This window comes from Panthera uncia (assembly GCF_023721935.1).
Source record: "Panthera uncia isolate 11264 chromosome C1 unlocalized genomic scaffold, Puncia_PCG_1.0 HiC_scaffold_4, whole genome shotgun sequence".
In the NCBI taxonomy this organism is placed as follows: Eukaryota; Metazoa; Chordata; class Mammalia; order Carnivora; family Felidae; genus Panthera; species Panthera uncia.
Genome location: NW_026057585.1, coordinates 89,757,153 through 89,827,007, shown reverse-complemented (window position 1 = coordinate 89,827,007; position 69,855 = coordinate 89,757,153). Strand labels below are relative to the sequence as shown.

Below are 69,855 nucleotides of genomic sequence, written 5' to 3'. Positions count from 1 at the left end.
CCTGTCATGGAGCCCTAGTCCTACCCCTTACCAGCCCTGTGACCTTGGGCAAGTCATATAACTGAGCCTGGGTTATTCCAAGGATTAAATGAGATAATGAATGCAAAACCCCAGGGCTTTGGGGAACCTGATTGGAGTTCACAAACCGGAGTTTTATCTATTTAATCCTCAGAGGGCGCAGAGGCAGCCCTTTGGCCAGAATGAGCTTTTCATCTGCAATTCCCACAGACCCAGAACTGCTCTGGAACGTTCCCCCACCCTCAAAAAGTACCCTCCCTGCTTCAGGCCAGGCGAGGGGCTCAGTGACTGCTCTCCCAGCTCAGGCGCAGCGGCCTGGCCCACGACCTTGGAAGAACCTAGGAGAAAGCTTCACCAAGCGACAGTACTTTTCCACTGCACTGCTCGGCCACCTCAGCAGGCTTTCTGCTGTGCAGACAGGAGGCAAAGTGCGCCAGGCCAGCCCCATCAGGAACCCACCCAAAATCACTCTCCGAGATGGGGGTAGGGACAAGCAGTGGCTGAGAAGCAGCTGGAATCCTAGAGAGAGGAGGGGGGTCCCGAAAGTGCCAAGGGGAGCGTGGAGACCACGGGTGAGGTCAGAGAAATTTGCATTCGCAAAGCCCTCCGGTACATTTCAAAAGATCCCTACTTCTTAACCGCCCCTCCACCCTCACCCCTCCAATAATAATGATTAAACCCGTTCCACCGCGCCTGTGCCGGGTCCCGGGCGAAGAGCAGCGCTAGCCGGCGCGGGGGAGGAGAGAGAGGAGGGCGAGGGGAGGGGACAAGAGATCTAGCGGTCCCGCCCGGTGATGTAGACAGCCCGGGGAGGTGGAGCCGCGACGCCTGAAGGAGTCCCCACCGCAATCGCGCTTTCGGTCTACCCCTCCGAGCGTCCAGCCGCCAGCCCCAGCTCCGGCGACCTCCCTGCCGCCGCAGTTCGGGCGGCGGGGACTGCGGGATCCTCCCTGCTCGGGCCTGGGTGGGGGGGGCGCCTCCACCACGCCCAGCCCCCTCCCCTCCTGGCTTCCCGGACGGCTGGAGCTACTCCCGGGGGAAGCTGTTCCCGGACGCTCGGCCGCCGCCCGGGCATCTCGGCTGCCAGCCCGGCTGGGCACCGGGCATCTGCGAAGCCAGCCCTGCCTGGCACTGGGCATCTCCGGGCACCGACTGGCTCCGGCGCCGCCCAGCTGCTCGCGACCCCCGGGGCCGCGGGCTTCTCCGCGCTCCCTCCCCTCCCCCCGGCCGCCGGGCAGGACGCCCGTGAGCTCCCGGTGCCCCCAGCCCCTTTGGCCGCCGCGGCCGCGATGCTGCCCTGGAGACGCAACAAATTCGTGCTAGTGGAGGACGAGGCCAAGTGCAAGGCGAAGAGCCTGAGTCCGGGACTCGCCTACACGTCGCTGCTCTCCAGCTTCCTGCGCTCCTGCCCGGACCTGCTACCCGACTGGCCGCTGGAGCGCCTGGGCCGCGTGTTCCGCAGCCGGCGCCAGAAAGTGGAGCTCAACAAGGAGGACCCGACCTACACCGTGTGGTACCTGGGCAACGCCGTCACCCTGCACGCCAAGGGCGACGGCTGCACCGACGACGCCGTGGGCAAAATCTGGGCGCGCTGCGGGCCGGGCGGGGGCACCAAGATGAAGCTGACGCTGGGGCCGCACGGCATCCGCATGCAGCCGTGCGAGCGCAGCGCCGCGGGGGGCTCGGGGGGCTCCGGGGGCCGCCGGCCGGCGCACGCCTACCTGCTGCCGCGCATCACCTACTGCACCGCGGACGGGCGCCACCCGCGCGTCTTCGCCTGGGTCTACCGCCACCAGGCGCGCCACAAGGCCGTGGTGCTGCGCTGCCACGCCGTGCTGCTGGCGCGGGCGCACAAGGCGCGCGCCCTGGCCCGCCTGCTCCGCCAGACCGCGCTGGCGGCCTTCAGCGACTTCAAGCGGCTGCAGCGCCAGAGCGACGCGCGCCACGTGCGCCAGCAGCACCTCCGTGCAGGGGGCGCCGCCGCCTCGGTGCCCCGCGCCCCGCTGCGCCGGCTGCTCAACGCCAAGTGCGCCTACCGGCCGCCGCCCGGCGAGCGCGGCCGTGGGGCCCCGCGCCTCAGCAGCATCCAGGAAGAGGACGAGGAGGAGGAGGACGGAGACGCGGAGGAGCGCGAGCGGCCCGAGGTGCTCAGCCTGGCCCGGGAGCTGAGGACGTGCAGCCTGCGGGGCGCCCCGGCGCCGCCGCCGCCGGCGCAGCCCCGCCGCTGGAAGGCGGGCCCCAGGGAGCGGGCGGGCCAGGCGCGCTGAGAGCGCGGGGGGGGCAGGACTTGCGGCCCCAGCCCCCGCCGGCCTGACTTCCAGCCTCCAACCCCGGCCCTGCCCGCTTCGGCTCCCCTCCGGTCCCCCGGCCCTTGCCTCCCTCGTGGTCTCTGTTGTCTGCCCCGCGCCTCATCCTGGCTCAGGGTGACGCCTGATACGCCCTTGATTACTGGGGGACTAAAGGGACAGGGAGAGCAGCGGTAATCGATTGTTCACCTCTCCCCACGTCCGGAGTTTCCGAGAGCGCCCTCCATCGTGGAATTGCCCATAAGCTTTACAACAGGTCTTTGCCCATAGACCACCCCCTCCCTCCCAAAACAACCTCTCAAAAGAAGAGGGAAGAAGTTTCCAGAAATCCAGGAGGGTGGCCTTGGATCTTGGCCGGGTGGAAGCCGTGGTCCTGCCCTTGGCCAGTCAAGCCTTCCTCCCTGGGATGGGACCAACTCTGGGGAGGCATTCTTGCAGGGGAAGAATAGTGGCCCCGAGAACTGAGGCCGGGCCCAAGGCGGGAACTGGGTCGGCGGCTTTCATACACACAAGATTTCTCAGGCCCTATGCCTGGCCTCTCTACCCCTTGGAGGATTTCTGGACTTCACTGCTCTGCGTCCGGAGAAGACTGGGCTGGTCCTACCAACGCAAACAACAGGCTAGACCAGGTAACGGCCCCCTGCACCAGGCAGCTGCCCAAGACTGTGCCCGGGCACCTGGCACCCCCACAAGACTCCTCACCCACCCCATCTCTCTGCAGACAGATGTGTGTGGTTCCCCACTAGGTTCCCCCAACCGGGACCAAGATGGGGCCTCCAAAGGAGGTAAGGAGAACCTTTGGCAGGTGCTTGAGGACACTGACTACCCAGGAAGTGGACACAGGAGGGATGCCCCTCCAATTCGGGGCTCGTCACAGGGAAGGGTCCTGACAGCCTTGTGTTCTCATAGCAAGCTGAGGAAGGAGAGTGTGTTAACCCCACAGTGGGAGTGCGCCCCGCCCAGGTGTCTCTCAACAAGGCCACAGAAAGCCCAAAGATCTGTGTGTCACCAACTGATCATTGTAAATAAAGTGGACCTGCTTTTTCATCCTTGTCACCACTCCTGTGTTGTGTTTGATGCCAGGCCCGCTGGGGACAAAAAGACTATCATCAGAACCCCAAGGGACAGGAGAAGGCCCCAGGGAGTGGCCCTCTTAAGCAGCTAGAGCCAACCCCGCAGGATTGGGGAGGAGGGGCTACTTCCAGGAAGCTGTTCCCTTAATGTCAGGGAAGGAGACACTAGCAGGTGTGAGGTCGTACCTGCCAAGCCTTGGAGGAGCGTCAGCTGTCTGTCTGGGCCGCCCAGGACGTGTCTGCCTGGGCACTCACATGGGAGTGTCCCTGAGACATTTGGCAGGGAGGGGGCACTGGGCTGGGGACTTGCCATCGGCCACACGTCTCTGACAAGATTCCTATGTATGTCAAAGCATGTGGTATATATATACTGCATCTCCCCGGGGACGAAAGTGGGGCTAGGTCGTAAAGGAGAGGGGCGGGGAGCCCATTTTTCCTTCAGGGGAGCTCGAGACGTCTGTCCAGACGTCTATGACAGTGCGAGTCTTGAGCTTGGATATCTTCTTTATTCCTGTGCTGAGCCGGGCACTGATCCCAGACTTCTCCAGAGCCCAGACAAGTGGCCTCTGCAGCGGCCAGCAGTCAGGACGGTCCTGTTCCCAGGCCGGGTCGGGGGACTTTGAAGGGGAAGCTGGGGTTGACGCCACATGTTGGGGAAGAGGGTACCCTGCACGTTCATTGCCTCCCTCTCACGCACGGACAGGGGTTTTGTTGGTGTTTCTCCCCATTTGCAGGAAGAGCAGAGGAAGCGGGAAGAATGTCAGACCTGGGAGACCAGGATGGGCTGCAGGTGAGGCAGCCGCTGGTGTCTGAGGCAACCTCACCCAGAAACAAGGTCACACGCGTGCCCTCTTTGGTCAGACTCAAGCGGCAGATGCTTACTCGGCGCTTGTGCGGGGACAGGCACTGAGCTGGGCACTGGGGGTCCAGGAGTCCCTCCCCTGTGGCTCTTTACGGTCTCAGGTGAGATGCACGTGATTAAAGGAACCGTTGCTGTATAATAATTCACAGGTATGTTCTCAGCCTGAGCTCCTACTCCACTTTTCTCTGGCGGCCTCCCCAAACACACACCCACACACCCTTCCTTCCCTCCTCCACAATATACCTGGGTTGAGGAGACCAGGGTGAGGGGACTCTGCCTCCTTACCAGCTGTGTGGCGTTGGGCGACTCACTCAGCCTCTCTGAGCCTCACCTTTATCAACAGTAAAATAGGGACACTATCCACCTCCCAGGCTAATTGTAAGAAGGAAATAGGACCCCATCTGAAAACGCGTTGGTAAACAATAAGACACGTGTGGAGAACAACCATTTTACCCGGAGAGCCCTTCTCTTCAGATTAAGTCTTCAGTGTGTTTAGCCCCACGCCGCCCCTGGCAGCAGGGATCATAAGCCGTCTTCCGGGCCTCGTCTCCACTTTCGATGTGTGTGGTGGAGGAAGGACCCAGGGCAACTTCTGTCCATCAGCGGATTGTGTCTGAGCCACAGCACAGCACCGGCTGCCCCCAGGCCACAGAGAGGGATCTCCCTGGGGCTGCTCCAGCTACCAGACCCCAGGCAGCCTCACCACCAAGAGAGGGAGACCACTCCCACCTCCATCCCGCACTGACCTTGGCTTTCTCCCTGGTCTCAGGCACAAGATGGAGAAGAACCTTGAACCACTAGTCAAGCTGTCTGGTGCCCCCGCATTACCTCTCCTGCTGGTTTCAGATCCCCCACCCGTGAAATGCAAATTGAGCGGGTTGGGCCAGTGGTGTTCAAACCGTGTTCCCCTGATTCCCCGGGGGTGCCCAGGGAGCTGCTGTGGGGAGTGATGGGGAGACAGAATGGGGAGCCCCCCCCCCCCGCCCCACAACCTGCTTTAACTGAAGCAGCTTATCTGTTTTCTCTTTGGGGGTTTCTGGGATCCTATTTGAATAAGGGCGTCCTCCCGATTTGTCTTGCTTAAGTTTAAATCGCTGGGTGACACGCTCCATAAGCTCCCCTTCCAGGCCTGACGCTGCAAGTGTCTAAGGCCCCTGGGGCTGGTGAGGCCTGAGGAGTAATTCTGGCGCGTGTCAGTGCGACAGTGGGGAGGCTTTCCAAGAACACACAGCCGAGGGCTGTGTGGGAAGTGTATCTCAGCTAGACCCCTCTTCACTTCCCCGCCCCCTTCAGTACCTGGACCGTGGTGGGGCAGAGAGTGGTGCTCAATACTAATTTGTTGAATGAGTGCATGAGTGAGTGAGCCAGATGGAAGGCCCATCACGGGATAGGGAACCAAGTGGGTGGAGAAGCATTCCTTCTGCCAAGCTTCTGCCTGGAGATGCTGAAGGAGAACTATATCCTCAGATGCCCTGTTCAGATGGATGGCTATTCTTGGGGGGGAAATCAGCAGTCTGAGATGGGACCAGTGGAGGAAACTGAAGCCTCCATCCATGGGGTGTGCTCCAAGCTCCAAAGCCTCAGGACTAGATCTGCTCTGTGGACTAGACCAGCACTCAGCACAGGACTGGCACTCACCATACCAGCTCCTGGTGGTGACCAACCACCCTCCAGGCATGCCGGCTGGGCAGCAGGAAGACCATCCCGATAGCTGCAGACTCTGATTTAACACACAGGCAGTTAAACCTGGCCTTGGGCGTCAGACACACCCGAATACCAGTCCCAGGGCTGCCTTTTGATGTCCGTAAAACTTTGGGCAGGTTTCTGAAAGCTTCTGGAGCCTTGGTTTCCCATCTGTAAAAACAGGGATAGATGAGTCTGGGTCTTCTACGGTTGTTAGAATGACGTAAGGCACTGCGTTGGGGTAATTTACTTAGCACAGGGTGCCTGATGCACCCAGGAAGTGGTAGCTGATGCTATTCCGGTTATTATTAGCATTTTAGCTGACACTGCTAACCGACAGCGCTGGGCTGAGAGCAGGTGCCTGGTCTCTGAGACACTAAACATGTTGCTTATTCACACCCCAGGTTGGCTCTCCACCTAAAGTCCCGTCATTCAACTACAGCTTGTCTCATTTTTATCTCCAGTTATTCAACTAACATAAGCCTGATCACCTTCACACTACATTAATATCTTATGCTTTTTGTATATCCCTTTCTTTTTGCCTTAGCTCCCAGCACAATGCCAGGCACACAGCAAAGCACTATGAGGTGAGAGAAAGAAAGAAAGAAAGAAAGAAAGAAAGAAAGAAAGAAAGAAAGAAAGAAAGGGAGAAAAGAGAGAGAGAAAAAAGAGAAAGAAAAAAGAGAGAAAGGAAGGAAGAGAAAGGAATAAAGGAAGGAAGGAAGAAAAGAAAAGAGAGAGAGAGAAAGAAAAAAGAGGAAGGAAGGAAGAAAAGAGAGAGAAAGAAAAGAGAGAAAGAAAAGAGAGGAAGGGAGGAAAAAAGAAAGAAGGAAAGAAAGAGAAAAGAGAGAGAAAGAAAGAAAAGAGAGAAAGAAAAGAGAGAGGAAGGGAGGAAAAAAGAAAGAAGGAAAGAGAAAGAAAGAGAAAGAAAGAAAGAAAGAGGAAGAAAGAAAGAAAGAAAGAAAGGGAAAGGAAGGAGGGGAAAAGAAGAAAGGAAGGAAGGAAGGAAGGGAGAGAGGGAGGGAGGGAGGGAGGGAGGGAGGAAGAAAGAGAGAAAAAGTGAATGATTGGTTGTTGCGGACAGTGACGTTGACACATAGCCTTCCCAGCCAGTTGGGCAGGCAAGAAATTGAAGGGGAAGCTGGAGGTCAAGCCATCATGAAGGAGCCCTCGGCCGGAAAGAGTGGACCAGTACTGCTGTGTGCTGGAACACCCTGGCAAAGAGGCTCAAGGATTGTCCTGGAAAATTCGGGCAGATCTTGGTTTTACCTGCCCAGCATCCCGCCATTGCCCCGTTTTGGTGGAGTCGCCTTCCTCTTCCTCCTGGGCACACAACTAAACTCTCCCATTCTATCCCCGCCCCCACCCACCCCCTATGACCTACCCCTCCCACCCTCCACCTCCCCATCCCACCCCACCCCCAACTCAGAGGTGTGGCCACATGTATACTGGTTCTAGCCAGTATACAGTTGATGAATGTCACCTTGGGGCCTGGACCGCAAAACATCACCTTTGCCTTATTTTCCTGCCTTCTTGATGGATGCCAACACCCAGGGTGTCCTTGGAAGCTGTGGATTCAAGAGGACAGAGCCTCCACCAGCCTGGGTCCCTGAAAGACCACATGAAGTGGAGCCCCACCTCTGCCACCAACGGGAGCAAGAAATACAATTTTCTTCTTAGCCACAAACACATCAGGGTTGTTTCGGGCAGCACATAGTTGACGCTATTCTTGTGACCCACTGCCCTGACGCTCCCGCTGAAACCACGATCCACCGCTCTCAGAGCCTGCATACTGATGGAGCTGACTTCACACACATGGGTTCCAAGGAAGGACATGTGATCCAGGCCTGACCAATCCGGATATCCCGTCTCCTCAGCTCCAGAGATTGCTTCTGGGATGGGCATTGGCTAGATCAGAGCCAGTGAAACTTAGTTCTGGGGCTACAGTTGAAACTTGACAAAAAAAGACACTCACTGTCTGCCAGAGTTGCTGAGAGGTGGGGAATATATCTGGTGTTGCTGGCAGCCATATTGTCACCATGAGGAAAGAGGGCCTGAGAGCCCAGCAAGGTGAAAAGCAGAGCAGGACACAAAGAGAGCAAGACCAAGTCCCATGACATTGCTCGAGCCCCTGGATCCCACCGGACATGCCCAGCTCTGCTCTTGGTGTTTTCGGTTCCTTGAACCAATAAGTTGTACTTAAAAAAATTTTTTTTTAATGTTTATTTATTTTTGAGAGAGAGAGTCAGAGTGTGAGTGCGGGAGGGGCAGAGAGAGAGGGAGGCACAGAATCTGAAGCAGGCTCCAGGCTCTGAGCTGTCAGCACAGAGCCCAACGCGAGGCTCAAAATCACGAAACGAGATCATGACCTGAGCCGAAGTCGGATGCTTAACTGACTGAGCCACCCAGGCGCCCCATAAGTTGTACTTTTTGCTTAGGCCAGTGTGAGTTGGGCTTCCTGTCCCTCGAGTCAAAGAGAAAGCTGGTCCCGCCATCACTGTTTTCATCGGGTCCCCCGCTCTGGAAAAGGGGGATCATCGAAAGGCTTCAGGGTCTGTCACGGGTCAGGTGTGGTTATGGGACATCAGGACGGCTCACAGGATCCAAAAGCTCCCAGGCCCTTCCCCTCTGTGACTGAGGCCACCCGGTCTTCTGTCCTGGCTGCCCCTCACACACCTTCCCAGTCTCCAGTCTGTGGAGTGACTTCCTTCTCTGTTCACAGCACCCGTCCCTCCATGCCTTTGGCCGGCATGTGGCTCTGACCCCAACTCCACATGCCTCTTCAGTATCACCAAAGCCTCTGGCCTCGGTTCCAGTGCTAGAGAATGAAGCGGATCCGCGAGACCTCATCCCCCGGTGGTCACCCCGATCACGAGTCCACGCTGGTCCACTCAGCTGCAGTGGAGGAGTAGGCTTACCGGATGTAAATTTGGCCAAGAAGCCAGTCAGTCTCTTAGGGGACCTTCAACGGGGAGGGTCCCTTCTGACAATGGAGCCCAGGCTGAGCAGGCTGATCTGGAAGGCATAGGCCTGAAACCGCCTTTTATTCAACCCTGGATGCGGGCAAGTCACTTAACGGCTCCAAATCTCCCATTTCCTCTGTAATATGGAGGTAACACTCCCAGCCACTCCTGCCTCCCAGGGGTGTCTTCAGGGGCCATTCAAGTGGGACAGAATGCCAGAGGGCTCTGAAAAGCAGCAGGTACCACACACAAGAGCCTGGGGCAGGGAGTTTCCTCATTGGCTCCAGGACAAGAAAGCTGGAGTGAGGCAGCTCCACAACATCCAGGCCGAAGGGTTCCCATTTGGAGGAAGGAGCCCGCTGCAAAGGAAATGAGCCCAGAGCACATAGCAAGGGAGGTTTAAAATAGACATCTGCAGGGATTTCCTGAAGGGGAGAGCCACATGGCCAGGAAACAGCTTGGGGAGCTGCGGATAAGCCCACACCTTTGCGCGTGCACACATACCTCCCCCCAGGGCGGACTTGGGGGACGCATCGTGCACCCCTGTCTGCAGTCAGAGGGGCCCCCAAAGGCCCTGGAGCTAGCTCTGAAGCAGGAACAGGGAAGAACTTAATCACACCTGGGATCTCCCACCCACAGGCCCTGGACAGACAGCCCCCGGTGCATCGCCAGCCGCCAAAGCCTTCTCAGATCTCATCAGTCAGCAGCTTTTGACATCCGGGTGTGGATGCAGGGAGGGGAGAGGGACATTCCAATAAGATCAAAGTGGACACTTCCCACTCAGTCTCCAAAGGACAGGAGACTTACAGCAGGTCAACCCCTCCGCCAAATTCCATTAATGTGCAGGCGCAGGTGGCAGGATGGGCCCTGGGAAGTCTCCCGCTATCCTTAGGGGAAGCACACAGGGGGATGACTTCCGAGAGTTAAGCATCGCCCACGGAGCAGTGCGCACGGTCAGTGGCAGGAGATGTCCGCAAGGATGTGTCCCCCAGCGGCCCGACTCCTTAGAGGTGAATTAAATTCTTTGTCTAAGGTTATAAAAGTAACACGTTTTCATTTGCAACTAGTGGAACAGCAAAGATGTAAGAAAAAATTAATACCCTCTCCCAAGCCCTCTCCATTCTCTGATCCCCGGGCCCTCAGCACACACACTGCTAGACAACTTCTGGTACAGCCTGGGGGTTCCTCCCTCCCACCGTTCTCCTTACTTGTGAACACAAATAAACCCACATACACACATAGAGAGATTTTGCCATTTGCCTTCACGAAAAAATGGAGTCGTTCTCAAACACATTCTGCAACTAGCTTTAGTCTACTTCCATCAAGCACTTCCCGCCAGTCCCCTGGATTTGATTCTAGCTCGTTCTCTTTTAATCGCTGCATGCCCCAGTTGACCATCTTCTGTTAATGTATGTTCAGGTTGTCTTGTGTTTATTTTATTTTATTTTATTTTATTTTATTTTATTTTATTTTTTGAACACTTATTTATTTTGAGAGAGACAGACAGAGCATGTGAGCAGGGAAGGGACAGAGAGAGAGGAGAGAGAGACAGAAAAAAAATCCCAAGTAGGCTCCGCACTGTCAGCACAGAACCTGACTCGGGGCTCGAACTCACAAACTGTGAGGTCATGACCTGAGCTGAAACCAGGAGTCAGTTGCTTAATGGACCGAGTCACCCAGGAGCCCCTTTGTCTGGTGTTTTTAAAAGCACCAAATAAACACCGGCTGTGTGCAGCTCTCCAGACCACGCCTCTGGGAACTGGACCACAAGTTCCTATGGGCCCTTGCATCTGAGACACCCCAGCATTTTGGAGCTGGAGGGGCCCCTTCCCAGGGGTGAGGTCTAGGAAGAAGGAGGAGAGGTATGCTGAACATATCCACATGTGGGCTGAAAATAAATAGAATCAAGAAAAGCTGGCAAGAATTCCTGGTGCCAGTAAGCGACCACTTCTGCTCAGGTCATGATCTCGCGGTTCCTGAGTTCGAGCCCGGCGTCCGGCCCTGTGCTGACAGCTCAGAGCCTGGAGCCTGCTTCCGATTCTGTCTCCCTCTCTCTGCCCCTCCCCCACTCACACTCTGTCTCTCTCTCCTTCAAAAATAAATAAACATTAAAAACAATGAAAAAAAAAATTCCTGGTGCCGGGATGTCTCAGCCGGAAGGGCCCCTAAAACTTGTGGTCCAATCCCCTGATTTACAGAGGAGAAGAGGGATTTGTCCAAGGTCACTCCCCCTGCCCCCCCCCCCAGTTGGAATCCTGGCCTCCCTGTGGGTTTCCCAGCAGGTAGAGGAGATACTGACCATCTATCTAGGGCTTACTGTGCTCTAGGGATTGGGCTGCAGACCAGGGATCCATAGCCCGCATCCCTTCAACTTGCTTTTGATAAATGCTGCGTGCCTACTGCATGGTAAGCACTGTCCTAGGTGCTGAGGAGACAGTGGTGAACAAAATACACAAAGATCTTCGTGCCCATATCCTAGTGGGGGAGGGGCCAACAATAAGCAAGAATCAGTGAATGAATAAATTCTGTTAAAAGGTGACACATATATGGGGGAAAAAAGAAAAAGTAGAGTGGTGTAAGGAAAGTGGGTACCTCCTCCCTCCCCTGGTGCCTTGAACGGGAAGATTCCAAGGCTATCAAATTTCTGGGCTAGCAATGGCCATGCTGGCAGAAACTTGTTTAGAAAGTCACCCAACCCCTTCCTCCAGGACCGCAGCTGTGCTTGGCCCAGCCTCTCTTGCTGGCGGGTGTGGCCATGTGACCAAGTGTTAGCCAATAGAATGCGAGCTCTTTCAGGCCAGGCCCAGAAAACCTGCCCTGAACACAGTCTTGCTTTGCTCTCCTGTTTGGCTCGCCACACACCCGCCAGCTGTGTAGAGAGGACACCGAGGAACCAGCGGACAGCAGAGCCACCAGATGGAAGGGGTCTGGCTCCCCGAAAACTGGGGGAAGGGGGAGTCCCTGAAGAGACTCCGCCACCAGATTAGACTTTGCATGAGAAATAAGGGGGATCACCACGGAGCTTGAAGACCAGGGAGGTAGTTTGCAAACCATTTCAGGCAGAGAAGAGAAGCCAGGGGCTTTTAGACATTTTTTGAAAGACTTCTCGAAGCCACGCTTCCCTTCTTTTCTCACTGTCTGCAACCTGCCCTACTCCTCAGCCCCCATTCAGCCATCTATGTGCTTATTCACTCAACCAATGTTTATCGAGCACCTACTCTATTCCAGGCACCGTTCAAGGCACTGGAGATACAACAGTGAACAAAGCAGATGAAAATACCAGCCCCCAAGGGGTTTCCATTCTCTCCAATCTACAAAAAAAAAAAAAAAATACTAAGAAAAGAGAACACTATTACTAGACCCATTTTACAGATGAGCAGCCTGAGGAGCAGAGGGTAAGTGACTTAAGTGGATATAAGTGTGGCTGGCTGTAATCAAAGTGAACCTGGGAGCCTGGGAAAGACAAATGACATATCATCTCACGAGGTGGGAACCTAATTGCCTTTACAAGGCAGTGGGGCTCCCGAGGCCAGTGAGCCAAGGACGGAGGTACCACTCTGCCTCTCAGCAGCTGAGACGCCTAGAGCTTGTTTCTTAACCTCTCTGATCCTCAGTTTCCCCACCTGTAAAGCATGGGTAATCACATATTAACCTCCGTGGCTGATTGTTCTATAACGGTCTCTAACGAATTCTCTCTCCCTGGACTCTCTCCTTGTGTGGTCCCCTCTCACATGGAGTCGGAGCTCGGCCACGTGACTTCAGCAAACGTGACTCGCGCAAAGGCAGCAAAACCGCACAACGGGGCTTGCTGCCTTGGAACTCTGCCGTCATACGGAAGACGCCCAGGCTGGCCTGCGGGAGACACGTGGCCCAGTCCTCAGTCAGTGCCAACCTCCAGACAGGCGAGTGAGCCCATCTTAGACCATTTAGCCCCAGTTGTACCCCTAGATGATTGCACACGAGGGACCCCGGGCAAGACCATCAGAAGAGCTGACAGCTGAGACCAGTCCACGTTTGCTGGCCTATAGAATTGTGAGCAAATGCCATGGGTATTCTTTTAAACCACTGAGTTTTAAGGTGGACTGTTTTACAGCGATAGATAGCAGACTCCACAGCCTCAAGGCGCGTTTCTGAGGATTCAGTGAGAAAATGCATGGAAAACATTTAAAATCTTGTTTGGCACGAAATAATGGCTCGGTGGAATGTAGTTATCATTAACACCGTATCATTTGGAGCCAGGTTTCTTAGTTCCGGGAACCCTGCGCATTGGCCTCGTTAGTTACCCAAGTGTACCCAGATTCTGGAGAATTCTGTGAGTTCACTGAAATCTGCCTGCGGTGGCTACAGACTGGGGGGGTTAAGAGCTACCTTGGGTGGACTTTAGCCTGACTACTCTTGAATGAAGAAAGAAAGGAATTACAGGCAGAGACCGGGTGGGTGGCCCCAACAGGGAGTTATTTAAGGTTAAGTAACCAACTGGTAACTCTCTTATGGACTCTTGGGTGTCTTCTGCGGCCCCGGAGTTTGCCCTGAACTGTACCTTGGGGGCTTCTTCCCTCCCTTCCACGTCTGTTTTATGAACCTCTCCTGTGTGCCAGGCACTGGTCTAGGTGCCCAGGACACAGCAGGATGTAAGGGAGACAAGCATCCGTCCATCTATAGGCAGAAGGGCAGTAAACCCATCACCGATATGCTATCAGACAGCAATCATGCACTGAAGGAATGTGGGTAGGGTAACCGTAGAGGGTGACGGGGAAATGTGGTCAGGAAAGGTTCATGAGGCAGAAGCCATGTGAAGACCCCTAGGGATGTCCAGGGAGATAGAGGAACCCGTGCCAAGATTCTATGATGAGAAGAACCTTGGTGTGTTTGATGAGGCTGGCAGCCGAGGGGAGACTGGCCGGGCCTGAGGCCAGAGGGATGGGTAGGGCCACTCAGGCCACGGCAAAGACTCTGGGTTCTCTTCTAAGCGGTGGAAACATCTGGAATGCTTGCGTTTTTGAAAGCTCACTCAGGCCACATTTTACAGGATGGGCTTGGGAGAGGGAGAGAGGAAGCAGGAGAACCAGTTAGAGATGCAGCTGGGGACCAGTGAGGTCTTGGAGTAGGGCTGGAGCCGTGACCATGGGGAGAAGCAGCCGGACTCAAGACCGAGTTTGAAGGACGAGCAGGGGCTTCGTGCTGGAGTGAGGCTGGGGATGAGGGGGAGTGAGGCATGGGGAGTCACCGCCAGGTTTGTGGCCTAAGTAACTGGGTGACCGGCCAGGCCTTTAATGAAGGCACAGAGTGGGTGGGGGCAGGGCAAGTCGGGAGCTGGGTGAGGGGAAAAGCAGTTCTGGTTCAGACCACCTTGAATTCAGATGCTAACAGACATCTCAGCCGAGAAGCCAGTGGAGGAGCTGGATAGGCAAGATGGCCTCCAGGATCGAGACACGTGAAATCTGGACGCCATTATTCTAAAGCCATACTTCTGGATGGAGTCACCTGGGAGAGGAGAAGATATAGACAGAGGCAGAGAGGCCCCATCGTGCTTGGTGGCTGAGCGGAGAAGGAAAGAGCCCAGGCTGCAGACACAGAGCGGCAGGAGGAAACCGGGAGGACAGGGCTTCCCGGAAGCCAAGGGAAGAAAGTGAACAAGAAAAAGGGAATCCACACATCGAACAACACTTCGAGGTTGAGGACGATGACCTCAGAAACCTGACTAATGGCTTTGGCAAGATGGAGGTCACTGGTGACCTCAGCCAGGGTGACTCCGGCATTAAAGACAGGAGAAGAGCCGCCTGCATGGCTCAGTCAGTTAAGCGTCTGACTTCGGTTCAGGTCATGATCTCACGGATCATGAGTTTGAGCCCCACATTGGGCTCTGTGCTGACGGCTCAGAGCCTGGAGCCTGCTTCAGATTCTGTGTCTCCCTCTCTCTCTGCCCCTTCCCTGCTCGCGCTCTGTCTCTGTTTCTGTCTCTCCTCTCTCAAAAATAAGTAAACATTGAAAGAATTAAAAAAGAGAGAGAGAGAGAGAGAGAAGTGAGAAACAGAGACCGGGAGGGAGTTTTGTTGAGAGCACCTGAAACCGGCAGTGGCTGGTAGGAACTGAGGCGTCAGCCCCTCACTCCCCCAGCTCATGGCTTATGAAGCACCAGAAAGGGCAGGCACTGAGCTCTGGGGGACGGTGGGGAATGGGACAGTCCCCTCCTTCAGCCTCGGCTGACAAACCACCTCCTCAAGAGGACTTCTCAATCCCCCTACCTAAAGTGGGACCGCTGTGCTAGTCGCTGTGCCAGATCCAACTCATGTTTATGAAATTCGAGAGGCACTTTCAGGGAGACTGACAATGGTGACTTGATCCCCCTTCGTTGCTGACTGTAGTAGTGATTTGGACTTAAAGGAGAAATACTCGGGTGCAGAAATACTCGGGTGCTTGGAGAGCATCTCACAAGGGGCCCCGACCTGGCCTCAGTGAGGGGTCAGAGGCCTATTGAGGAACTGACATTTGAGTCAAGCCCCAAAGGACAGTGCATCTCAGGGAAGAGCATCTCAGACTCAGGGAACAGCAGGTGCAAAGGCCCTGAGGCAGCAAGGAGTTCAGCACCCACAGGCTAGAAAGTAGGCTTTGGAGAAGGATGACCAGGACAGTGATGGCTTGGGAGCTACAGCTTGAGAAGGGACATCTGAAAGAAGCTGGATGTAGAGCCAGGAGGGAAGAAGACTGGGAGGGTGGCAGGGGTCAGGAAGTAAGATCTCTGTCCCTGCCAGTCTGGCCCACCCTCAAAGCTAAACCTGGGAAAAGGAGCAGCTTCCTTCCTCCCTCCTGTGCAGTTCCGGGGTCCAGTAGGCAGCACACCCATCCTCTACAGGCAGAATGTGGTTTAAAAAAGACCAACAGGGAGAGAAGTGACAGGGACAGCTGAGGTGGCTGGCTGTGAGTAGGAGAAAAGAAAAGGGAAGAAGGCTTTCTCTCTAGGGGAGGCCTGGAGGGGGCTGATCACGCCCTACACTGTATGGGTCTCAGTCCTTTAATTAGCAACCACTGAACCCCCTTCTTCTCCCTCTTCAGTCCCCCAGCCCTAATCCAGGGGAGATTTTCCCCTGTGGATGGGCCTCATTCTGGATGAAACTTGAACCATGTAACCCCCCCCATTTGAATCTTTGCTGGCAGGATGGGGCCATCATAGCCCCCCAGCCCCACCCCACCATGAGCCTCAACTCAGGGATCCTCTCATTGTCCTCTCCCATTTACTGGCTTCCCCTGGGGTCCCCCTGAGCATCAGGGCTGGTGGGGAGGTGAGTGCAATGAGTCCTGGGCCCTACAAAGGTCTGGCCCGCAAACCTCACCCCATAGCCGGTATATTGGAAGGGGCTTCTGCCTCCCCCACCCACCCACCAGAGCCCCACCCCAGGGAAGGCAGAGGGCTCTTGTCTTTAAAGAACCAGGGTTTGTTCCTGCAATGGGACAGTTGAGCTGCCCATGCACAGGAGGGTAATACCGCTGCCTATTTTTGTCACATATTCTCTTCCTTGATGGCATTTAGGGTCATAAAAATCACAGGCCTCATCTTGGTTCTGCCACTCTCTCACTTGCTGCAGGATTCTGCGCGAGAGATGTCGCCTCACAGAGCCTCAGTCGCCTCATCTATACAATGGGCAGCACATCTCCCTTGCAGGGTGGCTGTGAGAATGACAGGTGTATCACAGCATCCAGTTCAAGGCCTGGCACTTGGAGGGCATTCATCAAACTCTGATGTCCCTCCTTTCATGGCTGCCCGATCCAGTCAATCACTTGAGATGTCTTTTCTCTAGGACTAGCCATGGCCTAGAAAATTCTCCCCAGCATTCTCCTTTGCGGGCCCCAGAATAAGCCCACATACCTTTGACACTTTAAAGATTTTACCACTAATCTCTATAGGGAGACAGAAGTGCAGCAGGAGAGTGGACAGCATCTCTGAGCCATTGTGCAAGCTGTTCCCTCTTCTTGGAATGCCCTTCCCTGCTTAACTCACTGGTGAGCTACCCATCCTTCAAGATCCAGTTGTAATTGCACCTCCTCTGGGAGGAGGGGGAGTCGTTTCCTGCTGCCCCCCTTCCCAGGCAGACAGAATCCTACAACGCCTCCTTGCAGCCTTGACCCATGAGGGGAGGAAGTATTGCAGAGATGCATCCTGGCTTGCCTTGGTCAGAGTTGCATGGAGGGTGAGCGCAGAGGGAGCATCTCTGTTAGCCCCCCTGCTGCCCTCCCCCCAAGCCAGCCTCTACCCTACTTAAGGATCCCTGGAAGGGAATGGGATTCAGGGTCTCAGAGATGGGAACTCAGCCCTTTGGACCCCGGACCGTGTTAAAAATTAATCTACAAGTACTTCTCGCTACCCGGAGTAGGCCACTCAGCATAGAGTTCCAGAAGAAGTTGTCCCTCCCCCACCAGCTCTGCCTGATTCCTCTGTCCCCAGAGCTGTGAGAAGGGGAAGGACTGGCCTGGGGGCTCCCCCAGGATGTCTGGAGCATAGAGGCTATCGTCTTCAGGTACTCGGGTAGGAAGGAGTAGCTCAGCCAACAAGGTCCCAAGGCCCAAGGTTTATAATAATTATAGCATTCGCCTCAACAACAACAATAGCCATAATAATGATAGCAGCTAAGAGTTAGTGAACATTCGCCATGTGTCAGGCCCCACGTGCATTATCTCATGTTATCCTCAGAACAGGCGCAGTAGGGAGGCACTGCTGTTACCCCCACTTTACAGATGAGGGAAATGAGGTTCAGAAAGAAGCTAAGTAACGATCGAGGTCATGCAGCTAGCCTACTGGTCCCCATGTGACTTAGCCGTTGCCTCTTTTTTCGAATAAACTTGTAAGTAACTCATATATGAAACAGAAGAGGTCAGTGCTTTATTAGTGCATGTGTCTTCTTGGTTCAAACGTATACATTCATTTAATCTTAAGCCAATCACTGAGAACCAGGAGCCTGTTGTAATTTTTTGAGAATCTCGAGCTGGAGGTCTTGGCTGATCTTGCAACCTTACGGCAGCCCCAGTATCCCCTGGACTCCTATGGTTTGTATGAATGGGCAGTAGTGAGAAAATCCTCATTCTCGCAAAGGTAACCACTTGTGAGCAGTTCACCCACAGTATCCCAATATTCTCTAATTGTTCTGATTCAGAAACTTAAAAGAGGCATAATAGTCACATTTCATTTTAAAAATGAATCGGTTAGAGGCTCTGTTAAGCGTCTGACTTCAGTTCAGGTCGTGATCTCATAGTTGGTGGGTTTGAGCCCCCCATCGGGCTCTGTGCTGACAGCATGGAGTCTGCTTAGGATTCTCTCTCTCTCTCTCTCTCTCTCTCTCTCTCAAATAAACTTTAAATAAATATGAATCAATTGTCTAAAAGATGTTCACCTTCCTAGCAGAGAAGAGGGTCAGGAGTCTTCAAAATGTATCACTAGCAGTAAAATACACCTTACACAAAGTCATCAGTTGTTGTAAAATCGTCTAACTCAGGGGTTAGTAAATAGCGACCTATCTAGGTATTTCAAACAGAAAGGAATTTAATACAGGGAACTGGTGCTTACAAAATCATTGCAGGGGCCGGAGTAGTGGAAGGCAGGGGGTTCAAGGTCATACTACAATAGCTGCCAAGGTCACTGCTGCCTCTGCTGCTGCTGCCCAGCTGTCTCATACCTATGACGCTGCTAATTAGACTCTGCAACATAAGAGTCTGGTCAAAACTTGCCTACCAGCTGCTGGTATCACAAGGAGATAGCTCAGTCCCATGTGGGGCTTCCATATCTCACGTGAGTGAGTCTCATTGGCAGAAACTACACCTCATCCAGACCCTAGCTTCAAGGAGGGGGGGGGTCCTGAAAAAGTAGTTTTTGGTCATTTCACCCCTATAATAGAGGACAGAACAGAGGAGGAGTCGGAGTGGATATCAAGTGCCAATGGACAATATCCGGCCCACCATGCAGCTAGGCACACACTTTAACATGCAATAGTGACCAAGACTTGCCTAGTATTTAAGCAAGCATGGTAAATGATGGTGCTATAATACATATTTGTTTACATAATTGTACATAGCCAGAGATTTGAGAAATTCAAGGGGGTAGAGGGTGCTTATCAATGACACATTTAAGAGAAGTTAAGATACAGCAGACTCGCTCCAGGCTCTGGGGCTCTTGCTACAGCTGTGCCCTCTGCTGGGAACTCCCTTCCCTGGATAACATCTGTGAGATATGTGTTCACATTCTCACCTGCTTCAAGTCTTTGCTTCTTAATGAGGCCTGACCACCAGGTTCCATACCACGACCTGCCTTTCCCTCCTTCTCCTGACCCTGTTCTACTTGTCTATAAGACTTATCACCTTCTCACATACTAGATAATATACACATTTATTATGATCATTTCTATGACCCTCTCCCCTGCTAGAAGGTAAGCTCCACAAGAGTAAGGATCTTTGTCTGCTTCATTTACTGGTGCATCCCAAGAGCATGGGACAGTGCTTGGCACATAGTATTTACTCAAGAAATATGTGTTGAATTATCAAATGTATACACAGAGGGGGCAGTAGAAATCTGATTCCCAGGCCTATAGAAAAACAAGTTAACTGTGCCCATTAAAAAAGCATTGGCAGGGCACCTGGGTAGCTCACTTGGCTGAGTGTCAGACTTCGGGTCATGATCTCACAGTTTGTGAATCTGAGACCTGAGACAGGCTTTAAGCTGACAGCTCAGGGCCTGGAGCCTGCTTTCAATTCTCTGTCTCTGTCTCTGTCTCCGTCTCTGTGTGTGTGTGTGTGTGTGTGTGTGTGTCTCTTTCTGTCCCCCTCTCTCTCTCTGTCCCTCCCCTGCTTGCGCTCTCTCAAAAATAAATAAATAAACATTTAAAAAATCATTAGCACTCTTCTATGTATTAACATTCTTATGTGAAAAATTGGGGGATGCATTGTTCTTCAATACGATTTTTTAAAGAGTTAAAAATACATGTTAGAAATGATAGACTTCTGATTTATGATGATTATCAGAAACTAGCAAAGTCCACTGTCTCCCTCCCTCAAACCTTGCCCTGGGAGTGCCACAGAAAAACAACTTGGCAGTGGAGTAGTGGTGGACAGAAGGAGGTGAGAATATGCTAAGATGTTGTCTTGTTGGGAAGGAAAATATAAATATTGATAAGCTTTAGAAATTGACAGAGGAGGGATGCCTGGGTGGCTCAGTCAGCTGAGTGTCCAACTCTTGATTTTGGCTTGCTTTGATCTCACAGTCATGGAATCGAGTTCTGCATTGGGTTCTGCACTGAGTGTGGAGTCTGCTTGGGATTTTTGCTCTCCCTCTCTTTCTCTGCCTCTCTCTCTCTCTCTCTCTCTCTCTTTTTCTCTCTCAAATATAAATAAATAAACATTAAAAAAAAAGAAATTGATAGAGGAAATTAGGATAAGTGTGATTCATAATAATTATGGATAGCTGCTAAAAAGAAAAAGAAAATGAATAATTTTCAAACCAGTAGGAAAAAAAAGTATGGATTTAATAAAAGTCAGAAAAGGTGGTGAGGGGAGAAAACAAAAACACTAAATCAAAAAGATATGAGCCCCATGTTCATTGCAGCGTTATTTATAACAGGCAACAAATGGAGAAACTTAAGTGTCCATCGATGGATGAATGGATAAAGAAAAATGTACTATATACATGCTGTAAAAAGGAATCATCTTGCCATTTGCAACAGTGTAGATGTACGTTAAGGACATTATGCTAAGTGAAAAAGGTCAAACAAGCAAACAAAAAAAAAATACTGTCTGATCTCACTTACATGTGGAATCTAAAAATTGGAGGAAAAAAAGAAAAAAAGAAAAAAGAAAAGAAACAAGCTTAAGGATGGAGAACAGACTGGTGGTTACCAGAGGTGAGGGGTGGGGGTGGACAAGATGGGTGAAGGGGATCAAAGGTATAAACTTCTTGGGGTACCCGGGTGGCTCAGTTGGTTAAGTGTCGACTTCAGCTCAGGTCACGATCTTGCATTTCCAAGTTCGAGCCCTGGGTCAGGCTCTATGCTGACAGCTTGGAGCCTGCTTCAAATTTTGTGTCTCCCTCTCTCTCTGCCCCTCCCCACTCACACTCAATCTCTCTCTCTCTCAAAAATAAATTAACATTAAAAAAAGTTTTTTTTAAAGGTACAAACTTCCAGTTATAAAATAAGTAAGTCCTGGGGATACAATGCATAGCACAGTAGCTATTGTTAATACTATATTGCACATTTGAAGGTTGTTAAGAGAGTAGATTTTATTTTATTTTTTATTTTTTATTTTTTTTTTAATATATGAAATTTACTGTCAAATTGGTTTCCATACAACACCCAGTGCTCATCCCAAAAGGTGCCCTCCTCAATACCCATCACCCACCCTGCCCTCCCTCCCACCCCCCATCAACCCTCAGTTTGTTCTCAGTTTTTAACAGTCTCTTATGCTTTGGCTCAAGAGAGTAGATTTTAAAGTTCTCCTCACAAGAGGGGCACCTGGGTGGCTCAGCTGGTTAAACATCTGACTTCGGCTCAGGTCATGATCCCACAGTCCATGAGTTAGAGCCCCGCATCGGGCTCTGTGCTGACAGCTCAGAGCCTGGAGCCTGCTTCAGTTTCTGTGTCTCCCTCTCTCTACCCCTCCCCCGCTCACACTTTCTCTCTCAAAAATAAATGAACACTTAAAAAAAAAGTTCTCACAAGAAAAAAAATTGTAACTATATACGGTGATAGATGTTAAGTAGACTTGTGATCATTTCACAATATATACAAATATCAAGTCATTATTATGTAGTACAATTGAAACTAAAATCATTGTATGTCAATTCCATCTCAATTAAAAGAAAGAAGGGGTTGGGTCACCTGGGTGGCTCAGTCAGTTCAGCATTCGACTTTGGCTCAGGTCATGATCTCATGGTTGGTGAGTTCGAGCTCTGTGCTGACAGCTCAGAGCCTGGAGCCTGGTTCAGATTATGTGTCTCCCTCTCTCTCTCTGACCCTCCCCTGCTCATGCTCGCTCTCTCTCTCTCTCTCTCTCCTCCTTCTCCTCTCTCTCTCAAAAATAAATAAACATTAAAATTTTTTTAATAATAAAAGATAAAAGGGGGTGACCAAGGTGATTAGGTTGGCTTCAGACTCGTTTGAAGGGCTGAGAAGCAGAGTTTTTCAAGAATAACCACCCCCCACCCCGAATCTCACTGCAAAACCAGCCTGGTAGGGGAGTTTCTGCCACCACTATCACCATGGCTGATGTTAAGAACCTTAGGGCCCCAGTTACAACCAGGAAAGCTTCCAAGCAGGCAGCGGCTGCTCTGCACCAAGAAGGCAAGCACCGTCCTGGCACTAAGGCTTCCACCCCAGCTGCCTCAAAGGAACTGAGACACCTCCAACAGTGCATCCGGAAAAGCCACATGGCTACCTCCTGCCAGGACTCTACCTTACACTTCCATTTACCTCTCCCTGGAAGAAGCCAAGTAATGTATGGCAATCCTAGCTGCAAGAGAGTCTGGAAATGTCCTGCCAGGCTTCGTGGCAGAAGTCATGATGGAAGGAGCTTTGGAGGGGTGCTGAGTAGGGTTGGTCTTCAGTACTTGCCACAGTCCACTCCTTAGTTCCTCAACATCCAACACCACCCTACTTTCCATTCTCTCTCTCTCTTTTTTTTTTTTTTTAATATTTACTTATTTTTGAGAGATGGGGAAAGAAGGGGAGGAGCAGAGAGAGAAGGAGACAGAGGATCCAAAACGGGATCTACGCTGACAGCAGAGAGCCCGATGCGGTGCTCCAGCTCCAGAAACGTGAGATCATGGCTTGAGGCAAAGCTGGACGCTTAACTGACTGAGCCATCTAGATGCCCCCACCCTACTTCCATTCTTAACCTTCCATAAAATGTTACCACCCAACCTAAAACAAATATATCTCAATCAAACAAGAGCATCTTTATCCTTCCCTCAGAAAAACAAATCCTATATTTGTTACATATTTATTTTTATATTTAGTGTTATATTTATTTTTTCTTGAGAGAGAAACTGCGCAAGTGGGGAAGGGCGGTGGGGGGATGGGCTGGGGGGACAGAGGATCTGAAGCTGGCTCTGTGCTGACAGCACTGAGCCCGATGTGATCATGACCTGAGCCAAAGTCAGATGCTCAACCAACTGAGACACTCAGGCCCCTCTCCCCTCTCTTCTCTAGTCTTAACCCCATCTTGATATCCTGTAATCTATGCACTTAATTGTAAAGTGAGCCCCCAAACAAACCACTCTATCCAAAATGGCAGAGGAAGGAGGGACAAATGGCGCCATCAGTAAACATATACATGACTAAAGAAAGAACGTATAAATAAATGCTATAATTCTCATTTCTGTCACAGGTGATGAGGCATTTATAATATCTTTCCTGTACTATTTATTCCACATTCCCTTTGCCTTCAGCAGCACCTCGTGTAGTCAGGGTTTTTACCTCATAGGATGATCTGAGCTTCATTCAGGAGGAACCTGAGCCCACAGTTGTCTTGCTCATTCTGGTTTCCTGTCCTCTTCCATTAACTTTTACCACCAGCCTTGGAATTAGAAAGCACCCCAGAGGATTTCAGGGGATCCAGAGACACACGTCTCCCTGTCCCCACTATGCAGCAGCAACTATATTTCCCCCTTGACAACCAGAATCAATCACTCCAGCCAACACAGAACAACCCCCCGACCCCTTGCTTTTTTTCCCCTGTTCATCCAGGGCATGTAGAGTCTGAAATGGCCAGTCTGAAATTGGTCTCAGTTTCCAAATAAGTGGGATCTCTGCGATTTGCTCTGGTGGAAACATTCTTCCTGAGCATATGAAGACCTCTAAATTAGCAGAGCCCAAGGTCTTGGAGAGCAAAGATTTTCGAAGTTATCCAGCTCGAGATTCCCTGATCCATGAATTCTGGAAGAGAGAGAAATATCATCTTGCGTTGGTTACTGACTCACAACATATGCCAACTTTAGGCCAGCACTTCAAATTCATACAAGGTTGCCTTCTGGCAGATACTAGTCAATTCACCAACCCATAAAGCAAAATGACTCTGGTAATAAGAGCATAAGACCAGTGAATAAGACCAGTGAATCTCATGCTTACATATCACTTTCTTTACTACTTTTGCTGGAAAATGAGGTCTCTTGTCAGAACCAATGTTATCTGGACTACCATGATTGTGTAAGACATTCAGTAAATCTACAAATGATGTTGCTGGCAGAGAATGCAAACCCATAGCCAGAACAAACGCCCTTTTTAGGAAGGGCAAATTAATCCCGCCTCCATAATGAAAGGATTCCAATGTAACCAACCTGCCACCAGATGGCAGGCTGGTCTTCTCCAGATCAGGTACCATATTGAAGGCTTAGAGCTGCTGCTGACAGTTGGACCCTCAACTGGTGAGACTTAGGTAGAGATTGCTATTATTCACTCAATATCCACTGCCCTCTTCTTCCTTAGTAAAATAACCCTGGTTTTGTTCATGCCATCCACGTATGCATCTGAAAGAGAGCGTTTCCCAGCTTCCCTTTCTATTAGGTGAGACCACATCACTAAGCTCTGGCTAATGAAATATAAGTAGAGATGCACCCTTTTTACTCTTCTACCGTTCTTCCTGCTGCTCAGAATGAGTTTATAAATGCTAACGCTCCAAATAGCCATCTTGGGTCATAAGATGAACTTGAAGATGGAAACTACAAGCTAAGAAGGTGGAAACTGGGTCCCTGATGACTGTGGGGTTCTAGACTAAAAGAATGATAAAATTGTATGTTATTTAAACCATTATTTGGTGTTTTTTTTTAAATATAAGTTAAACCTAATTCTAACTTATATATATATATATATATAGAGAGAGAGAGAGAGAGAGAGAGAGACATCTTATTCATTATATAATGAATATATATATGAATAAATATAGATAATGAATAAGATGTCAGAGGAAAATCTAAAACATAGCAATAATTACAATAAATATAAATGGACTGAAGTATCTGATCAAAAGACAGAGACTTTCAGAAGAGTTTTTTAAGTGACCATTAATATGTCATTTATAATGGATTCACTTACAACAAAGGACCAAAATATTAAGAATAAGGCAGGGGTTCTTGTCTTAGGGCCATTGAACTCTCAGTGAGTCACTGAATAAAATCCAAGGAGACTATGAACTTGGAAGGAAAAAATATGCCTTTATTTTCACTAACCTCTAACTAAAACTTAGCATTCCTGTTATTTATAAATGCAGACAACAAATCACAGAAATATAGTGCATCTGTGACTTTGTCACCAATGTAAATCATAAATATTTCCATATCACTTTATCATAGTATCCTAAAATATCTTTTACTACTATCACTACTTCAAAATCACAGTATTTGTTAAGCCAACTTAACATATATTCCACATCTTCTTTATCCATTCATCCATCGATGGACATTTGGGCTCTTTCCATACTTTGGCTATTGTTGATAGCCGACTGTTAGATCTTGCTATTTAATACATTAATAAAAAACTAGATAGGGGCCCTTGGGTAGCTCAGTCAGTTGAGTGTCTGACTCTTGATTTTAGCTCAGGTGGTGATCTCAGGGTCGTGGGATCCCCATATCAGTCCTGCATTGAGTGTGGAGCCTGTCTGGGATTCTTTCTCCTTCTGTCCCTCTCCCCCACTCACGTGCGCTCTGTCTCTAAAATAATTTTTAAAAATACATACCTTGTCTGGGAATTCAACCTGGTGCAGCCACTCTGGAAAACAGTATGGAGGTTCCTCAAAAAACTAAAAATAGAACTACCCTACAACCCAGCAATTGCACTACTAGGTATTTATCCAAGGGATACAGGTGTGATGTTTCGAAGGGACACGTGCACCTCCATGTTTCTAGCAACACTATCAACAATAGCCAAAGTGTGGAAAGAGCCCAAATGTCCATCGATGGATGAATGGATAAAGAAGATGTGGAATATATATACAATGGAGTATTACCAGCAATCAAAAAGAATGAAATCTTGCCATTTACAACTACGTGGATGGAACTAGAGGGTATTATGCTAAGTGAAATTAGTCAGAGAAAGACAAATATCATATGACTTCACTCATATGAGGACTTTAAGATACAAAACAGATGAACACAAGGGAAGGGAAGCAAAAAGAATATAAAAACAGGGAGGGGGACAAAACATAAGAGACTCTTGAATATGGAGAACAAACAGACAGTTGTTGGAGGGGTTGTGGGAGGGGGATGGGCTAAATGGGTAAGGGGCATTAAGGAATCTACTCCTGAAATCATTGTTGCAGTATATGCTAACTAATTTGGATGTAAATTTATTTTTTTTTTATTTTTATTTTTTTCAACGTTTATTTTATTTTTGGGACAGAGAGAGACAGAGCATGAACGGGGGAGGGACAGAGAGAGAGGGAGACACAGAATCGGAAACAGGCTCCAGGCTCCGAGCCATCAGCCCAGAGCCCGACGCGGGGCTCGAACTCACGGACCGATAAATTTATAAAAAAATAAATTAAAAAAAAATACATACCTTGTCACAAATATTTTAACTATTCTGATAACTATTTCAATACAATTGGTTTGCATTATAATTCCACGCATTAAAAAAAAACATTATTTTGAAAAAGGTTCATAGGTCTCACTAGGCTGCCAAAGAGATCTATGGCAAACAAAGGTTAAGAACTCCTAAAATAAAGGGATTCCAAGGTTATTAGCATTAATTTCAGAAAAAGAAATATTTTTTAATTGTGAGAAACAAAAGGAAAATTCTATATAAATAAACTAATCGATAAATCAAAATGATATAATGATCACAAACATACATGCACCTAACAATATGTATTCAAAAAATAGAAACTGAAAACTAGTCTCTTCAACAAATGGTGTTGGGAAAACTGGACTGCTACATGCAAAAGAATGAAACTGGACCACTTTCTTTCATCGTACACAAAAATAAACTCAAAATACTTTAAAGAGAGGTACCTGGCTGGCTCAGTTCTTGGGGTTGTGAGTTCAAGCCCCACAGTGCGTGTAGAGATTACTTAAAAAAATAAAATCTTTTTAGGCTCTTGGGTGGCTCAGTCAGTTAGGCATCTGATTCTTGATTTCAGCTCAGGTCCTGATCTCACAATTCATGATATCGAGCCCCGCATCGGGCTCTGCACTCACAGTACAGATCCTGCTTGGGATTCTCTCTCTCTCCCTCTCTCTCTTCTGCTCCCTCACTCGTGGTCTCTCTGTCTCTCAAAATAAATAAATAAACTTTAAAAAAAAGAATTTAAAAAAAAGAGTACATTTATCATGATGAGCACCGAGAAATGTATAGAATTGTTGAATCACTGTATTGTGCACCTGAAACTAATATAACACTGTATGTTAACTATACTGGAATTAAAAATTTTAAAGTAATAAAAAATATAAAGCAAAAACTAATAGGAATACATGAGAAAATATGCATATATAAAATAACATGTATATACATGTATGTATAATGTATATACAATAAATAGAGACTTTAACAAATAAATTAGATACAAACAAAAAGGTAAAGTGTTTTGAATACCCTGATTAATAAGTTCAAAATATCATACAGAACTTTATGTCCAACATATGTCAAAAATGCACAAATTTTTCTGTACCTATGGAACATACACAAAGATCAACCATTTGCTAAGTCACAAAGATTGATAACATATCAGAAATTTCAAAGAAAATAATAGACTACCATAGGGATGCCTGGGTGGCTCAGCTGATTAAGCATCTGACTCTTGATTTCAGCTCAGGTCATGATCTCACAGTTCATGAGTTGGTGCCCCATGTCAGGCTCTGTGCTGACAGCACGGAGTCTGCTTGGGATTCTCTGTCTCCCTTTCTCTCTGCCCCTCCCCTGCTCATATTCTCTCTCTCTCTCTCTCTCTCTCTCAGAAATAATAAATAGACATTTTTAAAAAATAATAGAAAACTATATATAACTTTAGGCCAACGATTTTGAAAATTTAGATGAAATTCTTTAATAAAACACACATGCGCGGGGCACCTGAGTGGCTCAGTCAGCCAAGGATCTGACTCTTGGTTTCAGCTCAGGTCATGACCTCACAGTTCGTGGGTTCAAGCACACTGACAGTGCAGACCCTGCTTGGGATTCTCTCTCCCTCTCTTTCTGCCCCTCCTTCATGCTCTCTCTCAAAGTAAATAAATAAACTTTAAAAACATATAAAAATTTTTTTCTTTTTTTTTTTTAAATTTTTTTTAACGTTTTATTTATTTTTGAGACAGAGAGAGACAGAGCATGAACGGGGGAGGGTCAGAGAGAGAGGGAGACACAGAATCTGAAACAGGCTCCAGGCTCTGAGCGGTCAGCACAGAGCCCTGACGCGGGGCTCGAACTCACAGACCACGATATCGTGACCTGAGCTGAAGTCGGACGCTTAACCGACTGAGCCACCCAAGCGCCCAATAAATAAAAATTTCTAAACACACACACACGACTGGTTTACTAAAACTGACACAATAGAGCAAGAAACAATAGAAAATGCAAATAGCTGTACAACATTTAAAGAAATTTGGGGCGCCTGGGTGGCTCAGTTGGTTAAGTGTCCAACTGCAGCTCAGGTCATGATCTCACAGTGCATGAGTTTGAGCCCCACGTCGGACTCTGTACTGACAGCTCAGAGTCTGGAGCCTGCTTTGGATTCTGTGTCTCCCGCTCTTTCTCTGCCTCTCCCCCGTTCATGCTCAGTCTCTCTCTCTCTCAAAAATAAATAAACATTAAAAAATTTTTTTTAAATAAATTAAATTAATAGTTTAATTTTTTAAAAGAAAACATGAGTCTCAGGATGGTTTGACAGGAAAATTCTTCCAAAACATCAATCAATAGACTATTCCAACCTTATACAAATTCATGCAGAGGCTAGAGAAGAGAGTTTTCAGACAATAATTGAAAAACTGATTCTAAAAGTTATACAGAAATACAAAGGCATGAAGGAAAAGGAAAAGGTAGGAATATTTGGCCTCTAAAAATCAATACCTATTATAACATTATAATAATAAAGGCAGGTATGATATGGGTGTAAGAATGAAATGTTCACCAATAGAAAGTATTAGAGACAAAACGATTTCCACTCATATAAATTTGCAATTTGACATAGCTGGCATTGTGGATCCTTTGGGAGAGGAAAGAACATTCAATTAGTGGTCCTGGGATCATTGGATATCCCTATGCAAAAAATTAAATTGGACCCCTACCTTACACAAGAATTAATAAAAATTAATTCCAGATGAATGAAAGACTTAAAAGTGAAAAGTGAAACTCTGACCCTTTTTAGAAAACATTCTTATACAAATCCTTTTAAGGATCCATGTATCTGATTTTACTAAGTCCTGCTACATTTCTCTCTGAAAGGCTGTACTAATTTGCAATCCCAGCAGTGGCACATAAGAGTTCCAGTCTCTCCTTATCTTTACCAATGCCTATCACCATCCTGCTTTTTTTTTCTCTCTCTTTGCCATTCTGATAGGTATAAAGTAACATCTCATCTTAATTTCATTTCTGTGACTGTAAGGAGGTTGAGCAAATACCTCCTTGGTCATTTGTATTTTCCTTTCTGCAAATTGCCTATTGATACCCTTTGCCCATCTCTCTATAGACTTTCCTGTCCTTGTTGATTTGCCATGAGTTCCTTACATAATCACTATACTGTTTGTTTGCTGTCGTTCTAGCCTTTGAAAATATTTTCCCTCCCATTTTTCAACCTTCTGCCAGCTTTGTCTATGAAGTCTTTAACTGAACAAAACTCTTTAATTTTTTTGTGTGCGGCTAACTTTGAAGACGTGAAGATTTGGACAGAAGTTCTTTCTATCCCTATTTCTTCTGTAAAATACCTGATCAAGTCTTTTGCCTACTATACTATTAGGATATATGTGGATGTGTGCACCCAGTTCCAACATTGAGGATGGGGTGTTCCCCACACATCCAACAATAAGCAATTCTCAGACTCCAGTTGGGCGTCCTGCAATTCAGCTCAATTCTGGCACTCTCTGCCTGGAGATCGCATCAGATTCCAGGTTACGGGTTACAGATTACGGGTTAAGGGTCCAGTACTACAGGACAGCACCCTGCCCTCCCAATTTCAGGCACCAGTTGCAAGTCCAGATTGTCACCTGTGCTTCTGACCAACCAGCTACAGATGGAAGGTTCCAATGACCCCTCTGTAGGTTCCATTGATTTGCTAGAGCAGCTCACAGAACTCAGAGAAATATTTAACTTACTAGATCACCAATTTATTATGAAAGGATACAGCCAGATGGAAGAGATACCCAGGACAAGGTATGAGGAAGGGACATAGGACTTCCATGTCCTCTCCAGGTGAGTCTCCACGTGTTCACCATCTCGGAAGCTCTCCAAACCCCTTTCGTTTGGGTGTTTATGGACACTTCATTATATAGCTTGATTAAATAATTGGACATTAGTGACTGATTCAGCCTCCAGCCCCTCTCCTTTCCCTAGAAGTCAAGGGGTAGGACTGAAAGTTTCAACTGTCCAGTTGTGAGGTTGGTCCCCTGGCATGCAGCCCTCATCCTTGGGTAGGGTCCAAAAGTCACCTCATTAATGTAACCAAAGACACCTCTCATCACTTAGGAAATTCCAAGGGTTTCTGGAGCTCTGTGCCTTGTGCCCAAAACACCAAATTAATATTTCTTACTTTTTTTAAGAGAGAGAGAGAGACAGAGTACCAGTAGGGGAGAGGCAGAGAGAGACACGCACACAGAATCTGAGGCAGGGTCCAGGCTCCGAGCTTTCAGCACAGAGCCCGATGTGGGGCTCGAACTCGTGAACTGCGAGATCATGACCTGAGCCGAAGTCAGACACTGAAACGACTGAGTCACCCAGGTGCCCCCATATTTCTTATTATAAATGAAAATATTACAGGATGCTTGCCATTTTCTACTGATTTTAGGAAATCGTGATGTATTATGGATACCTAATGCCTCTGGGGGAGGGTGTTAGTTGCCCTACGTTTCTGGTCTACCCTATTCATGGACTGAGCCCACTCCTGTGCCCAGGCTATGCTTAAGGCAGGAAGCCATGGGCATGTCCAGGAACCGCCCACTAAAGCTGGAGGCAACAGCTGAGGTGGCAAAGGGGGTTTAGCGCTGACAGCACCTGCTATGCTCACTATATTAGGTTTCCTAGGGCTGCCCAACAAAGGACCACAAACGGGGCTGCTTGAACAACAAAAGTTTATTCTCTCACAGCTCTAGAGGCTAAGGGTACAAAATCAAGGGGTTGAGAGGTTTGGTTCCTTTGCAGGCCTGTGAGAGAGACTCTGTTCCCCTGCTTTCTGGTGATGACCAGCGGTCCTTGGCAGTCCTTGGCTTGTCACTGCACCATTCCACCTCTGCCTCCATCTGTACAGGGTGTTCTCCCGAGCCTCTATGTGTTCACGTGATCATCTTCTTATAAGGCAACCAGTCATCTGGGATTAGGGGCCCACCCTACTTCCCTGGGGCCTTATCTTAACTAACTACCTCTCCAGTGACGTTATTTCCAAGGACAGTCACATTCTGAGATACTGGAGGTTAGGATTTTAACACCTCCATTTGGGGCAACACAATTCAACCCATCACACCTACTTTGTCCACTGTGAACATCACCCATCACTTAATACTCCTCTTAGTCTCGATTTTTTTTTTTCTCCTAAAGCTGTTGCCAGGGACATGACGGCTCCCGGCCCTGTGACTCCCGAGGTGCCCTTTGAACCATCACAGCCCCCAGTCATTGAGGGCTTAAACCCCGCTGTCTACAGCACTCCAGAGAGCTTCGAGGAAAAGTTCCTTCCCAAGACACGAGAACCCAGTGGTACCCATAGGCTGCCTGGGCGCGGTGGCTGCCCTAACCTATGGGGCCAGAGTCCCGGCTCTCAGCTCATGACACACACCCAGATCACGGCCCAGGGCTTCAGGGTCGCAACCATTTTGCTGGGTCTGGCTGCATCCGCTATGAGGTCTGGATCCTGAGCCCGAGACCTGGCCTCCTTGAAAGTTCCCCAGAGATCATTCCCAGCCCCAGGAGCAGCCACCAGTCCTGCCACCTGACTTATTCCCTCATCTTCCCTGACAAGTAAGTCCCTGCGTCAGTCCGGGAAGAGGTGGCCAATTGTGTAACTGACACATGTTTTTTCAGGAATCTCAGATTCGGTTCAGTTTGGGTGTTGCATACTTCTGTTTGTGCATACTTCTGTTCACTTTCTCCACTTCCTACTTAATAGACTGATCCACTTGTGTGTAAAAAAAAAAAAAAAAAAAAAAAAAAAAAAAAGTATTCCTCTTAGTCTCCTGTCATTTGGGAAGCTTTCTCCAACCCACCTACCCACCACTCCCTCCAGACAACAGGTATTCAGTATGGCCACGGGCCCCGGTATCTACTCGTGTATTAGGGTGCTTTGCACCTGTCCACTGACTTGTCTGTCTCCCTCCCTGGACCGCAAAGTCATCCAAGGCAGTTTCCAAGTCTCGCTCACCTCCCATTCCCTAGCGCCCTGCACAGGGGCCGGCACACAGTCCTCGTGATAATATGAACTAACACTAGTTGAGCACTTACTATGTGCCAGTCAATGTACTAGGAGTTTTACATTGATTACCTTGCTTTACATTGATTACCATTGATTTACATTGACTTTTTACAACAACCCTAGGAAGTAGTATGTTAGTCTAGAGGCCATGGGATTGCCAGAAACAAAACTCAACCAAGCTTACGCAAGAAGCGAATTTATTGGTTCAGTTGAAAGGAAGTCTGGAAGTGTGTTCATGGCCAAATCCAGACACCCAGAGAAAAATCAGGGTGTTTTTCCCCCCCTCCATCTCTCAGCTCTGCTTTTTTCCACATGGCTTCACTTTACAAGTAAGCTTTCTCTACCCAGGGGGCAGTCTAGCTGTCAGCAAGAATCAGATCCTCCTAGTTGAGGAACCATGGCGGGAGAAACCATTGGCTCCCACTGCTCAGCTGGAAAGCGAGGTCTGACTGGCTACCCTGTGCCAACTGCCTACACCTACCAGGCAGTGGAACACAGTGACTAACAGCCCACCAGATGGTCTCCCCCAAAGGAGCCACAGTGAAAGAAACGGGAAACCTTCTTGAGCAGAATGGGATTCCAGGCACCATGATCCACCATAGTGGGTACCACTCCTGCCCCTTGTATAAGGAGGATAGAGGGGCCCCGAGTGATGAGCCATCCTGCCTAGATGCACAACTGGTAATAAGAGGCAGAAGAAGGATTCAAACTGTCTGGTCTGATGCCAAGAACTGCCCCCCACCCCAACACTGGTCCATTATGCCGGTTCTCCGTGAGTTCTGGCACAGACCAGAGCACACGATTCATTTACATGGAGGCAAACAGACTCGGGTTTGAGATCCCCTTCTGATCTCCGTGAGCTCAGGTGCCCTCATCAGTAAAATATGGGCAGTAAAATCGCCAGCACCTACCTTGTGGTGAGGATTGCATGAAATAATTCAAACCATGCATTTAGCACAGGGTCTGGTACGTGCAAAGAGCTTAATAAGAGTTAGCTGTTACTACAAGTAACTATTCGTTGAGTGAAGAAGTGAGTTGATGGCATCTGAGCTCTAACGGAGGGACTGGGTGGCTCCCCTCACAGAGGAAAGGCTTGGGGTGGGGGGAGGGCTTTGGCCCTTGACAGTCTCCACCACCACTCAAAACCCCTTTCTCAGAGGGGTGCCTGGGTGGCTCAGTCGGTTAAGCCTCCGACCTCAGCTCAGGTCATGATCTCACGGTTTGTGAGTTCGAGCCCTGCGTTGGGCTCTGTGCTGACAGCTCAGAACCTGGAGCCTGCTTCAGATTCTGTGTCTCCCTCTCCTCCTGCCCTCTCCTGCTTTGTCTGTCTCTCAATAATAAATAAAACGTTAAAAAAAAAAAACACACCCTTCTTAGATACTCTTATTCTTTGTGCTGGGCAATTAACTTCTCCTAATTTTATGTGGAGTGGAAATTAAAGCATGGTTAGAAAATGTTAATATGATTGACCTAAAACTTAGCTCTATACCTGTTTCCAGGCCCACTCTCCCCTTTCAGATGGCCACTCCAAGCCCCTCCTGTAAGGAATTCTGGAACTACTACTGGCTCCCAAAACCCATACAGCTGGGTTTGCAATAGGTGCTGTCCCTACTTGTGACCAAGTGCAGGTAAAGAGCTTCGAAGAGGCCAAGGCCATAACTTGCCTGGAGGCCATCCAAGTTCTCTTGATGCTATGGAACCAAGGAGTCCAGCCCCAGTCCTGGGTAGGTCTGGGCTTAGCTGGTGTGAGTCAAGACAGGGCAGGGGACAGGAACAGCACCACCCACGGGGGTTTCCAACAGGCCTGGCAGGCCGGCAGGGCCTCTATCCCTTGTCCTGTTGCAATTATACTTGGCCCCCAAAAGCCTTAGAATTATTTCCATGTGGAATGGGTACACATGGTCCCCAGACACCCTTTGCTTTCTTTCCTGGAACCCTAGGAGAGGGCCCCTTGGGGTAGCTGGGTAGTGCAGGGATAGAGAAGCCAGGGGGACACGGTTGGTTTCTCTGCCAGCCCTGCTTCAGATCCAAGAAACTGCACTAGATGCCAAACGTGTAGAACCAGAAGAAAATTCCAACAGCAGGCAGGAAGGAACCAGCTGCTTCTCTAAAGGCTGGATGTGTAGAAAGGGGGTGGGGGAAACCTGGAGGGAAGAGGAGAGACGAGGGGAGAGGAAATGAGGCCAACTTTGCCCAGTTTGCCTGTATCTCTACATGGTGAGAGCTCCAGGCTATAGGACACGAAGATGCTGGGCTGCACAGCCCAGAGATGTCAGCATGCAGGACAAGGACACCCGGCCTCATTTTCTCCCCACCTTCTACCTTCCCCCCTTCCTCTTCCCCACCCTCTATCCAAGCCCTCAGAGAAGCTGCTGACTCACTCCTGCTTGCTGGGGGTCTGTGGACATTTGGACGCCTCTGGACACTCTATCTGGTGTTCTCTGCCTTTTCTATGTGATCTTGGCCAAGTCACTTAATGTCAATCACCCGATCTGCATGGAGTCACAAAGCGTGCTACTGTCATGATGTCCCAGGACCCTCTAACCACGCTCACCGTACGCACATTATCTCATTTGATCCTCATGACAACTCTGCAAGACACTGTGAGTGCACCCACTGCACAGATGAAGAAACTGAGACCGCAGAGAGAGGTGGTTATTAATTTCCTAGGGTTGTATGGCTAATAAATGGAAGAACTGGACTTCAAATTTAGGTCCACTAAACTCCAAAGCTCAAGCTCTTCTATAATCCGAGGAGGTAGAACAGAGATGATCACTATCCTCGCTGTAGCAATGACGAAACTGGCTCAGAGAGGTCAAAGAACCGGCCGGTGGTTGCACACGTGGAAAGTGGTGGTGTCAGCATGCAAAACCCGTTTCTTTGGCCACCAACCCAATGTTCATCTTGCCAACAAAACAAATGAGGAGGCGTGAGTCGATGACCTCAGAGGTCCCCTCCGGCGGGGATACTTTTAACTTCTGGGTTAAGACCGGAGTTGGAAGGAAAATGGGTGAAAATGGAGAAGCAACTTGTCTTACTGCTTTAGCTCACGCTCTGCCTCAGGAAGCCAGAGTGGCTGCTCCAGCTCTGCCCTTTCAACCTCATCACATCCCCCAGTGAAGGAGAGGGTCATTCAACAAACAGGGGCATTTCAACCTTTGGAGCTTGGACTCCCCAGGACTCACCCTGACCTTGACCCCCAGCAGCCTCTTTCCTGAGGGACGTGTGTCCACAGTCGCCCCCTCCACAGGGGCACCCATGTCCCGTCCCACTGGCCCCTCAGTGTGTCAGCAGTGAGAGTGGTCCCCAGGGGGAGAGGGGGAGCCCGCGGGGGCACGGTCGCATTCTTCACGCTGGGCCGCCCACCACACTCTGGGACCCCGACCTGCGGGGCGGGAAGGGGGATGGGAGCTGGGGGTGGGGCGGGAGGTCCCTCTCCAGGCCCCGCCCAGCGCCCCGCAGGGACGCGCGCCGCGGGGGGGAGGAGCCAGCGTCGCGCGGGCCTGGCCGGCTGGCAGGGGACTGACTTCTGCGCCTCCGCCGCCCTGGGGCACAGACATGGCCCAGGAGCGTCCCGCCTGCGCCCTGGAGCCCGAGCTCGTCCAGCGGCTGCTGCTCTCCTGCCGGGAGGCCAAGAAGTCCGCTTACTGTCCCTACAGTCACTTCCCCGTGGGCGCCGCGCTCCTCACTCGGGACGGGAGGATCTTCTCCGGTAAGGACGGCGCCCCGATCCCCCCTCGGCCGCAGCCCGGGCAGGTGGTCGCAAGAGGACGGGCGGGAGCCCGCAGAGCAGAGGGCAGCACTGGCCGCTCCCAGTGACGCTGCCACTCGCCCCTGCCCTGCCTGCTGTCCCGGACCGTGGGGAACGCAGGTGCTGCTCGGATGCAGCGACGTCCAATTCTTAGAGGACTGGGAAGCCAGAGGTGGGACGGGGAGGGAAGTTGGAAGGGGAGGCCATAACTCAGTGCTGGGTGGGGGGGGGAGAGGGTTGATACTTTCTGACCACCCCCCCCCCGCCGTCTTTGTGGCGCCCTCCTAAGGCTTCCACAGGTTTTATCAGCAAGGCCTCCCCTCGCACCCACCGACCTCCGTGTTATGCCCACTTTTCAATGAAGACACTGAGGGCCAGAGAGGTGACGCGACTTGGTCAAGGTCGCACGGGGCACTGGGGGTGGAACCCAGGGCTGAGATCCCCCAGACCCTGCTTTCTTCGCGTCACCTGCTGTGCTAGGAAAGAAAATGAGGAACCGAGGCCAACAGCCGGTGACTTGTTAGTGGACTTCAGGGCTTGCAGAGGGCCTTGGAGGAAGCAAGGAGGCCAGGCGAAGTTTGGGTGACCAGCAATGAGTGCTGGCCTGGGGAGGGTGGGAATTGGAGTCAGCACTAATCTGTTCCTAAGCTCCTTTTCTTTGGTTTGTTGGTTTTATAGAGAAAGCTCACTCGAACAAAAGTTCAGCCTTGTCTTCGCTAAGCTGGGAGGCATTTTCATTCAAAAGAGCGGGGCACCGTGGTGAGGAAGTGGCAGGGAAGCCATGCCCCTCCCCGCCACTCTGGGGGCAGATGAGAATTGGCACAGTGGGCAGATGGGGACACCCAGCCCTGCTGCCCAGAATCTGCCTCTGCCTGGCAGCGGCAGCTATTTAAAGGAAAAGAAGCTCACATGTGTGCCTCTAATGGGTAACCTCCAGCAGCCTGAGGCCAGTTGTGGGCCACCCACCCCCACCGCCACTCAGCTGTGAGCCTAGCTGCGAGCCCCCGCCTCCCCTTGTACAGTCCCCCTCTCTGGGCTCTCCTTGCTGTTCCAGTTATCTCTCACCTTTGAGGTTCTTTCCGGTTTCACGAGTTACCTGAATCTCAAACATCTTTGAGCAGGAGAAGTAACCTTGAGTCCCTACGTGAAAGGGTGGTGAGGAATGCTATCCGTTGACACAACCCGGCAAGGCAGTTTTACATCGCAGAGAACGGAACTGAGGCTCACAGAAGCTAGACGCCCGAGATCACAGAGCTGGGATTCTAATCCGGAGTTCCCCTGACGCCAAGGTGGCTGCTCTGTAGGGAACCCAGACTCTCCGTGTGTCTAGTGCGAATTCAGGCCTGGCCCGGTGGCTCAGATGAGTATTAAACATTAACCACCACCACAAACAACACTGCAGCCCACACTGCCCCGTGGCTCCAGGGTCTTAAACATCGAATCAGCCGTTGGTTCTTCCCAGTGCCTCTTTGCATGGATTCATTCATTCAGCAAATATTTGCTGTGTACCGTGACGTGCTAGGTAATGTGTGGGCCAAGCCCCGGGGATAGCGCCATGAGCAGAAATGACATCGTCTCTCCCCCTATGGAGGTCCCTCCTCTTACACAGGTCATGGTTCAAAAGGGAGGCCTCGACCGATGACTGCAGGAGTGGTTGAATGAGGTGAGCAGGAGTGTGGCCTATTCAAGTTGCGGGAAAGAACCTGGCTGTGCAGTGGGGATTTAGGGAGGCCCCCTGGGATGGGGCGAAGGCCCTGGATTAGGGGCTGCTGGGTTTGAATCCTGGTGCTGCTCTTTATCAGCTGAGGGATGCCGGGCAACACCCTTCACCCAAATGTGCCTTACACATTTGTTGAGCCGAAGACGGTGTGCCCACCTTTCTGGATGGCTCTGAACAGAGCTGCTTTGCCTAGCCCAGCACGGCACCAGGGTCCTCCCCGATGGCTGGTGCCTGTTATCATCAGCCCTGGAACCTCAGGTTGTGAGGCTTTAAGCAAGTCAATGCCTGTAAAGTGACTAGCCCAGTTTCTGCCGCAGTGGCTGCTTCTCCTTCTATTAAAGGTATTGTTCTATCATTACTATTTGCAGGCAGCTTCTGGATGACTTGTGAAGGCCAAGCATTGCCACTGAGATTTGATGAGGTAGGAAGTAGGCAACCAGGGATGTTAAGAAGAAGAAGAGTAACATGAAAGTAGAATTCAAGGACCGTTGGTCTGACAGGCACTCAAGGAGGGCCAAGACAGAGGAGAGAGTGTCGGGGAGGATGTCTGTCTTATTTGCTGATCGTCCACAGGACCAGCGCATTGCCCAGCCTGTAATATGTCCTCCGTTGAGGTTTGTTGAGTGTGCGAATGAATGGCTCAGGCTGGGGCGGTGGCCATTGGAACAAGGAGGAAGGAAAGACCTGAGGAAAACCGTCTGGGACAAAAGGACTGGGCTTGGGATGAGCAGTGTAGAATGAAGGAAAGGAATATGGTTCTAGAGTTTCAGCCAGGAAGACCAGGGGCATGAGGAGGCACTGACCAAGGTGGGAGCTGGAGGCAGAGCTGGGTGGTGCTGAGGACATCACGGGCAGGGACTGACGGCAGGAGTAATAGCCACAAGGCACTGATCATTCACTAAGCACTTGGTATGGAAGATCTCTTGTAATCTCACAGCCACCACATGAACGGAGACGATGAGCGTCACGTGCATTAGAGCATTTTCAGTTGTAAGTGACAGAAGCCAAGCAGAACCATTATGGGCAAGAGTAGATGGTATCTCCAGGACAGTTGGATCCGGGAACTGCGATGTCACCATGTCCTTCTTTATCCTCCTGGGTGCTTGCTTCTTTCTCTTATCCTGTAGGTGGGCTTTCTCCAGGCATCAGGGGACATGAGTGCAGGCAGCCTCTGGTCCATATTCTTTTACAGCCTCAAAAGCAGAGAGGAAAGAACTCTCCTCAGGGTGCCTGGGTGGCTCAGTCAGTTAAGCATCCAACTGTGGCTCAGGTCATGATCTCACAGTTCATGAGTTCGACCCTGCATTGGGCTCTGTGCTGACAGCTCGGAGCCTAGAGCCTTCTTTGGATTCTGTGTGTGTGTCTCTCTCTCTGCCCCTCCCCCACTTTCTCTCTCTCTCTCTCTCTCTCTCTCTCTCTCTCTCTCAAAAATATTAAATTTTTTTTAATTTTTTTTTAACGTTTATTTATTTTTGAGACAGAGAGAGACAGAGCATGAACAGGGGAGGGGCAGAGACAGAGGGAGACACAGAACCTGAAACAGGCTGCAGGCTCTGAGCTGTCAGCACAGAGCCCGACGCGGGGCTCGAACTCACGGACCAGGAGATCATGACCTGAGCTGAAGTTGGACGCTTAACCGACCAAGCCACCCAGGCGCCCCAAACATTACATTTTTTTAAAAAAATCAAATTCCCTATTTAAAAAAGAAAGAAAGAAAGAAAGAAAGAAAGAAAGAGAAAGAACTCTCCTTCACTAGCTGGAGATGGAAAAACTCCAGGGAAGAGCTCTGATGGGTCCATCTCCAACCACATGCACATCCCTGGGCCAATCACTGTTGTCATGATAGAGTAGTGTGATTGGCCCAGCAGCACATCCCTTCCCAGTGGGGGCTGGGTGGGTCTGTTACCACAAGAAGGAGTGTGGAACTGCCAGAGCAAAAGCCAAAGGCACCCTCTACGAATGAGACAACTGAGGTCGTGCTCTTTCTGCCGCCCCATTGCCACAGGGTGCACGTGCAGACAGGGACAGAGAAAGTGTGCCGAGGGGGGGGACAAATGGAGGGCCTTTAGCCAGAATCCCTGGATCTCCTTCTGTAGATGGAAAGGGAGGGCAGATGGTAGTAAGGCAGGGCCTGGAGAGGAGGGGACCTCGAACAGTCAGAGGAAACCTGACGGGGCACATGGAGGGGGGGGATTAGAGACAATTGGGAGTCAGAGAAGGTACAGCTGGATTTAGATGCTGTGAGTTTGTAGTTGATCGTGGGACAGGTCTGCCCAGCTCGTGACTTTCTCCAGCTGCACCAAAGCCCAGCCTGTGTGGAGTTTCCCTCCTCAGAGGCCACTGGTGTCTCGTTCAATTCAAAAACAAATCTGACAGCCTTGTTGTCATGATCTTGTAATAATGGTCCTTTCCCCTCGATGCTGACTGACCAGGGCCTTGCGCCCTCCCGGGGTTGGGCCACCGGGAGGGTGATCGATCCCAACAGTTACCTTCTGTGATTGCTGTGGGAGAGCTTTGGGGAGAGGAGGAGCCCATGGGGGGAGGCAGAGCTACAGAGGGAGAGGGGGGTGGGGACACAGAAGAGATGGGGCAGCAGGGGGTTGGCAGGGACAGCCAGTGTCTGCACAACGCCAGATAGGAGGTGGCAGAGGAGAGTCATGGAGACCACTCTTTCCTGGCACCCCCCAAGGGATGGGCGAGTTTGTCCTTGGGACGCTGGTCTATCTCCCTCACTCCTCCCTGGAGGAGCTTCACACTCTATACGCCCCTTCACCATTTAGGGGAAAAGCCACTTTACTGGATCGGCTGTCATGAATTCTGAGAGGAACAAGCTGCATTTCTAAAAAGATTCTTAAAGATGTCCTGGTCAATGGCTGAATCCAGCTTGTCTGGGCTTTAACCTTTAAATCTGGTCCTTCATCGCCTTCCCTTAGGCCAGCCCCTGGCCTCCCTTTCTCCTCCAGGACTGCTCTCCAAGCCCCCTCCCCACCCCTGACCCCTCATAGCACTTCCTGGTAAGTCAAAGCAGGTGTCTCTAACTGGCTTCCTGTCCTTCCAGCCCTCCTCACACCCACCACACCTGTCTTCCCAGCTCATCCATTGGTCCTCTCCACTGTCACTCAAAAACAGCTCATTACGAAGAGGAGCTTCACTAAAACCCCTGGGCTCTGTAGTTGAGCTAGAATATAATTCATATATGATACTGTGTGTTGCCTGTGCAGTGGGCTGGGAGGTGGGAATGTGGAAAGAGTGTAGTATTGCTTCAAGCCCGTGGATGTGACATTTTTCTGGTTGGGTGATTCTCAAATACGGTCCCAGACCTATAGCCTCAGCACCTCCTGGGACCTTGCTGGAAATGTGAATTCTTGGGATCTGACCCAGACCTACTGAAGCAGAAACTCCAGGAGGAAAGAGGAAGGTTGAAAAAATTTTTTTTTCTTTTGAGAGAGAAAGAGAGAGCGAGAATCCCAAGCAGGATCCACACTGTCAGCTCAGAGCCCAATGCAGGGCTCAATCCCATGAACAGAAACCAAGAGTCAGATGCCTAACCAATTGAGCCACCCACGTGCCTCTGAGAAACCTCTTTTAAGAAGCTGTCCAGAAGATGCTGACGCCCGCTGTGTGTGACAAGGACCGTTTTAACTATATTTAGGTCCCTCAAGAGAGACGGTGCTCAGAAGCACTGCTCTTTTCTCTGGGTGGCCAGGCCCAAATCCCCTCTTTGGAACTTCTTTCCTTGCTAATGGCTTGATCACATCTGACCCTCGCCCTGCCTTAAGCGCCAAACCCACTCTAAAACATGTCCTCACTGAACTGCCATAGAGAAAAAGGACAGCCCTTTGTATCTGACAGGTCAGGATGTGAGTCCAGGCTCCCTGCCAGCAGCCTCAGCCTTTACCTTCTCTAAAATGGGGTTATAACAGCCTCTGCCCTACAGGGTTGTTAAAAGTGTCAACGACACAATACAGATTGAAGTGTTCCACGGAGTGCCAGGCAGATAAAAGAAAAACAATGAAAGAAAAGAAAAGAAAGCAGTAATGACAGCCCTATCATCCTGGTGTTATTTGGTCCAATCTTACAATTGTGGATTCCTAACTTGGCATCATACCGGCCCATCTCGCACATATGTTTCAGAGTAAGTGAAGGCCATACTGGCAATGGCGTTGCTTTGCCTGGCTAGACGACAGCCTCTTTTCTGCTCGAGGGAAGCAAAACGAACCCGTCTGGCCTTTCTTGATCAGAGTACACGGCCGAGGCCTTTCTTCCCATTTTTTCTTTTTCTCTTTTTGAACAAGAGGAGGAAACTCCACTTGAACTTGCTGGCGGCCCCACATGAAATTATAACTTTGCACCTGAGAGATGTAGCACCCCAGTGGGAAATCACAGTCATTGGAGTGCGGAGAGAGTCTCACGGGCCTCATTGTTCCAGGCCCTGGGCATTCTGCACCCAGGAGCCCCCGCCCTCAGGAGGTTTACACTGTGACCTCAGAATTAGACAATAAAGACGTTTATTTCAGGAAAGTGTCAAGGGCTGTGATGAAATTAAAGCAGGAGAAATGGACCGAGAGGGTAGGAGGCCATGAAGGGAGGAGGCACTCTGAGACAGGACGACCATGGCAGGCCTCTCTGAAGAGGGGACATTTGAGCAGAGACAGCAGTAGGGTGAACCATAGGCATGTAGGGGAAAAGAGTTCCAGGCAGTGGGAACACAGCCGGAGCAAATGCCATGTGCCAGGAGGGCGCTTGGCATCCTTGGAGAACAGCTGGAAGGCCGGCAGGCCTCAAGGGCAAAAGGAGATGAAGTCTAGGAGGTAGGCAGGTTGGCACCAGATTAGGTAGGACCTTGTCGTCGTGGAAAGGATTTCAAAGTGCCTGAAGGACAGAGGCGGGGCCACTGTTCACACCTTATCCAGCAGGAGTAGAAGCTCAGCCACACAGGCCTAAAAAGTCCAAAAAGCTGGACTTTTGTGCCATTAATAGCAGCAGCTGGGCCACTGCTGAGCACTTAGTCTGTGCCACACTTTGTGCTAATTGCTTTACGCGCGTGGTCTCAACTCATCCTGGCGCGAGTTCTCCGAGGAAGGCGCCATCGCTTTCATTTTACAAATGAGGATACTGAGTCTTGAGGAGGTTTTAGTCTCTTGCCCAAATTCTCAGGGCCAGTGGGGCAAAGGGTCCCAGGGGCGGAAGAGAACCCAGGGGCTCTTCCTGCAAAGCTCTGTTTGGGCAGTGGGGTGGCTGAGTGGGCTCTGGCCCTTTGAAATTTTTAGACACAGTTAAGGGAAATTTCTCTCGATGAGGCCATTCTGAATTTCAAATGCAGCCACAGGCAGTTGTCCTGAGGGACTAGCCTTCTGTGAAACCCAAGATTTATGTGAATCCCACTTAACAGGGAAAGTGTCCCTGAGGGACAAGGCAGGGCTGGGATGGTTGCCAAGACAGGGAATGAAGTGGGGGGACAAAGTTAGCAAGGATCTTACTCTGGGAGAGGCAGAAGTCAAATGCAGCCAGGCCAAAGTCAGCAACAGTGGGCCAGGGCAGGCAAGGTCATGTTTAAAGGAAGTCATTTCAGGCAGGCATCAAGGAACCTGGCCGGGGAGACTCGGTGGGGAGCAAAAGAGGCGTATTCATTTATTCATTTAACTTCCGTTGACCCTGAGACAGGGCCGGTTATCCCGGCTATAGTGACTCACATAGGAATGTGAACAGAGCTTGGTCGAAGTCAAAAACATGTGGCGTTCAATAAATGTCTCAATCATTACTTTCAGGGTTGCAACTCCCTGATCGCTCTTGGTCCCGTCTCCCAACTGTATTAACTGACATCTGTGTGGTTGTCAACAACAGACCCGCCCGCTAACTAGTTTAGACAAAAGGAGGGAGTATTGGCTCCTAAAAGTTGGGGAAGAGCTGGCGCGTAGCCGGGCCTCGGGGGCAACTGCGCCAAGCCAGACCCTTTTCCAGTCTCCTCTCATCTTTCATCCATTCTTTAGTGTGTCCATTTCATTGTCTCCTAATGGTCTCCTCCGTAATGAATGGAAACCAGGCCATCAGCAGGGCTCAAGCCCACTCTCTCAGTCTGCGAGAGAAACGGAAGTTCCGGCACAGAGAATTCTGACTGGCTCGGTGTGGGTAAGGTGCCCGGCTCTGATTGGCCCAGTGAGTTTGGTGCTCAACTCTGATTGGCCCAGTGCGGGTCAGGCACGCAACCTTAGACCAATAAAAAAAAGTCACGCGAGAATAAGATGGCTGCTCCCATCTGTAAGATGCGTTGAGAACATAGGTGAGGGTCCTTCCCCTGGGGCGGGGAAGGAGAAAGGTGCTACGTTTTGGAAACAATAGATGCTCGCTGTCATCTACCCTCTGGTGTCCAGTAGGGACACCGGTCCTTCTTCCCAAAAGTGGAATTCCAAACCTGTTCCCACCTAACACCCCACAGCCAGTCCATGTGCCACTGTTAGTGAACACATTTATCCTGTCCTAGCAAGACACTTGCAGCAGAGGTACCCAGCCCAGGGGATGGCAGGGTGGGGCAGGCCCTCTAGTGACATCCATTCCTCGCCATCAGTTGGACATGAACACCTGCGATCCTGAGAACCATGATGATGTTTAATGGATCAAATGATTAATCGAACCCCTCCATAGAACATCCATGTAAATAATGCAAGGACAGAAAATTCTGTGGGCAAAATATATGAGGAGATAATGACCAAACAATTTCCAAATTTGGTGAATTCAGGAGAAACGAAATCCTGCATAATCACTTAGAAAAAGGGAGTGCCATAGGTAAGGAACAGTCGCAGGTGATGAAACAAAATATACACAGTGACTGGAACACGATGGCTGCCTACTTCTTTCATCTAACAGACCAGGGGGTGGGCTGCAGTGCTGGGCATACGGACTGTTCTGCTCTGCTGTGTTCCACACAGTTGTTCAGGAGATCAAATTCCTTCTGTCTTGATGTCCTGCCATCGTTAGAGTGGTGTCCACATCCACGTGTTCAAAACTGGCACGTCCATGTTCCAGAGCCTGGGAAAGGGAAAGATGAAGCGGGGGAGCAAGCATTGTCCCCCCAAAAATGTCATCTGGAAGTTGTACCTGTTACTGCCATTCATATCTTGTTGGCTAAAACTACAAGGATACACGAAGTTTCCAGGGAGGCCGGGAAATGTGGTCGCCGGCTGGGTAGTCATGTGCCCCAGTCAACTCCAGTGGCTTCTAGTGGGAGAGCGAACCTTGGGAACAGTTAGTCTTTGCCACAGAACTGGCTGTGGCCTGTAAGTATCTGTGTACATCCTTTCACACGTAGGACCCACTTACCACCTTCCTAAGGGAGGCAGCCCAAAGTCCCACTCAGTCACTGCATTCAGCTCTAAGAGCAGGATCTCGAGGCGGAGTGGTCTCTTTCCTCAGGTGTAGATGTGGCCCCGCTGGCCTACTGGCCCCAAAAGTAAAAAGTAATCACCCACACCTCATTTCACACTCCCACAATATTCAGTGTGGAGTGGGAACAGGAAAGAGTAGGACAGAGTAATAGTCACCAACTTTCCCAACGGGAAAAGGAGGAGAACAGGGCACACAAGGTGGCCACCAGTCTGTGCAGTTATCAAACTTGCCAGGCAGTTCTTGTGAGAAGACTCCCCACCCTGGCATGCACTCTGCCTTCCCTTTCTGCCCTGGCGGCAACCCCTTGTCCCTGTCCACTGGGGACCCAGGCTCTGCCCTCTGGGAGCTTCTTCCCTGATCATCCTGTCATTGGCCACACATCTGAAGTGGGTTTTGGAGAGAGTGACCTCCTTGGGGGCACACAGCTCTGTCAGCTCACTTCTGACGGTAGGGTTTGGGGGACCCAGGAGTTTCTTTAGGGACTGAACGATCACAGGGTTTAACAGGGCAGACTTTTGGCTTTTCTGGCTAGCCAATTCTATCTAAAACTTAGAAACCTTCTGGTCTGTTTGCTTCCAGTCATTTCTGAACTGGAGTACCACACCCAAAGATCCTTTCTCGGCATAGTTCTTAAACCTGCCAACTCCCCTTTTTTTCTACTGACTGGCTTCCCTGCCTGGCCCATCCCTGGGTCCTTTTGATGGTGACTGCCTTAAGCCTTGAAACAATAGCCTGAGAAGGTGACACCCTTCATCAGCTCTTTGCCACAGGGCTGTTCCCATTGTCAGGTAGAAAGATCCCATTGGTAGGCAATGAGTAACATAATCTGCCCTCCAGGTTATTGCAGGGTGGGGCTTTACCAAATCATCTGCCACAGAGTAACAAAGCCAACAGCTCTCCACCTTGCCACATCTGTATTGCCCAAGTCCATGTGTTTTAGATGTTTTTTATTAAAGCCGCATCTCACTCTGAGTCCAAATTTGTCTATCAGTTAGATCTAGGTAAAGCTGCTATAACAAAAATCCCCAAATACAGTGAGTCCACCATGGCGGAATTCTCTTCTCTCACATAACAACTCAGAGTAGGCAGTTGTGCCAGGGCAAATAGGCATCTCAACTCTGCTCTATCCTTGAGTTGGACCAGGGTCCCTAGTGCCTTCTCTCTTGTGGCTTCTCCATCCCTACGATCATAAACCACATGGTCAGAGCTGTCCCACCTCATCCCAGCCTGTAGAGGGTAAAAGAAAGGAAGTAAAGGGCAATCAATCAACCTCTTTACAAAAAATGTGATCCAGAAGTTTCCCACCTCACTGTGGGCCACATGCCATTGACCAAAACTTAGTCACGTAGCCATACCATGCTGCAGAGGAGTCTAGGAAATACGGTCTGTAGCTGAGTGGCCATGTGAGCAGCCATATTGGAATAGGGGGTCACTCGTATTACTTAAAGGAAGAAGAAAATACATCCTGGGGAACAATATCTCTGCCTCAGAGAGAAAGACAAGCTATAAAGAGCACATCTCAATAGTCAGGGGGAAGCCCAGCTTCTGTGGCCATTTGTTCACGGCCTTACCTCCCTGAAAATGGGGAGTTTGTTAGTCAGCCAATCTGAGTATGCCAATGTTTTATGTCATTGGGAATAGGCTTTGCCCCTTGTCCCCCAGGAACGCTCCTGAGAGGGACACTGGGGAGAAATCCCTTGCTGTGAACTCTGCTACCTTAGCAGCATGCCTCCCATTGGAGGGCTGGGATTGCCCTAAGGCTTGTGCAATCACAGACACCTTTTGCAAAGCTTGGGAGTTCCTTGTTTGTTAGTTTGTTGGTTTTGACAGTTCGTTTTGCAACACAATTCATGGGGGAACTCGGTTGAACTCTGATAGCTGGTCAACAGCACCGAAAATTTTGCACAGGCCCAATCGTTGAACCTTCTGTCTCTTAGATCTGGGGCTGGGGGCTCTGCTCATCTTACGGCTCAGTATCTCCCTTGGCCTTGACTTTTGCTGGGGCGATGGGGCTAGGTTCATCAGCTTTGCTCTGCTGCCCCTGCTCCCGGATTGTGCTTCAAGACGGAGGCATTGGGTGAGTGACAAGGGTGGGTGTTCTGGGAAGGGCCATGGCACCAGTGTCCCCGCACTTCCTGTCAAACTGCCCACTCTGAGTAACAGGTCCCTCCCTGCGTTGGAATGGGGTAAGCCTCTTACTCAACACCTGCCATGGGAAGTGGTTCTGCTGGAAGTCTCATTGGTTCCCTCCTCTCTTCTCAGGGTGCAACATTGAAAACGTCTGCTACCCAATGGGCGTCTGTGCGGAGCGAACCGCCATCCAGAAGGCTATCTCAGAAGGGCACAGGGAGTTCAGGGCAATCGCTATCTCTAGGTAAGTGGTGGGAAAGGCAGGCTGCTGCTGCATTCATCCATCTATTCGGCCATCACTCACCACGCGTGTGTCACTCATCCGTTCATTCATCTAACGCGTTTATTCTGTACTTCCTGCGTGCTGGGCACTGTCAGGCTTGACAGAGTGCCAAGGATAAAGAGTTAAGTCAAAAATGGACTCTGCCCTCAGTGAGCCTACAGAGCAGGTAAACAACCGAGGCACCTCTAACTCAAGGGCAGGTGGGGCTTTTGCTCTAGTGACAGTACAGACAACAGAACGCCTACAAGATACAACAGAAAGGCAGCATAGAAACCTAAAGCGAGAGGGACCTGAAAATCACCTGGTATAGACCCCCTAGCCAGTACCCCCATTTTACAGATGAAGAAACTGAGGCCCAGAGAGGTTGAGCAACTTTCCTGGGAATTCATGGCAAAGCTGAGACCAAACTACATCTCTGGAGTCTCACTCTGGGCTCATTCCACGGCACCATGCTGTGCCAGGAAATCAAACACTCTTCCCTGCTCTCTTTGAGCTGTCCCGGGATCCTTCACTGTGAGAGCTGACTACTGCCCTTGGCATTGCCCACCTCTAAGTGCCAAGAACCAGGCTACCAACGCAAGCTGGTGGGGTGACAGCCAGGTAAACCCGGGTTACAGTTCACACACTAATCAGAGTCCAGCCCAGGTCCTGGCTGAACAGTAATAGCATTAACCTACTCTCTCTACATGCCCCAAACATAAATATCCAAGTTCCCTTGTGCAGACCCTCACAGGATGCTCGTTGAGTTCTTGTTGGCCCTGGACCCAGACTCAGTGGCTTCAGGATTTGAGCATGTGAGTGGGCTCTTTTACTAATTTTGACCCTGTTACGCTTCCGATTTAATAGTGAGTTGCTCTTGTGTGTACCTTTGCACTGTGAGAGAGTTTTCTTAGCAAATTAACGGTGCAGGGAAAATGCCACGGGAAATGTTTCATCCACCCAGAAAGTGGGTGCATGACTGACCAAGTATTGGTTTTCAGGACATCCAGGTGCATGGATTACGTACTAGGAGTGAAGCACCTCTTCATTGTGGTGGCGCTAGAGGGCCTTGCTGGCAGAAATGCAAGCCTCCAGAAATGTAGGGACCCAGCGCAAGGCCAGCAGGGGCCGTGTGACAGAAACAAGCTCCCGTTTCTTTATAGCTTTGTCTCAGTCTGGTCCCGAGGCGGACCAGGTTATTGAAGGCGATTTTCCTGAGTAACTGAAGGCAAGGTGCACTTAGGGAGAAGGTCGGTCCCGGCTTCCCAGAGCCCTCCCTGTCACCAAGGTCTGTCCTGGCTTCCCTTCGGCTTTGGGAGGAATAAATGAGGCCATGCTGGGAACATTTTGTGCAGATGAGCAGAGCTCAGGATGTGGATTGTGCTTTATTTAAAAGGGGGGAGGGGAGAGTAACTCAATTCCAAACCTGATCCAAGAAAATAATGATATTCTGGGTGAAAAAGAGGCCAAAGTCAACAAAAGGATAATGGCACGGTGGCCTTGCTCTGTTTAGAATGTTCTAAATGAAACATTCTCCTTCTCCTGGTCATTATCTACTTTTAAAAAGGACTGGGTATCGCTAGCGATGATTAGCAAATCTCCTTATTTACACAAAACCTGCATTTTTCTAGCCACCCAACTGCTCTGCTCCCGGGATTCAGCCTGCAGCAGCATCCCTGAGCCAGAAATGTAGTCATTATTGCACTAATGACTTGTTAAATTGAGAGCGTGGGGTTTACAAGATGAGTGGAAAGTGCCAGCTCCCTCGTTAACACTGACGGGTGTGAACGGTTTCAGAGAGCCCCTTGGAGATCTCCAGAATGCAGAGTGTGGGGCCCAGGCTGGGCTTTTGCTAATGGGGAGTTAAGCTTGTCCCATGGGGGCCCCAGCATAGCCATCAAAGCCGAGAGGTTTCCAGCCCATCGCGTCTGATAAGGATGGCCTCAGCGCGTGACCAGAATCAGCACAAAGCAGGGTAACTGTCAAGCCCAGCACAGCACAGGGCAGGAGAGGTGGTAGGCATCCTGCTGCACCCAGTACGTTCTGGGATGTGTCTTTCTTCAGCCTTTTGATTCTTACTCTAGGAGGGAATGTTGAGTAATGATTAAAAACCCTGGCTCCAAGGTTAGTAAGACCTGGTTTCACATCCTGCTCTGCTGTTGCCCAAGGATCTGAGCTCAGCTTTTCATCTGTAGAAAGGAGGAGAGGAATGCTGACCCACTGGGCTATCGTGAGGATGCGGGAAGTGATTTCTGTAAAGGTCTTGGCCCAGAGTAGGCAACAGATTAAAACTATTGTTTTAGGGACGCCTGGGCGGCTCAGGTGGTTAAGCGCCTGACTTCGGCTCAGGTCACAATCTCACCATTTGTGGGTTCGAGCCCCGCATCCGGCTCTGTGCTGACAGCTCAGAGCCTGGAGCCTGCTTCTGATTCTATGCCTCCCTCTCTCTGCCCCTCCCCCGCTCATGCTCTGGCTCTCTCTCTCTCTCTCTCTCTCAAAAAAAATAAATAAAACTATTGTGTTAACCTTATCCTTACTACTTTTGCAAGCTGAAGACTACCAAAGGCAGGGTCCACAGATCCTGGGTTCAAATCCTGGTTCTGCCACTTAGTAGCTCTGTGACCTTGGGAAGGTCATGTCGTCTTTCACCATCTATAACGTGAGGACAATAAAAGTATCTACACAGCCCCTACCTTATGGGGTTGTTAGGGGATTAAATGAGTTGATGGACCTAAGGTCCTCAGCACCGTGCCCGGCACAGAGAAGTGCAGTGTGAGGTAAGGGTAAGCCAGTGTCGTGGTCAGGCTCTCTCTCAGCTCTCAGAGCTACGCTGCCTGGAAGCCATATCTTGTGACTTTTGGTGGTTGAAGCCTAAGCCAAATCCAACTTCCCACTGGAATGCATGTTCACCCCAATCCCTTGAAGACCCTAATACAGGTCACTTTTTCCAGGGAAATGTTCTTTGGGAAGCCGGCCACGCATGTCACAAGATTGAGAAAGGAAGTGGTGAGCTTGGCAGGGGCCAGATTATATAGGGCCTTAGCGGTCACGGAAGGGAGGTTGAATTTCACTCAGAGCACCTCTCCCATGGTCGTAACCACAGCCTGCCTGTGTCATAGTACTAACATGCAGACTTTATCTCCCCTCCCAGACAGTACTAGACCCCGGAAGGCAGAGATTCTCCGATTGGTCTTTGTTTCCTTTCCCGTGCCTGTCTGGCATGGTCAGTCTGCGTGGAAAGAAGTAAAAAAAATAACAGAGTCTAGCCTCCAAAGATCCTATGGAAACCCGAGCCGGAGCCTGGTAATCACAAGGGTTACTTTGGCTGCGTGTGCATCGTGGGCAGGGGTCCCCACCCTCTCACGTCCCCGTGGGCTTTTGTTCTGAAGCTGGGAGCATGCTCAGAGAGGACCCACCTTTCCATGGAGCAGAACCTTTCTTTGACTGGAATCCCACATACGACAGCGAGTTATCATGAGGATAAAATAACAACCCATCGCTCTCTCCTCCCTCAGCTGCTTTATGCAGTTCATGCCAGCTATGGCCATATCCACTTGACACATGGTTGGTTGGCTGGTGGTCTGGCTCCTCTCACTAGTGAAAATCCCCTGAGTGCAACGAGTTTCGTCTATTTTGTTCATTGCTGTATCCCCAGCCCTGATAGTGCCTGGTATGAAGCGCCAATAAATATTTGTCGATTAAAACGAGGTAATAGGGGCGTCTGGGTGGGTCAGGGGGTTAAGCGCCCGACTCTTGGTTTGGGCTCAGGTCACGATCTCGTGGTTTCATGAGTTCAAGCCCCACATCGGGTGCTGCCCTGGTGATGCGGAGCCTGCTTGGGATTCTCTGTCTTCTCTCTCTTCTCCCTCTCTGACCCTCCCCCACTACATGCTGTCTTCGTTTCTCCCAAAGTAAGTTACAAAGTAATAATAATAAATTTAAAAAAATAAAATGAGATCATGCATTTCAGTGTTTCGCTGGATGCCTGGGACATTCTAGGCACATATCCAGTAAAAGGATAATCATTGTTAATATATGTAATTTTAAGTTATGGTATATAAGTTATATATAATAAATCTGTATATCATAAGGCACTGAAATTCAGACAGAGCTTATATGTGTAAAGGAATAAGCGCCTGGTAGTACAAGCAATAACAATATGTGTAGAACACTCTAAAGTTTACAGAGTGCTTTCTGCCCTTTATTTCATTTTATCTTCTAGCATTCCTGGGAAGTAGGTGACATGATTCCCCTTGTTTTACAAGCCAAGAGATGCACATTGGATGGGTAAAAACGACTTGGTTCAAGTCACACACGGTTAGCGAAAGGAGGAGCTGACCAAAAACTAAAATTTAAGCCCAGTGTTCTTGCAGAGATCTCACAGAGCTGTGCGTCTAGAAGAGCAGGGACGATGGTGGCTGCTGGCGTAACCTCTGGTCCTCTGGCAGGCTTGGCGGTTCCTACTGTTCAGTTCACCCTTCGTCCTGCTCAGAGCTGGAGGACTGCCTGTAGGTGCCTCGATTCTGAGAGGCGAAGGAACCCGTTTTTCTCTTTTGACTCACACCGTTTTTTTCATGCCACAGGGCCTTTGCATATACTATGTCCTTTGCCTGCAGCACAGAAAAACGCGGGCCTTCAGAGTACCACCTCTGTTAGTTACTTAGTTTCACTGAACCTGTTTTCTTGCAGGTAAAATGGTCCTTCTGACACTCAGGTTGTCCTGGGAATTCAAAGAAATGGATATCGAGTGCCTGGCACAGATCTTGGCACACAGTAGGTGCTCACTAACGGTGATTTATGAACTCTGCATTTCCTCCAAGGACCGCACCGAACACCATCTCCTCCACAATATTCTCTGTTGTTCCTCAGGCAGGGATTGTCTCCTCTCACTGTGCATTCTTATTGCATTTTGTTTAAAACGGTAACTCATTTAGTTTTCTATTTGTCCACTGGGCTGAGCGATCTCCTGAAGGCCAGAGACCAATTCTTCTTCACCCTTGTGTTTCTGGAGTGTGGGCGACAGCAAGTGCTCACTAAACATTTTCCAAACGCGCTAATGAAAACAACGGGCCTGCCTGTGGCCTTGCCCCTTGGAAGTGTGGAAAGCCACCTGGTGTTTCTTCTGAGCCTCTGCGACACCATGCGTCTGTGAATCAGAAACTGCTTGGCTGGGTTTGACTTCATCAGGCCAGAACTCAGGGCCTGCATTTCAGTAATTGTCCTCACACCTCAGGAGAGATTGACCCATGTTTGATTCTCTTTTTCCGCAGTGACCTCCAGGATGATTTTATCTCACCATGTGGAGCCTGTAGGCAAGTCATGAGAGAGGTAAACACCTTTCTTTTCTGGGAAATGTAAACTAGGTGCCTCCCTGCCTTTCTAGGCCGTGGGAGCAAAGCCAGGCTGCCAGCCAGGTCACACAGCTGCTGTCCTGTTTGCCCTGTTGGCTGACATCTAAGCTGTCCCAAGCCTACGTGAATCACTGGAAATTATTCTTTCATCCAGTAGCTACTTGAGTCAGTATCTACTGTGTGCTAGGCCTGACCGAGCTCTGGGGAGACAGCAGTGAAAAGACAAGCCAGGCCTTGCCGTCATAGTTCACAGTCTAGTGCAGGAGGCAGACAGACAACAAATAAGGAGCAAAATAAACAGAGTTTCTGAGAATGATGAGGGCTGTGGAGAAGAGAACGCAGAAAAAGGAGTCAGAAATCAACAAACATTGGCCCAGGACAAATCCAGCCCCCCACCCCTTACTTTTGTAAATAAAGTTTTATTGGCACACAGCCACGCCCATTTCTTCATATTTTGTCTATAGCTGCTTTGGCCCTGCAACAGCAGAGCTCAACAGTTCTGACAAAACCCTGTGGGCTGCCGAACCTAAAATGTTTCCTGTCTGACCCTTTACGGAAAAATAGTTTGCCAACAACTACTTTATTTTTTTTTAATGTTTTTAATTAATTTTTGAGAGAGAGAGAGAGAGAGAGAGAGAGAGTGTGTGTGTGTGTGTGTGTGTGAGAGCAGGGGAGGGGCAGAGAGAGAGGGAGGCAGAGGATCCAAAGTAGGCTCTGCAATGACAGAAGAGAGCCCAGTGCAGGGCTTGAACTCACAAACCATGAGATCATGACATTTGAGCAGAGATATAAATAATAAAGAACGAGGCAGACAAAGGTCCACAGAAGGAGATTTCCAGGCAAAGGAACCAGCAAGTTTAATGCTTATACATTTGGTGAGTTTGATTAAGTTGTAAGAGGGCTAAAGAGGCTAGAACGCGGCAAGTAAAGGGTAGGGGTGACGGGGCAGGGCCTTATAGGCCATGGGACAGAGGGGATATTGTATTCCAAGAACAAATGGAACTGAATTGTACCCTTAAAAATGGTTAAAAGTAGATTCAATGATGGGGAGCCTGGGTGGCTCAGTTGGTTAAGCGTCTGACTCTTGATTTGGGCTCAGGTCATGATCTCACAGTTCATGAGATCAAGCCCCACGTCTGGCCCCGAGCTGGGCATGGAGGCTGCTTTAAAGATCCTCTGTCTCTCTCTCCCTCTGACCCTCCCCTGCATGCCCTCCTTCCCTCTCAAAACAAAACAAAACAAAACAAAACAAAACGGATTCAATGAGTTCTTATTCTTGACTCAGTGGAAGTTGTTTATGTGTGTACATTTTGGGGAGGGGTGGGTTGTCAGCTTTCACACACTCTCAAAGAGGGCTGTGTCCCCCAGAGTCCCAAAAGGGTAAAGCCACCGTCGGAGAATCCCACAGGCTTGCGAGCTTCCATGTGACATCATCGGTCCTTCTAAATACAGCATCTCACTTAATCTCCACCCCAGCCTATGGGAGAAGTGTGGGTGGTTACCCCCACTTCTGAGAGGAGTAAAATGACCTGCTGAAGGACACACAGCCAGACGGTGGTAAGCTGGCATTCACGGCCAGTTCTGGCTGACCGCAAGGTCCATGCTCCTCACAGCCGCCTCCCTGCCTTTATGGTTCTATGACGAGACACATTCTTTTCAGCCACAGAGATGTAATGGTGCTTGTTTCGCGGGGGCTTCTGCTTTGGAGTTGTTTAATTCCGGGGCGGTGGGGGTGGGGAGAGAGGGGGTAACAACCCCTCTCATTTGCCTTTGTGCCTTGGGCTTTCAGAGCATGTGTCGAACAATGCAAACATCTCCATTTTCTTTCTGCTTCTTGCCAGGCCTGCCAACCAGACACGGTTAGCAGAACTCCCTTCCCAAATTCAGCTGAAAATGCCACCATAAAGGCACTGAGTTCACAATATGGACGTCATCGCCATATTGGGGGCGGGGGGGCGGATAGAGGGGCAGAAATGGCTGCCCAGCACCTTGTCATGTCCAAGGCCATGGAAGGAAACCACATCAGGATGCCAGCCCCCTGGCTCCCGAGGCCCCAGCTGGGTCCAATTGCTCATTGCTGTTTTCTCCAAACAGAGTAGGTGTTGGCAAACGAGAGAAGGCGGATGAAAAAGCCGAAAGGAGGGAGAGGCGAAACTGAAACCAAATTGCAAGTAACAAGAGAGGAAGCTCGGGGGCCGGGGACCTGGCGCTTAGAGTCGCACTGCAGTCGCAGGCAGAACCTGCCAAGCAGAAAAATCGCCTTCTTTAAAGCATTAATTAAAAAAAAAAAAAAAAAAAAAAATCCAGGGGTACCTGGGTAGCTCAGTTGGTTAAGTGTCCAACTCTGGGTTTCGACTCAGCTCGTGATCCCGCGATTTTGTGGGTTTGGGCCCTGCGTCAGGCTGTGTGCTGACAGGGCGGAGCCTGCTTGGGATTCTCTGTCTCCCTCTCTCTCCACCCCTCCCCTGCTCGCTCGCTCTGTCAAAATGAATAAACGAACATATAAAAAACAAAAACAAAACGCCGAAGACTGATGTGCCTGGAAATGATGTAGTGGTTCGGACAGAAGCACAGTAGAGCTGCAGAGCTGAGCGGTCACGAACAGCCAAGTAACCAGTAACAACGGCTTCCATTAACTGAGCACCTACTGTGTGCCGGGCACCGTGTACAGGTGCCTTCCACCCATGGTAACACGACAGCCAGGCTGAGCCCCAGTTTGTTGAGGCCAACTTCGGGGCTCTGCATCACACACAGCCGTCTTCCTGCCTGATACGTTCCTCGGTTCTCAAAGTCATTTCACAGATCAAGACACGGAGCCCCGGGGAGTTTAATCATTTGCCCAAGATCAAACAGCAAGCAGGTGGTAGCTCCTGGGAGTGGGAGAGACCAGGGCTGGGGGGACAGATTTGGGTTAAAATTTTTGCTTTACTGGTTTTGCCCTGCTAAGCCTAAAATGGGAATCGTAATAGCACCTACCCAGGGGCGCCTGGGTAACCCGGTCATTTAAGCTTCTGACTTCTGCTCAGGTCATGATCTCACAGTTCGTGGGTTCGAGCCCCGTGTCTTTCCCTCTCTCTCTCTCTCTCTGCCCCTCCCCCACTTGCACTTTCTCTCCCTCTCAAAAATAAATAAATAAACTTTAAGGAAAAAAAGTAACACCTGCTTCGGCAGAGAGCGAAATCACACGTGGGCAATATCTGGTGTGTGGTGAGGCAGGCAGGCATCTGCTCGTGCTTGTGAAGAGAAGATGCTTTAAGGAAGCAGATCTTAGCTGTTGTTTGTCACAGCAGGTGCAGGTCTGGCCCTGGGGGTTAGATGTTGTTCCTCTGAAGCCCTGGGTGGGTCTCTCATCATAGAACAGATCACTGGTTGCCCTTCAACAAGGTGCCGAGCACTTCTAACTGCTCGACAGACATTCTCTTGGTGGCTCCTTCCTCAAGCTCGCTGGGCCAGGTATGAGTATTGCCATCCCCATTTTACAGATGAGAAAACTGAGGCACAGAGAGGAACGTTAGACAGAGGTGGAGCCAGACTCAAATCCAGGTCAGTCCCAGCCCCTCGGTCACGCTGCCTCCCTCACGCTGGCTTTGCCTCTTTTCCAGTTTGGCACCAACTGGGCTGTCTACATGACCAAGCCGGATGGCACATATGTTGTCAGGACAGTCCTGGAGCTGCTACCTGCCCCCTTCGGGTCCTTGGGCCCGCAGAAGATCCAGTGAAGGTCAGAAAACACCCACCACCTGGAAGAGCCTGGGTTTTCGCGTGTGCTTGAGGAGACAGCCGCCCGGAGAACTTGATGAAGATGTTCACACAGACCTGGGGACATCGGCCAAATGGGCCCCAGCCCTTCCAGGGGCTGGGCAGACGTGGCTTTTTCCAAATTACACTCAAGCATGACGGTCTTCACCTGAACCGATAAAGCGTTTCATTCCATCCTGGACCAACGTCCCTCCTTGCAACCCACCTTGTCCTCTCCGGGACAGGACCACCCATCCCTTCCTTCCTTTCCTGCGGTCCCTCTTTAAAATTCCATCCAAGTCTGGACCTCTTCCCTGTCAGCCTTCCCAAGGTCCCGTCCTGTTCTGAGTGACTTTTCTAATTATAGACATCACGGAACATCCCGATTCGGGAGTGCACGTTTTGCTCTGTCTCTATCATTGTTCACAACTCTTAGGACGACAGTGTGATTGGTCTTTATAGAAACGCCTGGATGTTTTCTGCTGGGAGAGGAAATGGGCACCGTGGGACCGTGCACCCTTTGGTGTGGAGAGCTGAGTTTGTAGGCTCTTGCCCCCCCAGATGGGAGGCCCCGCTGGGCTGGGCCAAACTGCCAGTGGCCATTTCTAGAGTTTGTTTTGGGCCCTCCGGGCATCGGATGCCATCCACCTGCATGGTTGTAGCTGAGAGATTCCAAAGTGTAAAGAGAAAGGCATGAGTTTGTCTAGACAGGGTAAAAATGTATCTCTGAAGACCTACTGTGTGTCTGGTACTATCACGTGGATTCTTTTTTTTATTTAAAGTGCTCAGCAGCTCAGTGAGGTGGGCACCCCCCACCCCCACTTCTTATAGACAAGGGCACTGGACTTGAGAGAGGTTGACTGACTTACCCTAGGGCTGTAGCAAAGCTCAGGCCCGAATCCAGGTCCTGTAACATCTATGAACCCATTTAGTCCTCACTCGTCAGACTTAAAGTCTATGTCCTCACTTTATCCATGAGCAGATCGGAGCTCAGAGAGGTAAAGCCACTCGCCCAAAGTCACACAGCTAATCTGTGGCAAAGCTGGAATTTGAAATCAGGTCTGTCTGAGTCCAAGTGTTTTTTCCATTCTCCCACGGCTGGTATTTGGCTGCCTCTATTTATACCCTTTATATGGCAAATACTGCAGAGAGAAAGACATATAAGAAGCAGTCTCTGCCCTTGAGGAGCTGACTCCCAGTCTGACAGGAAGAGAGGTGTAAACAGGTCAAAGGCACGGAAATATAAACTGTGATCCAGGCGGATACCGAGTGCAAGGTGGGCACGGTGGAAGTGCCATGCTGCCTTGTGGGGTGTGAGGAGGGTCAGGAGGGGACTCTTACTGATTTATTGGTTATCATCTTTGTCTCTTTCTCTCGTGAACACACACAATTAGGAAGGTGAGGACTGAATAAGGGAAGGAGCCAGGCTGGCCCTCTAAAGGGGGCTGATGGCTCTGGGTATCCTTCCTGGAAGTTGGCCTTGGGACCAGCCTCACTGGCTGGTAAGAATAGAGCATTGATTGCCTCTTTCCTAGGCAAGCAAATTGCCAGGGTCACAGGAAGTGGACAGGTAAGTCACCCCTTCCCCATGAGTTCTTTCTACTCATTTCTGGAGCACCTGCAGGTGTCGCTGTCTGGCTTTTTCACAACACACCCAGACCTACCTGCCGCCATCTTGGGAGGCAGGAAGGTAATTCCAGCATTGCTGCATGGCACAAAACTCTACCCTGCCTTTCTTTAGGAATGGTTGTTGGGGTCTTAAGCACGGTCTTCTGAATGTTCTCAACAAAGGGGGATGGAGAAAGAAAAAAAGAAAATTAGAAGAAAATATACCAAGATGTTGACATCAGTTCAAATTCTGGTCAATGGGAATCCAGATTTGTGATTTTTTTCCTTTGTACATATCTGAATTTTTTAAATTTCCAAAACATAAAAAAAAAAATGTAACAAGAAAAAAATGAGAGAGCACAATGGGTTTCAACTTTGGAGTTAGCCTCCAAACTGTGTGGCCTTGGGCAAGTTATTTCATTACTCTGAGACTCGATTTCCTCATCTATAAAATGGGGATAATGGAGTCACTGTTCAGATGGAATGAAATCATGAGCCCAGTGGTGGACCCTCAAGAAGTTCTTTGAATAAATCGGCCATTACTTTTATTAAGGGTGACAAATGTTGGTCCTTTGAAGATGGATTTGATTGGTACCAACAAGCCAATCCGTTCCTTTAACAGTTATTGATCAGATGCCTACTGTGTTCTAGGGCTGGGGTGAGACCCTGGGGACGCAGCAGTGAATAAGAAAAAAAAAAAAAATCCCTGCCCGCACGGAGCTCTCGGTTATAGTACTTTATGATGAATATCACCGAGGGAAACACTCTGAGTGGAGTGGTGGAAAGACTCGGAGTGGTGCTCTGAGTGGAGCTTGCCTGAGAATGGGAAGGCGGCCCCGAGGAAGGATGTTGCAGCCAGATCACAAGAAGGGTCATCCGGTTAGGGAGCGGAGCTTGAGGAGGGGCAAAGACTGAGGACCACCTGAGGCACTAAAGCCCAGTACCCTTACACTTTGTGCAAACAGACTGGGGAAGGCAACCCTCAAAGAAAGATTCCAGAATTATTTGAACGATGTCCGCTTGGAAAAACAGCACTTATTTGGCTAGAGAGAAGCTGGGATGTTTGTTTAAAATCAAAGGGCTTTAATTTTGTGTCCCCTGTTCTGAGCGCCTGCAATTTCAGAGCAGCACGTGCTCTGTTATTCGGAGCTGTCTGTGTTTTTTAGGACTCTGAAGCGGAGTCCCAGATTCCCAGGGAAAAAAATAGAAACAGAAGCATGTATATTTTTGCTTCTCTTGCCAGCTGTTGCTAATTGCTTATGTAAAATACAAGGTTCTTTAGGATTTCCTTTTAGTAGGGAGGAGAGCATGACTATAATTGATGGGCGCCAGGGGTACTTTGGATGCCTATGTTAGAAGTGAGGCTATGGGGGTGCCTGGGTGGCCCAGTAGGTTAAGCGTCCGACTTCGGCTCAGGTCATGATCTCGCAGTCTGTGAGTTCAAGCCCCATGTCGGGCTCTGTGCTGACAGCTCAGAGCCTGGAGCCTGTTTCAGATTCTGGGTCTCCCTCTCTCTCTGCCCCTCTCCGTTCATGCTCTGTCTCTCTCTCTCAAAAATAAATAAATGTTAAAAAAAAATTTTTTTTAAAGAAGTGAGGCTACAAAGTGCTATTCAAGAATAAATAATGGAATGGCCTAGTAAGTCTCTCACACACGCTTAATATTTTGTGCATGATTACAGGAGCACAGAAACAAGCATGGAAGGAACGTCCAGTCTGTTAACATTGTTTTTGAGGGGTAGGATAAGGGAAAATTAAGAGGAGGGGGTTAAAAGCTTAATAACTGAACAGAAAATAATATGGCATAACGATTACATCACTTACCTATTGCTGTGTAACAAATGATGCCAAACAAATTCGCAGCTTAGGACAACAAAAATGTATTATTTCACAGTTTCTTCAGGCCAGGAATCTGGGCAGAGCTGGGTCATCTGGCTCACAAGGTCTCATACCAGACTGTGGTTAAGATGTCATCCGGGGCTGCGATCTCACTTGAAGGCTCAACTGGGAAATGGTGCACTTCAAAGCTCGCTTGCAAGATTGTTGACAGGATCCAGTTCCTGTGGGCCATTGCTGTTACTATTTGGTTCCTTGCTACGTGGGCCTCCCCACAGGGCAGATTAGGACACAGCAGCTGGCTTCCCACAGAAGCGAGCAGGAGAGCAGCAGAGAGCAAGCAAGACAGAAGCCAGTCTTTTTGTAACCCAACCATGAAGATGGACATCTCATCACTTTTGCCAAATTCTATTCCCTCAGAGCTAGCCCACAGTCAAGAGGAGGGGACAACACAAAGGCATGGTCACTCTAAAGATGTAAACACTGAAGCTTCCCAAGGAGAAGGAAAAGAAAAGAAAGACACAGGTAAGAATGGCTGAGGGTCGGAGAGAGCAGGCCTGGCCCTGGTAAGGGGTTGACCTTATTGTGAAAAGTAACTGTCAGTTTCAGGCAGTGACATGGTCAGCTTTGTGCTTTAAATAGCTCATTCTTCCGAAGCAGGTGACATTAGAGACCTGAAGAAAACTATAAGAGAAATACTAAAAGAGTAAAGTGTCATTGCCTCTGGGCTTACAGGGAGTTGGAACAGAAGATTGTTGTTTTTCATGATGAGCCTATCCATATATACCATTAGTATTTTCTAACCCATATACTCATATTACTTTTATTTAAAAGAATCTTTACTTAAAAAAAAAAAATAGAAAGATGGGGCACCTGGGTGGCTCAGTCAGTTTCGCATCTGACTCTTGATCTCAGCTCAGGTCATGATCTCACAGTTCGTGGGATCGAGCCCCACATCGGGCTCTGTGCTGACAGTGTAGAGCCTGCTTGGGATTCTTTATCTCCCTCTCTCTCTGACCCTCCCCCACTTATGATCTCACTCTCCTTCTCTCTTTCTCTCTCTCTCTCTCAAAAATAAATATTAAAAAAAAAACCAGAAAGAATGTAAACAAGCCACAGAAAAGAAATTCAGTCAGCAATCATGTAGTGTAAACACTACAGCAGATGCAGCAGTCGATCCTGTTGGGGGAAGGGGGAGCTATTTGTCACTCCTATGGCTTCCTTCTGGCTCCTCTCCACCCCCTCCCTCCTTCCCAGGAGTGAGGCCAGTGGTTGGGAATTTAAAAGGATGGCCCAACCCTTTCCCCTCTCCTCCCCCTTGGGTACGAGGCTGCCCACAGAGGGCTGGTGTTCCCCGATGGCTCTCAGGCAAGGGCTAGAGATCTGGCAGGCCCCATGCTGGGTGCTAGGGACCTGTTTCAAAATCACAATCCCTGTCCTAACAGAACTAACCATTTAGAAGAGGAAACAGAGAGGAGGCATCTAGCTCAGTCTAGGAAAGGTCAAAGAAGTCTTCCTGGACAAGGTGACCTCAACTATAAATAGGGATTCTTTCAAAGAGGTAAATGAAGACAGAGGAACCGGCATGATGCTTGGGGCAACGGCAAGTAACCATAAAGGGCAGGGCAGGGCAGGGGGACAGCAAGAAAAATGCCAGGGCCAAGTAGTGAATAACCTCTTGTGCCAGACTAAGGAGCTTGGGCTCTGGGGCAGGGGGGTGGGTTGCGGATGGGCAGAGGGCAAGGGCAAAGAGCCCGTGAAGGACAGTAACAGAAGATGACACGGCCGTGTTTTTACTTTGAGTAATCACTGCAGGGCAGCAAATTCATGGGACGGCCTGAGCCGCAGATGATCTGAATTTCTCAGCAACACAACATCTCCCCAATCGGCCACCACTTTATGCTTTCCTCCATCTCGGCCGGGTGAAACGGATACCCTTCTTCCCAGTGAAAACTCTCTCTCTCTCTGCCCACTGCTGCCTGGCTCGAACCTCCCCAAACTGCAGCCCAGGAATTTCGCGTGGCCGGATTTTGATCTAATAGCAGCTTTGCTCTGTCAACAGTTTCGGCAAAAACTCCTCCACCTCTGCTGGCAATTTAGAGATAGCATTTGTTTTTTTTTTAAATTTTTTTTTCAACGTTTTTTATTTATTTTTGGGACAGAGAGAGACAGAGCATGAACGGGGGAGGGGCAGAGAGAGAGGGAGACACAGAATCGGAAACAGGCTCCAGGCTCCGAGCCATCAGCCCAGAGCCTGACGCGGGGCTCGAACTCACAGACCGCGAGATCGTGACCTGGCTGAAGTCGGACGCTTAACCGACTGCGCCACCCAGGCGCCCCGAGATAGCATTTGTGACATGGTCTGTGGATAAAGGATGTTGCTGCTCTGGGAAAATTTGTCTCCTGCCAGGAGGAGACAAAGAGCACTGAAATACTGCCATAAGACGCCATCCACCAGGGAAGGTCAAACATCCCTCAACAGTTAGTTCTCTCTTTTTTTTTTTTTTTTTTTTAAGTCTTGTCTTTTTCCGTCTTTTTCCATCAGCATCAGCTTTTTCCCCCGAGTCCTTTGGGGGAAGGTTAAATGATGCTTCTTGGAAATATTACGTACTTTCCCAAAACTACACAGTCTTGTCGCCTGGAGGAAAAGGGTACCATGAAGACAGAGGGATGCCCTCAGAGCAGAGCATGTAACAGAGAAGAGTCCTGGGACCTCTCCAGGGACTCCCTTCATTTTCCTTGAATTCCCATGGCTGAGCATAGCCAAACCTGCCTGGTACATAGTTGATATTTAATAACTGTTCTAGCAGGGTGCCTGGGTGGCTCAGTCAGTTAAGCGTCCGACTTCGGCTCAGGTCATGATCTCGCCGGTCAGTGAGTTCAAGCCCCACGTCCAGCTCTATGCTGATAGCTCAGAGCCTGGAGCCTGCTTCGGATTCTGTGTCTCCCTCTCTCTCTGACCTTCCCCCACTCACGCTCTGTCTCTATCTCTCAAAAATGAATAAATGTTAAAAAATTTAGAAAAAAAAGAAGAAATATTCTAGGGATGAATGACACTCTCGTGTAGAACATTAAGTCTGCAGTATAAACAGATATCCTGGCAGAAAACCACATTCCATACCCCCGACTTCACTTTCTTGGGATAGCACTAAAGAGACAGAAGATGTTGGGGTGCCTGGGTGGCTCAGTCAGTTGAGCATCCGACTTCAGCTCAGGCCATGATCTCATGGTTCATGGGATCGAGCCCCATGTCAGGCTCTGTGCTGGCAGCACAGAGCCTGCTTTGGATCCTCTGTCCCACTCTCTGCCCCTCCCCTGCTCGCACTCTCTCAAAAATAAACATTTAAAAAAGAGAGAGAGAGAGAGACAGAAGATGTTAAGGGAGAACATCCAGAGGATGCCCTGAGACCTGAGACTCCGTACCACTGTAGGAAGACTTTTCGTTCTCAGGAAGACAGACGGGATGAGTGGAATCAGGGCCAGGATCGCTAAGAAAGGCAGCTGCTGTCCCTGCCGCCTGAGGCTGTATCTCTGCCCTGAGAATGGAAAACACAGAACCCCTATGATTTCTGCTAGAAGCGTCTCAAAAAAATCTACTTCCTTGCCCTTGCCATACAGAGGTCTGCTGAAGAATCAAACTTTGTGCTGTGCTTGGTTCAGACCTGTCAGAAGAAACTTAGTGTTTTGCTTTGTCTTTTACAGGAGATGTGAACCATTTTCTGTTGAACATGAAACTGCACAGCCTACAGTGGAGGGTTTATTAACATCATCCTGGAGATTTTGTGTCTGCAGGTGGGTGAGTTAAGCATGAGGGTTGGTGAGGTTATTTGCAGCTTAGGGGAACAAAACCAAAGGCTGGTAACAAATGCCCTTTAACTCAAAAACATCAATACAATGGCTCATAGTGAATACATCTTACAAGCTGTGTAATCATCACAAGCCTTATGGTAAAAGGTTAAATTCTTAGGAGAGTAAAGAAAACCCTTGTGGTTAAAACGTTAAATTTCTCAGAGAACATCTTATCCCTTCTCCGCAAACATTACAGAGAAGTGCTGTCATGATAATGACACACGGCGGATGGCTAGATTTGAAATTTATTTTGTTAATGTTTATTTATTTATTTTTGAGATGAGTTGGGGAGGAAGAGGTAGAGAGAGGGAGAAAGAGAGAATCCCAAGCAGAGCCCGATGTGGGGGCTTGATCTCATGAACTGACAGATCATGACCCGAGCCAAAATCAATAGTCAGAGGCTTAACTGACTGAGCCACCCAGGCACTCCTAGATTTAATCTTTATTTTTGTAAGTTTATTCATTTTGAAAGAGAGAGAGAGTACAAGCTGGGAGTGGCAGAGAGAGACAGGAGAGAGAGAATCCCAAGCAGGCTTGGTGCAGGGCTTAAACTATTGAACCATGAGATCATGACCTGAGCCGAAATCAAGAGTCGGATGCTTAACCAACTGAGAATTGAACTTTTTTTTTTTTTAATTTGTTTTTAACGTTTTATTTATTTTTGAGACAGAGAGAGACAGAGCATGAACAGGGGAGGGTCAGAGAGAGGGAGACACAGAATCTGAAACAGGCTCCAGGCTCTGAGCTGTCAGCACAGAGCCCGACGCGGGGCTCGAACTCACGGACCGCGAGATCATGACCTGAGCTGAAGTCGGCCGCTTAACCGACTGAGCCACCCAGGCGCCCCTGAACTTTTTTTTTTAATGTTTATTTATTTTTGAGAGAGAGCAATCAAGCAGGGGAGGGGCAGAGAGAAAGGATCCGAAGAATGCTCTGCACTGTCAGTGGAGAGTCTGATACAGGGCTTGAACTCTCAGACTGTGAGATCATGACCTGAGCTGAAGTCCGATGCTTAACTGACTGACCACCCAGGTGCTCCTAGATTTGAACTTTATTTTTATTTATTTATCTATTTTTTAAATGTGTATTTATTTTTGAGAGAGAGAGAGTGAGACAGAGTGTGAGTGGAGGAGGGCCAGAGAGAGGGAGACACAGCATCGAAAGCAGGCTCCAGGCTCTGAGCTGTCAGCACAGAGCCCGACGCGGGGCTCGAACTCAGGAACTGTGAGGTCATGACCTGAGCCGAAGTCGGACGCCCAACCGACTGAGCCACCCAGGCGCCCCCTAGATCTGAACTTTAAATGAGACCTTTGCCCCACCTAAGTTTCCATGGATGAGCCTGAGATTACTGGAGTGTGAAATTTCTCCAACCTTCTCTTCCTTAGCTTTCTCCAAAGGACAACTTCAATGGAGCATTTAAAATTATAATTTATGGGCGCCTGGGTAGCTTAGTCAATTAAACATCTGACTTTGGCTCAAGTCATGATCTCATGGTTAGTGGGTTCAAGCCCCACAACAGGCTCTGCGCTGACAGCTTGGAGCCTGGAGCCTGCTTCAGATTCTGTGTCTCCTTCTCTCTCTCTGCCCCTCCCCCACTCGTACTCTATCTCTTTCTCAAAAATAAACAAACATTGAAAAAATTAAAAAATAAAATAAAATTGTATTTTAAAATTATCTGAGATCCGTCAAAAAATTAAAGACACTATCTGATTTCTATGTGCACCTATAAATAAATTGGCAAGAAACTCATCTATTTATCAATGTATGTGTCTCCCGAATAAATATGATGGGATATCGCCAGCATCCTACAATTTCTCCCAATAAAAGAGATCAGAACACACACACGTGCACACACACACACACACACACACACACACTGCTGAAACAGGTGACTACCTGTTCCTAGCCAAGGGCCCACCCCATGGCCAAGCAAGCCTGGTGGCCAGAACTCTTCAGATGATTGAAGACTCCCTCTAGCATCTACACATCCCTTGACTTCATATTTAAGGTGGAATAAAGGGATGTGAAATCTTTTGCTTGCTTTCTCTTGGTATCCTGCCTTTCCCACCATACCATCATCAGAAGAATCAAAGTGAAGATGCTCCCGGAGCGCCTGGCTAGCTCAGGTGGTAGAGCATGAGACTCTCGATCTCAGGGTTGTGAGTTCAAGCCCCATGTTGGGTATAGAGAGTACCTAAAAATAAAATTTTGGGGCACCTGAGTGGCTCAGTCAATTAAGTGTCAGACTTCAGTTCAGGTCATGATCTCATGGTTTGTGAGTTTGAGCCCCACATCGGGCTCTCTGCTGTCAGCGCAGAGCCCGCTTTAGATCCTTTGTTCCCCTCTCTGAGTCTCTCTCTCTCTCTCTCAAAAAGGAGTAAGCATTTTATTTAAAAAATTTTTTTTCATGTTTGTTTATATTTGCAAGAGAGAGACAGAATGCGAGCGGGGGAGGGGCAGAGAGATGGAGAAAGAATCTGAAGCAGGCTCTAGGCTCTGAGCTGTGAGCTGTCAGCACAGAACTATGAGCAGTGAGACCATGACCTGAGCTGAAGTCAGACGCTCAACCGACTGAGCCACCCAGGCGCCCCCGAATAAAATTTTCTAAACAGATTATAAATAAATAGATAGGTAAGTAAATAAATTAATTAAATAAAATCTCATAAAAAAAAAAAAAAACAGCAGCTCTTTAATGTTGGCTGGCCCTAAACAATGGTAAGTCCTATCCTCTATTTCAGAAATAGGCTGACTCAGATGAGCTACTATGGCAGAGCAAAGTTCAAGTCTAGGTTTATGATACAACAAAGTTCATTATTAAAATAGAATTGTTTGAAACCACTAAGTTTAAAGACAGTTGAGTAAACTTTGTGACCTTTAATGCACTATTCAAAATAAGTTCATTTTCTTAAAACTTTGAGACCATGAATGAGTTAGACCAAACTTTTCAAAAAAGTTTTCATTATGTCAAGAAGATTATGTAAAACATTTACTGAAATATTACACCCGGAAAATTGCACAAACCAAAGTGTACATCTTGATGAATTTTCTTTTTTTTTAATTTTTTAATGTTTTATTTATTTTTGAGAGAGAGAGAGAGAGACAGAGTATGAGTGGAAGAGGGGCAGAGAGGGAAACACAGAATCTGAAGCAGGCTCCAGGCTCTGAGCTATCAGCACAGAGCCTGACGCGGGGCTCGAACTCACAAACTGCAAGATCATGACCTGAGCCGAAGTCGGATGCTTAACCTACTGACCCATCCAGCTGCCCCTTGATGAATTTTCATCAAATGAACATACCCAGAGCAAGAAGAAGAATGTCACTAGCCCCCAAAATCCTTCTTGAATCTGCTTCTAGTAACAACCTCCCAAGGACAACTGCTATCCTGACCTCTAACACTGTAGATTAGTTTCATCTGCCCTTGAACTTTGTGCAAATGGAATTACAAAATATTTATTCCTTTTTATGTTTGCTTTCCTTACTGATCAGTATATTTATAAAATACATCCCTGCAGTTTGCATTTAGCTGTACATACTTTTATGGCTGTTTAGTAGTCCATTGGGTGAATATACAACTTATCCAGCCCACTTACTATAGATGGCCATTTGAGTTGTTTCCATCGTCATGGAATAGGGCCACTACAAACATTCTTGGGGAAATACATATGCATTCCTGTGGGTCTATACCCAGGAGTGAAAGTACTGGGTCTCCATTCAATGTATGTATTAGTTTCAACATGTTTAAATTCACCAATTCAAAATGCTTCAAAATGAAGCATTTTGCAGTTGCCTTATTTTTACACGCTAGCCTGCTATTCCTACTTACTCCACAGCGTGGAACCAGGGCTGTCCCGAAGGACCCAAGGGAGCCCTGAAATAAACAGATTAGGCTGTGCCTATTTACTCAGGCAATGTTAAGGTGAATCTCAAGCTAGACAAATGTCTCTGCCTGGAAGCTCACCCCCTCACACAGAGATACATGGTCACACACCCCCAAACATTTTACATACCTTCCAGGACCTCTCTTTTTTGTTAATGTTTATTTATTTTTGAGAGAGACAGAGCATGAGGAGGGGAGGGGCAGAGAGAGACAGAGACACAGAATCCAAAGCGGGCTCCAGGCTCTGAGCTGTCAGCACAGAGCCCGACGCGGGACTCAAAATCACAAGCTGTGAGATCACGACCTGAGCCGAAGTCAGATGCTCAACCGACTGAGCCACCTAGGCACCCCTAAAAAGAATTCTTATCTCTTAGAGACAGATACTAAAGTATTTATAAATGAAATAATGTAACATTTGGGATTTGTTTTCAAGTAATGGGCAGGAGGGTTAGTAGGAAGGTGTAAATGGATTTTAAAAATGGCTATTTGTTGGTAATTGGTGATACGGGGTTCACCATATTATTCTATTTTTTGTGTATGCTTGAAATTTCCCATTAAAAAAAGCCAAGAAAAGGAAAGAAAAAAAGAAGTCACTCAGAACAAATCCCTTCATCAGCCATTCCTAACAGTGGGTTTGGGGAACAGGACTCTGCCACTGTGACTTTGGGCAAGTTGTTCCATGTCTTGGGGCCTCAGTTTACTCATCTGAAAAATGTAGCCTTTGGGTGGGAATTCTCTTGGAGAGTCCTAGGAAGCTACCAGGACTGTGGGCTTGTAGAGAGGAGCCTAAGGGCATGAGTGGTGGGGTGGGCAAGGACCCAAGAATCAGGGCAACATGAACTTTAATCTCAGCTCTGACAACGAATGGGACCTCAGTCACTGCCCTTTCTTTCTTATTTTTTTTTTTAATGTTTTATTTACTTTTGAGAGAGAGAGAGAACACGAGTGGAGGAGGAACAGAGAGAGAGAGAGGGAGGCACAGTATCCGAAGCAGGCTCCAGGCGCCCAGCACAGAGCCTGACGCCAGCTCCAACTCACAAACTGTGAGATCATGACCTAAGCTGACGTCGGACACTCAACGACTGAGCCACCCAGGTGTCCCAGTCACTGCCCTTTCAATGCCTGTTTCCTTATCTGTAAAAATGACATTCCTATCTTTGTGCGAAAATTAAATAAATTAACAGGTGTAAAGAGTCTGGCGCAGCGGGTGATAGTCAATAAATATTAGTTTCCTTTATCAGTTTCTCGATTTCGCCCAGGACCAGCGATGTTCACACCCAGGATTTCCTTAACGCTTAATCCCTCCACGCCGGGTTCAAAGTGCGCCAAGAGCGAGAAACTACCCGTCGCGCAGGTGCGCACACGGCGCCCTCTCGCGCCCAGCCGGGGAACCGCTAGAGCGGCGGCCCCGCCCCGCCCCGCCCCGCCCCTCGGCGCCTGCGCCTGCGTAGAGGCGCCGTCCCTGAAGTTTGTTGTGGTGCGCGGCGTCCCGGAGGCCTGCGGCTGGGGGACCGGGTCGCGGTGCCGCCATGGCGGTGCGACAGGCGTTGGGCCGGGGCCTACAGCTGGGTCGAGCGCTACTGCTGCGTTTCACGGCCAAGCCTGGCCCGGCCTATGGCTGGGGACGGCCCGAGCGGCCGGGCCCCGCGGCGGGATGGGGCCGCGGAGAACGCCGGGGTCAGACCGCGGGACCCGGCGCGGAGCCGCGCAGGCTCGGGCTCGGGCTGCCCGACCGCTACCGCTTCTTCCGCCAGTCGGTGGTCGGGCTGGCGGCGCGGCTCCAGCGGCAGTTCGCGGTGCGGGCCCGGGGTGGCGCGGGCCCTTGCGGCCGGGCCGTGTTTCTGGCCTTCGGTCTGGGCCTGGGCCTCATCGAGGAGAAGC

The 69,855-nt window shown here is 49.5% G+C and overlaps 3 protein-coding genes, 1 long non-coding RNA gene, 1 other non-coding gene and 1 pseudogene across 8 annotated transcripts in view; 5 read left to right on the top strand and 1 right to left on the bottom strand.

The window, feature by feature from the left end:
- Positions 1–437: 437 nt before the first annotated feature.
- Positions 438–3,374, top strand: FAM43B (family with sequence similarity 43 member B). 2 transcript variants are annotated; one of them, XM_049617922.1, is made up of 2 exons: positions 438–2,953; positions 3,071–3,374. In XM_049617922.1, exon 1 carries the CDS (start codon positions 1,308–1,310, stop codon positions 2,283–2,285), a length of 978 nt encoding a protein of 325 aa, XP_049473879.1. In that variant the 5' UTR covers positions 438–1,307; the 3' UTR covers positions 2,286–2,953; positions 3,071–3,374. The 2 variants fall into 2 exon arrangements, with proteins under 2 accessions (XP_049473879.1, XP_049473878.1); XM_049617921.1 differs by having other exon boundaries at positions 3,046–3,374.
- Positions 3,375–17,758: 14,384 nt separating this feature from the next.
- LOC125913017 (uncharacterized) lies at positions 17,759–37,546 on the bottom strand. 2 transcript variants are annotated; one of them, XR_007454904.1, is made up of 3 exons: positions 37,287–37,546; positions 23,356–23,814; positions 17,759–17,939 (listed from the first exon to the last, which is right to left on the bottom strand). It is a non-coding gene; the product is annotated as an uncharacterized LOC125913017 (long non-coding RNA). The 2 variants fall into 2 exon arrangements; XR_007454903.1 differs by lacking the exon at positions 17,759–17,939 and having other exon boundaries at positions 23,226–23,814.
- Positions 31,617–32,174, top strand: LOC125913016 (HIG1 domain family member 2A-like; annotated as a pseudogene).
- CDA (cytidine deaminase) lies at positions 35,975–57,203 on the top strand. 2 transcript variants are annotated; one of them, XM_049617919.1, is made up of 4 exons: positions 35,975–36,182; positions 47,587–47,698; positions 52,987–53,044; positions 56,670–57,203. In XM_049617919.1, exons 1-4 carry the CDS (start codon positions 36,029–36,031, stop codon positions 56,784–56,786), a joined length of 441 nt encoding a protein of 146 aa, XP_049473876.1. In that variant the 5' UTR covers positions 35,975–36,028; the 3' UTR covers positions 56,787–57,203. The 2 variants fall into 2 exon arrangements, with proteins under 2 accessions (XP_049473876.1, XP_049473877.1); XM_049617920.1 differs by lacking the exon at positions 56,670–57,203 and adding an exon at positions 55,162–56,050.
- A 9,005-nt stretch (positions 57,204–66,208) lies between these two features.
- Positions 66,209–66,281, top strand: TRNAE-CUC (transfer RNA glutamic acid (anticodon CUC)). The gene has a single exon. It is a non-coding gene; the product is annotated as a tRNA-Glu (tRNA).
- Positions 66,282–69,417: 3,136 nt separating this feature from the next.
- Positions 69,418–69,855, top strand: part of PINK1 (PTEN induced kinase 1) — a 20,522-nt gene continuing 20,084 nt past the window's right edge. Inside the window, exon 1 of the mRNA XM_049617918.1 lies at positions 69,418–69,855. This exon is cut by the window's right edge and continues 44 nt beyond it. Within this exon, the coding sequence (XP_049473875.1) occupies positions 69,504–69,855 (352 nt within the window). The 5' untranslated portion in view covers positions 69,418–69,503.

Coding starts and splice junctions, on each gene's coding strand:
- CDA (XM_049617919.1), top strand. CDS start 36,029: ATGGCCCAGGAGCGTCCCGCCTGCGCCCTGGAGCCCGAGCTCGTCCAG. Junction 36,183..47,586: donor GGACGGGAGGATCTTCTCCG/GTAAGGACGGCG, acceptor CTCTCTTCTCAG/GGTGCAACATTGAAAACGTC. Junction 53,045..56,669: donor GTAGGCAAGTCATGAGAGAG/GTAAACACCTTT, acceptor CCTCTTTTCCAG/TTTGGCACCAACTGGGCTGT.
- FAM43B (XM_049617922.1), top strand. CDS start 1,308: ATGCTGCCCTGGAGACGCAACAAATTCGTGCTAGTGGAGGACGAGGCC.